The 71,338-nt window shown below is 41.7% G+C and overlaps 5 protein-coding genes and 1 long non-coding RNA gene across 6 annotated transcripts; 3 read left to right on the forward strand and 3 right to left on the reverse strand.

Moving 5' to 3' along the window:
- Positions 1-2,681: 2,681 nt before the first annotated feature.
- Positions 2,682-16,921, reverse strand: LOC128500920 (actin nucleation-promoting factor WASL-like). Its single transcript, XM_053470291.1, has 7 exons — positions 16,900-16,921; positions 13,439-13,571; positions 10,265-10,307; positions 9,152-9,302; positions 8,049-8,923; positions 3,699-3,798; positions 2,682-2,775 (listed from the first exon to the last, which is right to left on the reverse strand). The coding sequence occupies exons 1-7, from the start codon at positions 16,919-16,921 to the stop codon at positions 2,744-2,746; spliced, it is 1,356 nt and encodes a 451-aa protein (XP_053326266.1). The 3' UTR covers positions 2,682-2,743.
- Positions 16,922-19,490: 2,569 nt separating this feature from the next.
- LOC128500458 (protein shisa-5-like) lies at positions 19,491-28,671 on the forward strand. Its single transcript, XM_053469622.1, has 5 exons — positions 19,491-19,603; positions 23,493-23,655; positions 24,149-24,264; positions 27,653-27,848; positions 28,552-28,671. The coding sequence occupies exons 1-4, from the start codon at positions 19,543-19,545 to the stop codon at positions 27,832-27,834; spliced, it is 522 nt and encodes a 173-aa protein (XP_053325597.1). The 5' UTR covers positions 19,491-19,542; the 3' UTR covers positions 27,835-27,848; positions 28,552-28,671.
- A 1,324-nt stretch (positions 28,672-29,995) lies between these two features.
- Positions 29,996-45,221, reverse strand: ATRIP (ATR interacting protein). Its single transcript, XM_053469612.1, has 14 exons — positions 44,976-45,221; positions 44,280-44,692; positions 43,902-43,972; positions 41,827-41,997; positions 41,143-41,249; positions 40,327-40,451; positions 39,918-39,998; positions 38,698-38,812; positions 37,261-37,914; positions 36,829-36,971; positions 36,253-36,344; positions 31,687-31,773; positions 30,884-31,136; positions 29,996-30,249 (listed from the first exon to the last, which is right to left on the reverse strand). Exons 2-14 carry the CDS (start codon positions 44,671-44,673, stop codon positions 30,182-30,184), a joined length of 2,361 nt encoding a protein of 786 aa, XP_053325587.1. The 5' UTR covers positions 44,674-44,692; positions 44,976-45,221; the 3' UTR covers positions 29,996-30,181.
- A 74-nt stretch (positions 45,222-45,295) lies between these two features.
- LOC128500460 (uncharacterized) lies at positions 45,296-45,708 on the forward strand. The gene is made up of 2 exons (XR_008354922.1): positions 45,296-45,439; positions 45,562-45,708. It is a non-coding gene; the product is annotated as an uncharacterized LOC128500460 (long non-coding RNA).
- Positions 45,709-54,355: 8,647 nt separating this feature from the next.
- Positions 54,356-56,425, forward strand: LOC128500459 (protein BTG1-like). Its single transcript, XM_053469623.1, has 2 exons — positions 54,356-54,815; positions 55,753-56,425. The coding sequence occupies exons 1-2, from the start codon at positions 54,698-54,700 to the stop codon at positions 56,094-56,096; spliced, it is 462 nt and encodes a 153-aa protein (XP_053325598.1). The 5' UTR covers positions 54,356-54,697; the 3' UTR covers positions 56,097-56,425.
- An 8,111-nt stretch (positions 56,426-64,536) lies between these two features.
- On the reverse strand, positions 64,537-67,200 carry LOC128500921 (DC-STAMP domain-containing protein 2-like). The gene has a single exon (XM_053470292.1). The coding sequence runs from the start codon at positions 67,198-67,200 to the stop codon at positions 64,537-64,539; it is 2,664 nt and encodes an 887-aa protein (XP_053326267.1).
- Positions 67,201-71,338: the final 4,138 nt, after the last annotated feature.

The raw sequence follows: 71,338 nt of genomic DNA on the forward strand, positions 1-71,338 counted from the left end.
GCTCTCCGCAAAACATGCAGACATTTTTCAAAAATAATTAGATACCTTTATGGAGCAGAATTAGGGAAGACATGAATCGCTGGTCCAAGCTTGAGATCTCCTGGACTGGAAGAATTATTTCTTTTAAGATGAACTCTTTACCTTTACACCATACCCTTCTTATCCTCAAGTTGGCAACCTTTCAGCAGATGGATCAGTCTCGCCTCAGAAAAATTATATGGTCTAATACAAGAGCTCGTCTCCCACTGAGTGTGCTACAGGGTTCCATGCTGGATTGTCTGTGGGCTCCAAGTATCAAACTACTATATTGCTGCTGCTCTGGCTCAATCTCTACTACTGTTTTGCGATCCTGCTTGGGCAGCTTGGGTCCAGTTGGAGGCAAGGTTCTCTCAACCATACTTTGAGATCCTCTGCGGCTTCCTAAGCAGCCATATTCCATGTTCCGTGATTGTCTTCCGTCTTGCAAGACATTATTTTGGCTCTTTTTCTACTATGGAGTCAATACAAATGGCTCCTTGCTGTCTTTTCTGTCCATGGAAGTATTGTACATTGCATAAAATATGGATACTTTACTTTATCTTGAGGCTACTGTGGACTTCTTTCATGAATGGGGGTCATCTCTTTTCTGATATTTGTTTTATGATTGTATTCAAGTGTACCTTTTCCCCTACATTTTTAAAACAAAATTAATAAATTTGTGAAAAGTGAAAAAAAAAATTAAATAGCGTATGCATAATTGAAGGTTCCTGGACCAGAACAACTGTAAAAGAGACCTACTCCAGTTACAGTTTAGCGCATGTACAGTATATGTGCTTCCTCTTAATCATAATTGTAGAAAAGCATAGTAGCATCCAGTAATAGTCTTTTTGACAACCCTTAGTCCTACAAACGCTTAGCAAACCTTTTTTCAGTTTGCACCCATACCTGTGCATTTATATTTTCTACCACTAGATGGAACCATAGTATAAAGCAAGGACAATAATAGATAAGTCTTCACTGATCAGGGACATCTTTAACATGAGGCAAAAGGGGGCAACTGCCCCTTGAGCCCACAACCATGTTCGCAGGGGGTCACTAATGAGACCTAGAGATCTTAAAGGTGAGAGAGGGGTTCTTCCCACTCTGCGAGTATAAACTGCTGTGTGTTTACACCCTCTAAGGAGCCTAGGTGACCCCTGTAACCACTTACATACAAGCCTGCAGCTTACCTCTACTGCTCACACATGGCCCAGTGGAAGCATGAATGAAGTGGGGACATGTTATGTCACGTTTTGTTATGTGATCCTGCTGGGTGGTAAGAGACAGTGCTTCCAGTGTGCCAGCACTACAGAGAAATCTGCAGGTGAGGTAAAGGGGTGCAGGCGGGAGTGAATGCACGAGTATGTATAAGTGCACATAGCAAGGATGTGGGTACAGTAGTGTACCCAGCATTGCATTTAGGGCCAGTGTGTGCTAACCAGAATTGGTTGGTTTATTGTTGTGTTTTGCAGAAACAATGAAGACCCCTGAGACCACAGAGTAAGAATTTGTTTTACTATATTTACCATTTCTTTATACATCATTGCTGTAGGAATTTGGGTCACTTTCCCAACTATTTGTTGATTAATGACCCCTCTATCTGGAAAACTAAGAGCAGATACTCATTACTAACCCAAGACCAGCCTGAAGGACTTGCCCTTTGTGCAGTGCCAGTTCCAATCCATGTTCAGTAGGGTGCATTCATTAAGTGGCATGTATATTTTAGTAGCCCAATTCCAACCTCAATCCCATTTACACAGTGGTAGAGACTAGAGGACTGCATTGGGAGGCGGGTCCCGCCAAAAAGCTTGCGGGAACGGGCGGTCTTGCTGGTGCTGCGGGCGGGAGGTCAGGCACTGTACCTGCGGGTCCCAGTAATACCGCGCAGTCCCGCAAGGCTGCCTTCTCGCTGCTCCCTTACAGCATCTCCTCCCATGCTCCGCCCAGAAACAAAATGGAGTCACGTGATGTGACATCACTTCCCATGACTCCGCCTTGTTCCTGGGCGGAGCAAGAGAAGCAATGCTGTGCGGGAGCAACTCGAGGGCAGCCTTGTGGGAATGCGCAGGAAATCTGCAGTTCAGGTAAGGAGGTGGGCAGGATTGGCCACAAATGTGGCGGGAGCGGAACACCCACATTGCGGGAGCGGGCAAAAAATCAGCGGGAGCAGGATTAAAAAAAGCTGTCCCACTATTTCTCCCCTCTGGTTAGTTATCTGTCCAGGTAACCCCACACTAGGTGAGCAGAGATTGCTACAGTTATTCTCAACTTGGTATTTTGTGAGGTACATGTAGCATGTAATAATGGCTACAGATCTTATATTGGACTATGTTTTGCCTATAGATCTTAAAAGAGGGACAGAGGGGTTCGTGCCACTCTGCTAGTATAAACTGTGTGTTTACTCCACACCAAGTTCACCACGACTATTCCACTGGGGTTTCACAACACTGGGCAGAGAGTTTAGGGCAAATTGTCGCCAAATATATAAATTAGCACCTTGTATTAGCCAGGAAAAATTGTTTGGCCACCTGAAAGTTCACAGCTCTCCCATTAGTATAGCCCCAAATAATATTCCATGCCCCATAATGGGATAACTGCTTATCCTTTTCAACTTTATTATTAATATATTACATATCAGCAGTGTTTTTTTTGTTAAATATAAATAGTGACAGCCTTTTAAAAAACATGAAAATCAGTGGCAAGTCCACCACACCATCAAGAATTGCTAGTCATCCCAATCATCTTCTGCTTCGTCCTCTTCACCTAGATTAAAGACATATTGGAATAGTTTAAGCATTTATACACCAGCTTTAGGGCTTTAAATTAACAAAAGCCCCCTACAGAATTCAAGTATGACAGTATGTAAATCTTAAAATGCGAAGTTACAAACTTGACAGTGCCAGCACACATGAGAACGCCCCAGGATTCTTTCCCAGGTCTCCAGATAGCTCTACTCTTTCCACTGCAAGGGAGTTAAACTTGTCTTATACCAACCAATGGAGTTTTTTGCCATTTGGAACATTCCTTGGGTTGTTGTGGTTATAAGTAGACTTGTGTATTCGTACATGGGTGAACATGAAAACTAACACAAAGGGTGTGTTTTAGTTGTTCAGCCCTAATACAAATAAATGAACATGGTGTCTGCAAAAGGTACACGAAGAATCTAAGTGTTAGTCTTCATTAATCTACTAATCTCCCTAGTCCCTTCCCCATCTAGCCTAATTTATCGACTGACATCACAGGGGTTAACAGGAACGGAAATCCACAGGTTCGCTTGAGTTAAAGGTCTGTGCGAGCGACTATTGTTCACCTGCAGGAGCCTCCTCTAGCATCAACCAATGAAGTGCAACTGTGCTTCATTGGTTGATGGCAGAGGAGGCCCCCGCCGGCGACCAATAGAGTCACTCGTACGGACCTTTAAAATCCTGGCGCCAAAGCTGCCGTGTGGTGCGTACTGCTTTAACCCTGTATCAACTCCCCCAGAAAAAAAACAAACAAAAACGAAGAAAGAATGTACACGAATAGGTCACCTTAACCGAACACTGGAACGGGCAAATTTGTGGAAGACGAAGATTTCCCCCACACGAACAATTGGCCGGCACCAAAATCTAGTTATAAGACCATTTTCAAACATTGCTCTGGAATCAGTTATACATAAACCAGCACTGATGCATCCTTACCAGATGACTGTATGGCCTTGTGTCTTTTCTTTATGACATCCATTAAAGCTGTGACAATACTGGAACAGTTGGAAGATTCTGCTTTTGCAGTATGGGAAACCTAGACAAGCATGATACAGTGAAGTTGTGAAGTTAGAGCCATGGCATTGACAAGCATTGTGTCCTCCTACAACCGTTAAAGTATATATTACGATGTGCGGCATTGCCCAAGCATGGCATTCAATCACAATCTGCTCTTGGCAAAGTTTCTCATCAGTAACTAGAAACGTTGCCAATGTTTATTGTACTTCTTAATGTATATAGTGTCATGTGGTAGGAGATAGCTCCGCCTATCAAGGTAAGGCAGGAAATTAAACTCTCCGAAACTCCTCTTAACCCTCAATGAATAAAGTGGAAAGCTGAACTTCAGTGCAAAACTTGATTAGGGTGGGTATCTTGTTACTAGGAAATGACAATGAAAAGAAATTCTCAGGAAGAATTTAACTCCTGGTAGCATGTGGTAAGGGATAACAATCTATTAGGGGATATAATCTTTAATTATGGAGAAACAGCTTATTGATCCAAGGAGAAATCTGACTGCCATTTTGGGGTCAGGAAGGAATTTTTTTCCCTGGTTAGTGCAAAATTGGAAAGAGCGAAGCCGGGGTTTTTTCACCTTCTTTTGGATCAACAGCAACAAATTAACAGATATAGGAAAGGCTGAACTTGATGGACCCATGTCTTTTTTCAGCCTATATAACTATATAACAAAACTGACGAATAAAATGCTTTCTTCAGCCTTTGACAAATGCTTTGGTTACACATAGTCTACCTCCCTTTACTACAGCAATCTTTCTACAAGGTCACAATCTCACCTAGCGCAATTTTGATCTATGCGCGCTATCCCGAAACCCTATTTTCTCGCCATGTGGGAGGCGGACTTACCTGCTATTTCCACTGATGAGGAGTGGGACCGCATCTTTCAATCTATACATAAAGGGGCTATCTCTAGTAAAATTCAAGAGACATCGTATAAATTACTTATTAGATGGTACCGTGTCCCACATGATTTACATCGTTTTATCCCCTCGGTCCCTGACTTATGCTGGAGATGCCTGGTTGGACCCGGTACGCTCCTCCATATCTGGTGGGAGTGCCCCATGATTCAGCCCTTTTGGGCAGAGATCGAGCGTATCCTTAAGGAGGTCTCGGATCCGTCCTTCATTCTATCCCCAGAAGCGGCTATTCTTCACCATAGCTCCGTCCCGCCGCATAAGTATAAGAATTCGATAACATACCATATTTTAAGTGCGGCTAAGGCGGTCATTCCCCAGTTCTGGAGGAAACCCTGTACCCCACCAATTCAGGCCTTTCTCCGTAGAATGCAATTTGTCTCCCATATGGAGGACTTAATCTGGTCATCCAGGGGAAAAGCTCATATTAATGACAGGAGGTGGTTTTGGTGGGTGGAACTTCTTTCCTCACCTCGCTTACCCTCATTGTTGGCTGTTTCCACTTGTTAACTGGTGTTATCTTCCTTATACTTTCGCTCCTGGGTCTCATGCTGATATTTTGCCATTCCAATATGACCCTTTTTACACTCACACTTTGCTCATAACTTACCTTATTGGGCGTTGATACGGCACACGTCTTTTGTTTTGTTTTGGTTTTTTTTCCCCGTTTTGTTCTTATTCTATTCGATAACATGTCGACTCCATTATTTCATGCACTCTGGTGTATTTGTACGATTGACAATTGTTTACCATGGTCATCTCTCCAAAGGTATATTGCGTATTCTGATGGGTTTATCCCTCTCCCTGCGCGGGTCTGCGTACTCGTAATCCTTGGTTTGATGTCTCTAGTTTTTTTTTGTTTTTTTTTTTACAGTGCGTGTATCTTTGTACTTTTTACTTACTTGCCTGTCTTATGCCTTTTAATGTACATGCACGTTGTTCCTTTTGTTGTCATGCCACTTTGAATTTTTTCAATAAACGGAGTAATGAGAAAAGAAATATGTTACAATCTCACCTAGCTTCCTGCCAAGGCCGGCCGAAGACTTAACACCGCCTGGGGCGAAGTTTAAAATGCCGCCCGCCGACGCGGGGGCGGGCGGCGGCATTTTAAACTTCGCTGACGCCATTATTTCCGCCATCTCCCCCCCCCTGCCTGGCGCCTCTCTCTCTCTCCTCCGCTTCAAAACAAAGTGCCGCCCCTTCTAAAGTGCCACCTGGGGCAATTGCCCCAGTCGGCTCCATTGTAGGGCCGGCCCTCCTTCCTGCAGAATTTTACTCTGCCAGGCATTTGGCTGTAATAGGAAATTTCAGCTAGAGAAGACTGGCACCCAAGAGTCTAGCAGATGGTTCCAAAATTGCTTCCTTACCAACACAAATACACCACCTGCCCTTGCCCAATATTTTGAGACAGCCATATTAGCATAAATAAATAGTATAGGAGGAGGTTAGTTTCCAGCCTGCATTACCTTTGTAACGAGGGAGTGCAAAGGCAATCCTTACAAAACTTCTCCAGGAAGTTATCCCATACAAATAAATGAAATTCTGCCTCTATGCATTGGGTGTTTAAGTCCTTGGTTTGGGAAAATACTGGCAAAATAATCTGATCTACGTAGAAAGTGGAATACTTAGACACTACAAACTGGAGGTACAGCGTTTAATGGGGAGGGCTAGGAATCCTGCTTTCCTAGCTGTAGTGAAAGCTTTAAGTGAAACAGACACTGCAGAGATTCAAAGGGTGTCAAGGTTAGCTGGGAAAAGCCAAAATTCAGATCCCAGGAAGTTCACAGCTGACAGTCTGCTTTTTTTAGGTCACATTCAACAAATTACTAGTGAAAACATTAAGGATTAAATACTAGTATGGTTGCTGGAGAAGGAACTGGTGTAGTATCTTCAGGGTAACTGGGTAAAAACCTTTACAAATCCCTTCTGAAGGACATCTGAAATTTGGCCGACAAACATCTGGTACAGCAGGACAGAGATTAGAGGAGCACAGATACCATCCGATCTAAGGCAAGCACATATCAGACTTTGACTACCTGCAGGGAAATGGCCATATACAGAAGACCCTGCCTTGAAGTTGTCTTAAGCTAGTGAATCGTCTTCAGGCAGGTGACACGATTCTCAACCATTCAGTGCTACTTGAGAATGTTCAATTTAGTGCTATCCAGACTGCCAAGGGATTGATAATTTTCCTCCAGGTACAAGATCAGAAAGCATTCTTCTATAAACAGCTCCCTAAACTCTAGGCTGGCATAGGTCATGAAGGTTGTCCACACATGACCTTCCCAGAACAAGCTTAGCTGCAATCCCTTCTGCAGCCACCAAAACAGTAATCTGAAAACTGCATTTTGCACTGCTGCACAGTTCTAGGATATATGTTATGAGGTTCTGAACCTAACCGTCTGGACGAAATATCATGTGAAGAGTAGAGTCTATTCTTGGATTCAGGAGTCACAGGTCCGTATGGTTGAAGCCTCTTATTAAACATCCAACTTACCTACTACCTCCACAGAAAGTTTTTGAAAAAATTATTGGGAGTACAAAGTCCCTCAGGGAACATACTGTAGATGTTACAAGGTGGTATGTAAGTTGGCAGCATCCAATCCTTAAATCTAATTGGCTGACCCCAGCAAGAAGTTTTTTCTGCCCGTTCTAAGCTGAACAGAGTGTTTCCATATAAGCTGAATACTTAGACCAGAGACATCTGACTCTCCAGACAAATCAAGCTTGTTTGAGGACCTACGTTTAGCAGGTCAATAAGGGTTGATACAGCCAACAGTTAAGCAGGCAAGAGGCCATAATATCAGCTCTCATCACCCACTGTGTCCAACCGAGGCAGGGAGCTCAGCCATGAAAAAGAGGAAGATGACAACTACCCAGAAGAGGCAGGGGGGAGGTTTCAGGAGTTTTTTTGTTTTTTTAATTTCTTGTCACACCTGGATAGGCAGAGTCTCACAACATGCTACCAGGAATGACATGGTAACTATAAATTCAAAGCACATTTAAAAATCCACTCAGAAGAGATTGGTCGGTCATTCAGGTCCGTTAGGACTGGAGAAACTAAACTAGAACCATGTTTAGCTACACAAACAAGGTAGACTCCAATAGTGAAAACTTTAGTTTAAGTGGATAACTCACTGGACTAAAAATAGAAAGGTTGTAGTTGCATAAGCTTTTGGGTCCTCTGGGGTCTCTTCAGGTGGTGCAGAGACATCAGTGGTCCCAAAAACTTGTGTTTAGTCCATTAAAAACTCAAATACAGACTCAGCAATATTGATTTTTCATCTTTGGAAAGTACAACAGTTTGAAAGATCAATGGTAGGTAAAGAATTGAAATACAAAATAGGCAAATACTTACAGACTTCAATTGCACTCCCTGCTTGATCTGGTCTAGGAATAAGTTCTGCTCATTCAGATGTAGTGGTGACTTTTTGGCCTGCTTCATTGAACTTTTTCTAGCACCAACATTTTGTGTCTGTCTCTTAAATTGAAGTATAGTATCTACGTCATCACAGGAAAGGCTTGTAGGTGCTGACAGTTCACTATCTGATGAAATCTTATTAAATGGAAGAGGTGGGGGTGGAGGAGGCAGCAGTGCAGACATGTCTTCAGTTGTACAATCTTTTTCTTTAGGAGGATCATTTGGCTTCCCATAAGATAGTGGGGCAGAAGCATCACAAATTACAGAGTCTTTGTGAAGATCAAACGGCTTCCCCAAAGGTGGTGGGGCAGAAGTGTCATCAATTGCAGAATCCTGGTCTGTAAGACGATATGGGTTCCCTAAAGATTTTTTAGGTAAAGGGAGAGGTGGAGGCAGTTGAGAACCAGTCAAGGACTTTTGTCCAGAAGAACTAAAAGGTGAATAGCTAGAAGTCTGCAGCAATACATCTTGAGAACGCTTTCTAGTATTAGGCCTAGGCGGTAGAGGTGGATAGCCAGCTGAGGACTTAGAACCTGAAGCACACCGCAAGGAAGGTGATACATAATCTAAATTAGGCAATGGAGGAAGAGGAGACATTGCTGGGAAGTCAATGAACGGTGGGGGTGTGGGTAAAGGAGGTGGTACCCTGCTAAGAGATGGAAGATAGCTTAACACTGAAGGAGTCATTGTGGCTGGCATTTTCGCTGCACAAGGAGAGGGTACAATAGGACAGCTCTGACGCTTGGATGGAGTCAGCTGCGAAGAAGACAAAGAACGAAGTCTACTACGAACACTGGGTTTTTCAACAGATGCTGGAAGAAAAGAATTGCCCATGTTAGAAATGAATTTCAATTATTTACAACAAACTAACAATCTTACCAAGAAGGTTACCAATATTATCCTTATCTTGGATAATCTGAATATAAAGAAAGATAGTGGTTTTGTACAGTGCTTTACCCAGTCATCTTACAAAGGCTCTACTTTCTGCCTCACTTAATCATATAACACTATAAACTATTTCCTGCGCAAAAACAACTTACACAATCTGATAGTCTCCTTTCTCACAGCCTCCATTCCACCCTTCTTCTCAATGATTTCAAAAATTTTACGGGACATTTGTCTGTCTCGCAAGTGATCCTCAGTAATGCCAACCAGGCTGAAAAGCCTCTTCAAGTCAACATCAGAACCAGCCTGGAAAAAAGTGTTTAGTAGTCTTCAAATAAGGGCTAAATATTTCTCCTTCAAAGAAAATATTGTACAATAATTCAAGACTAAGATAATTCACTCTTGCCACACATTTGGGAATGGACTGGCCATAGAGCACATACCTGTTGGGTCCCAGAGTCTAAGCCTGTTGTCAAATGCAAATGTAATTATTACCAATTATTGGCCTGGTGTGGTTTGGATTCAAGCCTATTTTTGATCATCAATTTTGCATAATCAGTCCCCGAACACATTGTATGTATATATTGACATACAGTGTAGTGATAGAGGCAGAAGCAGAACTTTTCACTATACAACACTTTCAGCCTCCCATCCCATAGCAAACAGAATGATAGGTCACAAAACTGGGCCGCCTGGCTGCAAAATGTTAACCACCCACCCCATATGCAATGTGTGGGTGTATACGTTGTGTGTAATACAGGACATAGGCACCCCACTTTTTAAAGCATGTTTGAGAGGTGCGGATGGGCCCAATGCCAGTGTTAATTTGCAGTCAATAGTAGAGGTCATGAAACTCCACTTCCTACTTGCATGCGTGTGACTCCAACTGCTCACAAAGACAAGTTTAAAGAACACTGATGAATCTTGTTTAGTTAATATATTCCTAGTCCTCTTACTATGTTTCTACAAAAGCTATCAGAGCTGACTCATATAGGTAGCTTTGTCATACTGTTACCTATGGTGCTTAACTGGTTGGGAATGCACCTCTATTGTCCAACCTTACCATATGCATCAAGAAGGGGGTGCTGGAGACATAGCTCATCTATTTTGCTAAAAAGCCTAGAGTCAGCCATATAGTTTTCATGCAGCCTACGCCCAACGCAGCCAAAGTTTAGCCAAATCAGTAGCATTTGAGAACATATGTATCATGAACCAAGGGTGCTTGTGACCATATAGATTACATAGATTGAGTGTATGTGTGTGCTTACATCTAAAGACGGCACAGAACTCCAACCCACGTGAGTCACATGTCTGGAGGGGAGAAAAATAGAAATAGTTACACAATAGTTGCTCACTAGACAGAGCTATCAAGACAAGTACGAGACACAGCATACATTAACTAAAGATCTTGCTTTACATACAGGAAGTATAACGGTTATAACTGTACATTTATAATTAAAATGTTTGTAACCATTCTCTCTACCCCCCCCCATGATAGTTTTTTTTTATAAAAAGCTATGCAAGAGAAAGATGCATGACTTTTCTAAATTGAGAATATGTGTAAAGGAGTCATCATCATCAGGAGAAATTTGGTTATTTAAAAGTTGAATTAATAAAAGGCAACAGAAAATTGTATTAAGCTTGTTAGTAAGAGAAAAACCACCACTGTGGTATCCCACAGACACAGATTAAAACCTGTGTACAAAAAAAAAAACCAAAGTGAAAAATAGACAGCTCTATATGATTAGGCACATTAAAAACAGATTGATAGAAAAGGATAAAGGACCACCTCGATTAATATTTTTGTTTTTACAGATAAAAAAAATGGGACAGGGACTTCAGTTAGGGGGGAAAAGATAAAAGATTAAATTGCTTATCAAGGAAGAGGTTCTACTTCAGCCAGTGGCAACTCTAGGAACAATATATGGTGGGGGGCACAAGACACCACAGTCAACTGAAGGGACACTAATAAGTTCCACCACTAAGTCATGCTATATATCTATATCTATATCTCTATCTATCTATCTATCTATCTATCTATCTATCTATATAGATATATATATATATACCAGATTATTGCAGTATGCAATAATACCGTTATTGGCTTAACAATACTAAAGACAAGCTTTCAAAAGTTTTCCTCTATTCCTCAAGTATTGCTTCAGACCTAAGCGGAAAAAAAACAAAAAACAAAATCAAAAGCTTTTCTTTATAGTTTACAAATAAGCACACACACTTACACTGCCCTTAAACAAGCTTGTCCATATATACTGTCCTCACACACCCCTGCCTTTACACACAGTCATTGAGCCGACCATGATCTCAAAAGTATTCTAGAGTCAGATGTGAGGCCATCTGTCCAACAGCTAAAGCTTGCCCAAAATTGGGTCATGCAATGTGACAATGACACCAATCACACCACACAGCAAATCAACAAAACAGCCGAAAAAGAAAATAATCAAGTTGTTGCAGTGTCCCAAAGCCCAGACCTCAACCCAATTGAAATGCTGTGTGGAGACCTTGAGAACTGCGCATAAACAAATGCCCACAAACCTCAATGATCTAAAGCAACATTTTAAAGAAGTTGCCAAAATCTGTGAGAGCCTGATAGTCATACAGAAAACGATTACTTCAAGTTATTGCTGCTAAAAGGTGGTTCTGCAAGCTATTGAACCATAAGGTGTACTTAGTTTTTCACACATGGCTTCTCCATTTCGGCTTTGTTTTGTTGAATAAGTCATGACACTAATGTGTCATGGGTTGTTCATCTGAGGTTGTATTTACCCAATTTTTATACCAGATAAGGGACAGATGGCTTAGGTCCTGACAGGGGCGTACCTAGAGTATTTGGCACCTGGGGCGGATCCTGTATGTGGCACCCCCCCCCCACACACACACACCTGCATAGCTTCTACTGTTATATACCGGCACAGACACTGAAGGTGGTACAGCATAACACTTACTGTTATCATTATATACTGAGGCAGACATTGACGGTGGTACAGCATAACACCCATCACTATATACACTGAGGCAGACATTGACGGTTGTGCAGCATAACACCTACCACTATAGACTGAGGCAGACAATGACGGTGGTACAACATAACACCTATCACTATATACTGAGGCACACATTGACGGTGGTACAGCGTAATCCCTATCACTATACATTGAGCCAGACATTGACAATAGTGCAGCATAACTCCTATCACTAAATACTAAGCCAAACATTGATGTGGTGTAGGGATGCACGGAAACGAATTCTGGACTGAAACCGAAAACGCAGCATTTACCTGGCCGAAACCGAATATGACCCCCCCCACACACACACACACACACCATACAAAACAAATCTAACACTTTTATTTAAAGTAAGTAACACACCAATTAAATAACACATATACACACACACACACACATTTATTTTTTTGTTAACAGCAATCACATTCCTATCATGCCCAGATTCCAGGATGTACTCGCAGACTTGGCATGATAGGAGTATGATTGCCCTATCTACCCTCACTCCCTTTTGTCCTACCTACCCCTTCTCACTATCTACCCCCTATCCCCCCGTCTCACTCCCTTCTCCCTATCTACCCCCTCCCCCTTTGAAGTTCACTTACCTTTCAGGAGTCCTGATTTTAAAATCACTCAAGGGAGCCAGAGGTCTGTTAAAGACCTCTGATACCGCTCCCTTGCGATCCGCGTGGCAACAGCTGCTGTGCGCCGGGATTTGCACCCCCACCGCAGGACTCCTGAAAGGTAAGTGAACTTCAAAGGGGGAGAGGGTAGATAGTTAGGAGGGGGTAGATAGGGAGAAGGGAGTGAGACAGGGGGATAGTGGGTAGTCCGTCTCTGGAGGGGTGCCGGCAAGTTGGCACCCCCTGATGAGCGGCACCCAGTGCGCACCGCCCCCCCCCACACTAGGTACGCTACTGGGTCCTGACATGTAAAGCCATAGAATGCAAAGAGTGTGTACTTTTTTTCCCACACATCTTTAGCCTGGAAGAAAAACGTGACAGGGGGATAAGATCTAAAAGTTTAAATATCTAAAGGAAATAAACATGATAATGGAAGAGCGTTTATTTAAAAAGAATACCCCCACAACAAGGATTGTCTTTTGGTGGAGAAAAAATGAACACCCATAAGTACAGCCTTCTGCTTAGAAGTGTCAGAGCCTTCTCCCAGAAATTACTAACTTGCATGCAGTCGATTGAAGAGAACTGCAGAAGCGTCACTTACCCTGGAGCAATCTCATGTGTTTGCAGTTTTATTATGCTGTTGCAAGGTATACCACCAATTGGTTTGCATAAGCAGTAGCTAAAGGGCATCAAGATCTTACAATGGTCTCAATTGCCCCCAAATAGGCACCCCCACCCCATCCAATACACATTCTATAAGATATTCAAGTTTACAGCGTATAGCAGGGGATTAACTTACTTGAAGTTACTGGGTGAGCCAATATCAGATTTTTTCAGTTTGGCTTTTTGGGTTTGTCCCTTGTAACCCTCCTTTGGAGAATAATAGATTGAAACATTCTGAGTACGTGCCTCTGGTACCTGGAACATGGATCCTGGGGGGGGGGCAAACAGAAAGGCATTGAAAGAACTGTGTAGAACGTAAGGTAAGGTCATACAGGACAGCATGTAAAACTTTACAGCATACCATTTTCAAGGGACAATCCTTTAGTTGTCCTAATAAGAAAATATATTATAAGCTGTATACTGCAGAGGGGAGCATACACAGAACTGACAGTAAACATATACAAAGTAAATGTAAGTAGTTGTCAGCTTTCCTCATAAGATTTTCCAGTAGTGTAGAAGACTTTGGTTTTATACATAGTTATATAGGCTGAAAAAAAGACACGCGTCCATCAAGTTCAGCCTTTCCTATTTCTGTGAATTTTTTGCAGTTTATCCAAAAGAAGGGAAAAAACCCAGTTTGGCTCTTTCCAATTTTGCACTAACCCAGGAAAAAATTCCTTCTGGATCCCAAAATGTCAGTCAGATTTCTACTTGGATCAATAAGCTGTTTCCCCATAATTACAAAAATTACATCCCTGAATATTATGTTTTTCCAAGTATCCATCCAGGTGCAGTTTAAACGTCTGTACAGACTCCGATAAAACTACCTCTGCAGGCAGAGAATTCCACATCCTTATTGTCCTTACTGTAAAAAACAAAAAAAAAAAAACCCTTTTCTCTGCTTTAGACTAAATCTCCTTTCTTCCAGTCTAAACGCGTGACCACATGTCCTATGCATAGTCCTGTTTATGAACAGATTTCCACACAATGGTTTGTATTGGCCCCGAATATATTTATATAACGTTATCATATCCCCTCTGAGGCGACGTTTTTCTAAACTAAACAGATTTAAATTTGTTAACCTTTCTTCATAACTATAGTGCTCCATTCCTTTTATTAATTGTGTAGCCCGCCTCTGCACCCTTTCTAGTGCTATGATATCCTTCTTTAGAATAAGTTCCCAAAATTGCACAGCATATTCAAGGTATGGCCGTACCATTGATTTATACAGAGGCAAAATTATATTTGTAATGTAGCTTCTATCATAAAAGGGCAGTATTTTCAATAAATTCTGAAGAAGGCCAGGTAAAGGCTTCCAATCTGGGTGTTGGGCAGATCTTGTGGATGCAATCAGGGTGCCAGGGTCAACATACTAAAGGAGCAGGGTATTAATTCACAAGGGGGTGCTGGCTGGAGGCATCACATAAATCAACACTAAAGGGGGGGGCTGAGATAAATAAATATACAATGTGGGGCTAGCTGGTAATACAAGTGTGTGAGGGCATTAGAGTGACCACATTGGCCACATAACTTTTACATATTGCTGACCAGCTCAGATGAAATGCTGCCCTGCAGTATGGGGAATGTATAGACTCGTGGGAGGAATCAACTAGTCATATATACATCCCCATACAGCATCCATACACAAGGGGGGCAGTTGGGACCTTTATATAAAAAAGATACTAAAGGGAGGGGTAGGCTGAGGGCATAAAGTGTGTGTGTGTGTGTGTGTGTGTGTGTGTGTGTGTGTGTGTGTGTGTCAGAGCCTGTCCTGGGCCGGCAGATTCTCCATAAGGCCGGATAATATCCTTTTGTAGGTTGAATACTTTAAATAAACAATAAAATAAAAAAGTGTACTTTTAAATGTTTTCTATATGCATCCATTTGTCAGGAGGCTTCCTGGGACATTGGAGTCTCCTCTCACAATAATGTGTTGCTGTGGTGAATGAAGCGCTAGATCAGCAGCACACAGGTTAGCAGCCTTTCTGCAGAGCTCAGTTATGAGCCCAGGGTGACCACCAGCAACGATTCACCATGCCAGGATAGCTGGCTTTGAGCCCTAGAGCAGTTACACAAAAAGGCTTTTCTTCTACCAAACTAAAAATTCACCATGTGACCACAAGTCTTTTAAAAAAAAAAAAAAAAAAAAAAGCTACATTTTCTGATTATCACACTCTGTTCATTATAAGATTTCCCCCCCCCCCCTAAATTCCATGTTTCCTTCCAGCTGCTTGCATGATAATGCAATACTTCACACATGACTGTCAAGTGTTAACACGTTTTCAGGGTTCTCTTTTTGTTTCTTTTGCAAAACTCACCTATTTTATCGTAAACTAAGCAGTATACGCCTACTCCAAAATCTGCCTTTTCAAGTATCTCTGCATTGAAACAGAGGGTATTACTTTAAAAAGTGGATGGGTACAATGTATTCCCTTTTCCAAGAAACAACCCAGTCTAGTCCACTGGACTACCATCAGTAGCTTTTTTTTTTTTTTTGGACACCCGCAGCAAGTTTTGGTAGTTCAAAAACTGCAGAAGCGTTAACGGTCTTGACATCAACAAACTACGGCGCACGCCACAAAAGAGGTCTATTGGCCAAAGGGGGTTAACGAGTGTTTTTGTTAGTTTGTTTTTTAATTGCATGGTCGTAACCATGCGTTATGGAGAGCCAGCCAAATTGACTTCTTTGGTGGCTGCCTAGAACACCTAGTTATCTCTGTATGATTCCCCTCATATTATTGGACTATGAATTATACAGGACCAGCTCAGACCTTCTTACTGGAGAAACATGCCAGTGTTAGCCCTTCATACTGCATAGTAAACTAAATGCCCCTTTAGTTAATAGACTTCAGAGTTCCTCCCACCACAAAAAAAAAAGATAGAATTCTTTAATGATGAAAGCAGAAGGCAAGGACACCACAAGCGGTCCTCATCCAAAAAGTGCCCCAGACAAAAAGCCCCTCGTCACCCCCCACAACATTTTGTTTTTGGATACCTTAAAATACAGCATAGGCAGAGCGGTCTCATGCATACCCTCCTACATCATAGAGGATTCTGTTGTACCCCCATCAGGTACCAGACCAATGACTTCTACACATAAGGGGCATTTCCTTTATTGACTATGAGCAACACTCCATATCAAGCAGCTGCCCGACATGCTTAGTACCAAGACTGTCCCTGCATGAGATACACCATACAGGCCAAAGACAAACATTCTTTACTTTTTCCTCTTGCATTAGCAAATATGACAGGTTATAACATAACCCTACAACAAAAAGATACCATGCCATAGATAGACAGGTTGATGAGTTGAGTGGGAACGGAAAGGGCAAAGCCATTTCATCATAGCCACCTCCCCAACTAAGTCTTTCAGCTGAAGACTTTTGCCTAGGACAACAAAAAGCGTGATACACTAGACAGCCCATTCCCAGTGAGCTTAAAAATCCACTTTAGATTCTAAAAAGTCAAACACTAAACGCAGGGCAAGTGCCTTAGAAGCTAATCATTTCCACTGACCCTATATTTTGCTCCTTATTAACACTGAATATAAAGCAGCCTTAAGCATTCCTAAATAAAAGGCAATAAAACCAAACTCACCAATTTTATTAAAGAGAGCCATTGCCCAATAGCAGTTTATCCCCTGCTAGATCCCAACCAGGTACCGAAACACAGCGTTATACCATTTACCAATACATCATCAGCCCGCCTCATGCCTTCTTATAACTTAAACATAATTCAGAACAACTAACACCTGTGATAAGTGGGTCAGCCAGTGAAAAGATCCCACAGAATTTGGGTTGTTTAACCCATTGCATGCCTGGGGGGGCAGTACATTGGTCCACAATGCATTACCATGGGAGTCTACTTTTTGTTAAAGAGACAGTCATTCTTGATTTTTGTTCAGGGGTCAGAAATGCAAACAATTATTTTTCTGCAAACCAACCAGCCTTCCATATGATTTGATTCTGGCCTCTCCAGTTGCCCTGCACGTGTGTGCTCAGGCATTGGTAGCGCATGACCAGTCTGAGCCACTGGTTTATGAGCCACATAGAAAATGCAAAGGCAGTATGGATGTTTATAGCCCTTTTGTGGGTGAAGTCCAAAGTACACGTATACCTGTTTTTCTTACCGTATAATGTCCAATACAACAACGCCAGTGAAGAATGCGGAATAACCTAAATGCATTCTATACTTTCCAATGGCGAGGCATTCAGCAACACCAAGATCGGCATCAGGGGTCTGGCCTGTTTTAAAAGATCGACTATCGTCTCCTAAGCTTCAACAGTGTCGATGAAATGCCTCGATAGCGAGGCATTCAGCGACACCAAACACCCACCCCAGGACGGGCTGTGACCACTCCGGGCAACGGTCACAACCGACACTGTGAGAGATTTTGCCTCTTGCAAGATGGTGGCATCCTTTAAAAAAATAAAAAAGTTTCCAAGAGGGTCTCTCCAGGGACTGCATGTAAGTCAATAGAGCCCAACTTTCTAATCACAATCTGTGATTATCAAAATATTTTGAAAAAAATAGCTAAAAAAAATTGTAAATATGTGGTAACATTTAAAAATAATTATGCGGTGATGTCACCATAAGGGGAACATCAGATTCCAACAAAATGTTACAAAAAAAAAATATATATATATATATATATGAAAAAAAAATTATGAACAAGTGCTAAAATTAGCACTGTATCTTCCCAAAAATCCTGACATGGAAAGAGTTGACATACTAGCATTTCAAATACCCAAGTCTTTTGGCCCCCAAACAAGCAGGCAAAGCCATGCATCACTGTACTCAGGAGATGTTGGTGAACACGTATTGGGGTGTTGTTTCACAGTGACGTACCCTGAATTAGCCAGCTTCAAAGGTGGCCCACTTAGGAGATGGTGGCAGAAGGACCAGATGTCAAAGTTCCAAGTTAAAAAATGAGAACTTGGCACCTGGGGCACCACCCACACAAAAAAAATAATGTTGGCAAGAATATTTATTTCACAAATTTGTAAACTGTATGTCAACTGTAAAAAACACGGGCACCACAGCAATGAGCTGCAGGCCTGTGTTAAGCAGCCATCGCTGCACCCCCCTGATAAGTGGCACCTGGGGTGCACGGCCCCCCTCTAGTCGCGCTACTGTACCAGCCAAACAACCTGACAATACCCATGCGTGTGGGGTAACACTGTACACGGGAGATGTTGCTGAACGCAGGTTGGGGTGTTGTGTGACAGCGGCATATACCAGGAGTTGTAAATTCACACCTGAAGTACAATTTGTGTGATAAAAAACATAAAATAAATGACTACCACAAAGTCTGACAAAGGGTGGTAGTAGAATTAGTGCATGGAAAGGGTTAAAATACCAGCATTTGAAATAACTTGGGGTGTCTAGTTTTCAAAAATATATGGTTTAATGGGGTAAATTGCATTGGCATTTTTCATTAGCTTTTTCAGATGAGTAAAAGAATTTTCACATAAAAGTTAGAAAAAAGGTTTTCATCAATTTGTCATCGTATTTTAGTATTTTTGTTATAGGAAATTAGATGATACGATCATTATTAAAATGGTATCTGATGAAAGCCCCTCTTGTCCTGAAAACAAAAACAATACTTGTGTGGGTACCCCAAACGAGTGAGGAGAAAATGTCACCTAAACACGAGCACCGCAAAAGTGTTAAAACAGCCTTGGTCACCGAAGGGTACAAAAAAAAAAAAACCAGCCTGGTCCTTAAGGGGTTAATCTGCATAACGTGTAGCGGCACAGCCAGCCATTTCCCTCCCGGAGACACATCTTTGACCGAGGAGAAACGAAACTTAAGGCATCTGCAGAAAGCATCGCTCCCACCAAAAACAATAGAGACGCGGGGGGGGGGCGGTTTAAAGGGGAAACAAGGCTTTATATTTGGGGGCAGAAACCTTATTTTTTTGTGTATTAAATGCCAAAAGCAGAAGAGACCACATCTGGCTGCTACTGATGGTGGTGGTAATCTTGCATCTTGGCTTGGCTGGGCATAATGGGAGTGACAGAGTGGCACCCGTTATCGTATTTCATGCAATGCTCTATCCGCTTCACGCTATAAAGAATTGTATTAGAATGTATAAAGTTTGCGGGGGGCTTTGTGAGATTAGTCGGGGGGTGTCCCCCCTTTATATCAGGAGGCGGGTGACAGGAGGGGCGGGGCATCTGCCGAGATATAGGCAAACGTGCCGCTCTCGGAGTATTCGGTTGTCCTTCCTTCCTAGTGATGGCTGTACCGGCGGTGGTTGCGTTCGGTGCTCTGTGCCTCGTCATCTCCGTGCCGGCAGGTTTGTACCCGCTTAGCAGTTAAACGGTGCAGGGTGACGGAGCTTCATCATGCTACACACACATGTCACATACAAATGCCACATGCACATGCTACATACACATACTACACACAGATGTCACATACAGACGCTACATACACATGCCACATACAAATCACACACACAGATGCTGTAGCACATGCTACAGCACATGCTACAGCACATGCTACAGCTGGACCGAACTAGCTCACGTGCGCGTCTTTGTTTGGCAAGTAAAAGGTTAAATTGGGGATCTGGCCACCTTAGGGTAATTGTTCATCAGATTGTGTGCTGTTGCCCCCCCGGACTTGGGGCGGAGCATTGGGGGCTAATTGCAGGGCTGGGGGGGGGTCGAATGGCCTGCTGAAGGAGTGTGATTGGTGAGTGGGTTCGGAGATCTCTGCGGGGTTCGCTGGTATACATCTGGCGGGATTCGCTGGTATACATCTGGCGCGCTTCGCGGTTCTTCCGCGACGACAGCATTCCTAAATTTAGGAAAAGGATGATCTGTCGATTCCTGCTACTGGTTGGCTGTGTCAAGCAGCCAATCAGCGGCAGGAAAACTAATCCACTCTGGTATTTTTGGATATATTACATTTTTTTAGTGGAAGCGCCATATAACCCATTTATGGGAGTGACTTTGCTATAAACCATTTTATTACACTACAATAAAAATATCTTTCGAAGGGTAAACGTGCCCTTTTTTGCAGAAAAATACAGAGGGATCTCTCTTTGTTTTTTACTTATTTATTTTATTATTTTTATTAATTTTTTTTTTTTACTTTTTCCACTAGTGGAAAGAGGGAGAAACATTATTTTTCACTCTCTTCCCTGAGGTCCCCCTGCACGGATCACACTATAATCACCAAGGAAATTTGGGGATTGCAATGTGTGTGATCAGCCAGTAGGGGGTGACAGACCCTGCAGGTGATATACTGTCTGATTTCATCAGGGAGTTCCGAAGCTTAACCCCTTAGGACCAGGCTGTTTTTTTACCTTTTGTACCCTTTGGGACCGAGGCTGTTTTAACACTTTTGTGGTGCTCGTGTTTAGATGTAATTTTCCCCTCACATAAGTTATATATTGTTTTTTTCAGGATAAGAAGGGCTTTCGTCAGGTTTTTTTTGATCCTATCATTATTATTACTATTATCTTTTATTTATATAGTGCCAGCAATTTACACGACGCTTAATACAATACATATATTCAAGGGGTATGACAAGACGAGAATTGACAGACTAAGACAATCCGATACATTAGGTGGAGAGAGCCCGGCTCGCAAGCTTACAATCTTGAAGGAATGGGGTGACAAACATAAGGCACAGAGAAAGGGTGAGAGGTAGTGTGGTGGTTGTATCAATGATAAGGAGGTTCTAGCAGCTAAGATGGCGCGGCTTCTCTGAAGAAGTGAAGAATGTTTCTTGAGTGTTGGGAGGGAGGGTGAAAGCTGAAGGTTCGGTGGGAGCAGATTCCAGAGATATGGGGCAGTCCGAGTGAAATCTCGTAGACGGGAAAAGGAAGAGATGATAAGTGAAGAGGAGAGCCTTAGCCCAGGGAAGAACGTAAGGATCAAGTAGGAGAGTATTTGCTTATGAGGGCAGAAATGTATGGTTATTTGTGTAGTGTACCACCTTAACTACTTAATAATTAGGGTAATAAAGGGTATATTTACCCCCCAATATATTTTGGATTTAGTTCATTCACCTTAACTAATTGTGAGATAGGCTTCAGGTCTTTTATTCTGTTTCTATGCTGTCCTCTGCTGACTTTCCAGCAGAGTCTCACGGAAGGGAATGCCCGATCGTGACATCAGGCATTCGTATTGTGATGGCTTTACCAGCGATAGGTCAGCAGGAAACCAGTGGTCTAACTGGCCCAGCCTCCGTGGTATCTTGTACCTGGCAGTGGGCTATAATGTCAACCCCATACCTGGGAACTACTCGGAGCCCCCCTTGTAGACTGTGGCTGGGCGGTCCTGCTGATGGTGGGTGGTCCCGCTGCTGTCTTGGGCAGAGCTAGCCACTCATGGCATTGTTAGAGAGGAAGTGGATGGGGGTGGGAGACTCCCATGACCTGTAGTTTCCCCGTGGTGACCCGAAGAAGCAACGCTTCGCCAAAAAGGAATGTCAAATAGAAGACTCTCTTTACAAAGTTACTTTAATAAGACAGTGGTAGAGGCTAATCCAGTGAGGGAAATATACATGTGTGGGATAGGTATAAAGCTTTGCTGAATATAGGACGAAACCAAGGACTGATTGGAGGGACAATTTATAGTCCATCTGAGAGTATTTTAGCATAAATCCCTTCAAAATAAAACACTTACCGGACCAAGCAGTTGCATCCTTGCTGCAGCAGCTGCCCTCTTCCTCCACGATCCAACATTTCTTGCCACTAATTGGCTGCTTGAAGCAGTCAGTCGGTGACCGGAAAGTGCTTCTCTTGAAATCAATGTGCGTAGGGGAGCTGAGTGGAGGTTAAGTAAATCACGTCAGGTACATTTAGCTGGGGGGGAGATAATGGATAACTTAAAAGTTTAAAGGGGTCGCACAGCTATCATATGCATTAAAGTGCATATAATAGTCTGAGACTTCATCAGGAAAATGGTCAGGCTAGATGAGCCGAAGTGGTTCTTCTCTGCCATCAAATTCTATGTTTGTAGGCAAGTTCAGCGGCCCTCGTAATTCAACCTCTCAAATTCACCATTAGAAACATAATTTGTAGCCCTGGCTTCCTTGTTATTTTCCACTGTATGCCAGGGCTCGACAAATCCCAGGTCGCCATGGCGACAGAGAATTTTGTCCTGGCGCCTAGGTTTTGTCAGCCTCTTACATCCATAAAAAATTGTGGATGTAAGAGGCTGAGTAACCACACGGGGGGCGCTGCTGCTGATGTCTCCTGCTGCTGTCTGCCCAGGAGTCTGGGCAGACAGCACAGCCACTTCCGAGCCCGCCCCCGAGCCTGAGATCACTCCCATGGAGTGATCCTGTAGGCTGAAAACGCGGTTGCTGCAAAACCAGCAATCGTGTTTTCAGCTGCCACAGGCAGCTTCAGGGAAGGGGGTTGTGTGTTGATTGGGTCCCCACACTGACCCAACACCCCCCTGCTGCCTGATCGCTCCATGAGAGCGACAGTGCAGCGTTAACCCCTTCAATGCCGCGATCGCGGCATTTAGGGGTTAATTCCCGTTTTGTACAGGGCTCTGCTTCTGGTGGTCTGCCTGGAAGCCCAGGCAGACCAGCAACAGCAAAAACGAGCCCCCACAAGCACTTTGATGATTCCTGTAGGCATGGAAGCCTACAGCAGTCATCAAAGACTCCCCTCCCTGCAATGGCTGGTCTATAGACCAGCAATTGAGTCCCAGCTGCCAGAGGCAGCTTCAGGGACAGGGGAGAAGGTTCTTTGGTCTCCACATGAGTGTGGAGACCTGACACAACACCCCCCCTGCTGCCTGATCGCTCCATGAGAGCGACAGTGCAGCGTTAACCCCTTCAATGCCACACTTGTGTATGACACATTCGTGGCATTGCAGGGGTTAACATTTTTCCCCACAAGCTTGTGGGGACTAAATATCAGTCAATGCTGTGCTCCAATGGAACATCAGCATCGAAAGAGTTAAAAAAAAATAAATAAATTAATAATAATAAAAAAAACAGCACTGACCTGAAAGTCCAGGGTGCTTCCAGGTCAAACGCTGTGAGTTTAGTTTAAAAAAATCCTGGCTCCTAACTTTTTTACCTGGCGCCTAGATTCACAACAAATTTGTCAAGCCCTGCTGTATGCATCAAAATGGTATATTGCATATGTTAGTTATCCGTATGCACAATTTAATTTGTGAGATTTAGGATTTAATAATTTTCTGCTTGTGTTTTAGTGCTGGCTGATGACTGCTTACCATACTTTGGCTCTGATTTCCGGTTCCACTCGCGACAGACATGCATATTGTCCACTTGCAGCGGGACTTGTCTGAACAGATACTGTAATGTGCCGCTTATAAATCCGTTGGATCAAACACAACTATTGTGTGTGATGAACAAGTAAGTTTACCAACAGTTTATCGCCTGGACAGGGGTTGTACGAAGAGAATCCTTTCATTGACCAGGTTCTTTAACACTGTCCTATAATTAATAATCACATAAATAGGACATAAATGTGATCTGGATACATGTTCAGTCCTATTAACTAACCACAAACCAATTGTGTTTCATTATTTGATGGAAGGGAATTTCATAGAAACATAGCTATAAAACCCAGCACCCTGCTTGCCTTTCCTGACACCTTGCATTGTCTGCTTACTTGCAGTAGCAATGCCATCCATCTCACTGTGACATAATTTCAAATTCCAAAAGCCCCCCACACCCCCTGCAATTTTCTGGTTCATGATCTTGCCACCTAGTACTGGTTCACTTCAAGTGAGTGGCTCAATTTGTAAGTAGGGCCAGTTGGCTAATAATAAGCAATGAGGTGGCAGAGTTTGCATCAGATCATCTGCCTTCACCACCTAACACCTGTCCTCTCATTCATCAACAGCCTTTACCTGGTGATTGCAGTGGGCCTTGCAGTCATCTTGGGGATAATTGCATCGATCGTCGCTTGCGTGTGCAAATGCTTCTGTTTTTCTTTCCAGTTGTGCCCTCAGACTCAACGTAAGTATCATATACCTAATACTGGACCCTTCCAGGTTTTATTGTGATATGGAACACATACTTTGGTATCAATATTAATATGCCTTATAAAAATAGAATGTCCTGGACAAAAGCACTATATCACAACACCAGCCCTTGTTAAAAAGAACTTTTAAAAATGTTGATGCGTTGTTATTGAGTAATAACGTTTAATGTTGATGCATGTAAATGTGTAGGATTCAGAAGCAGAATATTTTTTTTTACTTTTGAACTTTTGTGAAAAACAACGAGAGGAACGGTCGTCGTTCTCTCTGGTAAAACCAGGACTCCAATATTTCATTTGTGACGGATTTCTACGCACAAACACACTGAATTTGTTTAATGTGTCACCTTTCACCGGTAAAATCCGAAACACTTTCTGAAATGGCTTGAAGCCCATTATAAACAGAAACCCTCAACTGGATGCTTGCATAGGTCATGATTAAAGCCTTATGGCGATCTCTACATTATTAATGCAAACACGATGCAAAAACTTTATTAAGGGAGGGAATCAAGTGCTGCCGCTTGAAGTCGGGGGAAATGGAATTTCCGGTAAGAAAATGTTGGTTTTATGCGGCAGCATACGCTTGGGATGTAGCAAACCGTAGAACTAGGGTTGGTTTGAATGCATAACCACTACCTGCAGCTGCCAAGATGTTGAGCCTGTAGTGCTTTAAGAATGTATGGAGAATTGACCAGGTGGCGGCTTTGCAGATCTGATCTGGAGAGACTGATGCCTTTTCGGCCCAATAAGTAGCCATGGCTGTTGTGGAATGAGCTGTAAGAGAAACCAGAAGAGGAAGACCTTCTAATACATTACACGTCTGATTGCATCTTAAATCCATCTAAAAATAGAAGCTTTAGAACCTATATGTCTCTTCAAGGATCCATGAAAAAGGATGAAAAGGCTAGCTGATCTGTGGAAAATAGCAGGCCTGTCCAGGTACAGCTCAGGTCTAAGGAATTACATTTTACTTCCAAAGGTGAAGCATAATTCACACAGAAGGTGAACAATCTCCTGATGGACATGGATAGAAGAAGAAACTTTGGGTCTAAAATCTGGTAATGTTCTTACAATCTGACAATAAGATACTTTGCATGACAAAGCCTTTTAGGTAAGTATCTTCAAGAGGTATGAAAGAAGAACGCCATAACTCTTCTAACACCAAATTCAGGTCCCAAAGAGGTAAAGGGTTACAATTAAGCCGATTAAGAGCTCCAGCCAGGCTACATGATTGTCCCTTTGAAGGTCTGGAGAGCTGCAGCCACATTCAGTCTGGCTATAACTTAAAAACACCCTATAAAATATTACTGGGCCATGGGATCAGAAACAGACGTGTTCCATGACCCGGCTACACCGCACACGAATCCCCAACAAAGACTTCCAAAACACCCTCACACAACAAAACACTTTGTGCAAACTGCCCCCAGACAACCCAACCCAGAGTTCCATGAAAATGTCTGTCTCTGCCCGGGGACAGGAGGTCCGGGGCAAATCCGGTTAACCTGGCCCTGTCACACTATCCCCTTCCATCATCTTACAGCTATCATCATCATCCCAATACTGATCAGAGATTTCAGACAATGTTTGATATTTACATTCGACTGGGAATGCATTTAATTGTGAGGGCTGAACGGACTGTTGGACATCTGGAAATGTTTGTTGCGGTTTGAATTTTAGCCATGACATAGAGTCTGAATTTATTTTTTGGAGGATTCTGAAACCGCTTTAATGTAGGCAGAGCAAGCTTTTTTTTTTTTTGTACTCCTCAGACATAGGCTGTGCCACAAATTAAATGCTTCCCTTTAGAAGAAATGCTTCCTTTTTGTTCAGGTAAAGGATCAGGAGGAGGGTCATTTCAGGCTGACATGCTGCAAGTTAACCAGAAAACCCATACAAATAGCAAATACACCAGACTTAGTGTATATAACTCACTTGGAAAACTTATCGACAGCTTTGGCTTCAAATACCACCTGTATGCAGACGACACACAAATCTATCTCTCTGCATCTGTCCTCTCTCAGATCAGCAGCTGCCTATCTGGCATCTCTTCCTGGATGGCCTCTCACCACCTCAAAATAAATATGTCTAAGACTGAGCTCCTTCTAATCCCTCCCGCTAACTCTATTCCCCTCTCTGACCTTTCTATTACTGTTGACGGTACCACTATGTCTCCTTCACCACAAGTCCACTGCTTCGGAGTAACCCTAGACTTAAACCTATCTTTTATCCCTCACATCAAATCACTCTTTAAATCCTGGTACGCAACCAACTACGCAACATTTCCAAAATCCGTCCATTCCTGACTGCCAGCACCGCAAAACAACTAATCCACTCCCTTGTAATCTCCCATCTAGACTACTGCAACAACCTGCTTACCAGCCTCCCTCACTCCCGACTATCCCCCCTCCAGTCTGTCCTCAATGCCTCTGCCAGACTAATCTATCTCACCCGACGCTCTGCACCCGCCATACCGCTCTGAGTCCCTCCACTGGCTCTCCATGCATAGCAGAAATTGAAAATACTCACTCTATCCTACAAAGCTCTCCCTAATGCCACCCCTATCCTCCCTCAGCAGCAAATATACTCCAGCTCCTCACATCTTCACTCATCACCTCCTCCCACGCCCGCCTACAGGACTTCTCTCGCGCAGTACCAACCCTCTGGAACTCCCTTCCCAGTGCTGTCCGACTCTCACCAACTCTACCCTCCTTCAAACCCCCCCCCCCAAAAAAAACATATCTCCTCAGGGAAGCCTACAACTGACATAAACATCAAAACTTCTCTCTCACCCACTTACAACCCTTATCTCGCCCTACATTAACATCATTCACTACCATGCAGTCCTCACCTCCTGTTTCTCACCCCTTATCCGCCTAGATTGTAAGTTCCTGCGGGAACTTCAATCCTCTGGTTTCTGTATGTCAATTGCTGTATTGTACTTGTCGTTATCTGTTGGCGCTTTATAAATAATGTATAATAATAATATAATCAAAGCCCATAGCACCCCTGAAACTCAAATGGAATAAAATGAAACAAAAAAACATGTTTGAGGTTTGAGGAGCTGTGCCAAACCACAATGACAGGGAGCACATAGACCACCCAGAGACAGTAACCACACTGCTGAGGGGAGAGAGCCGGTAGTTTCTCAAGAACTGTCTTTGGAACAGAAGACCAGTAAATACTTCTGCATTTATATGGGGTGTTAAATCCAGAGCAGGTGGAACAGTATCTTCAAGGTTAAGATTTCTTTTACAAGGCCTTATAAAATAAATGTCAATTCTAGTCCTCCTAATATCCAGTTTTTAGAATAATGTTCAATAGCCATAAACTCCAAGTCTTAACTACTGATGAATTTGTCTCTTTCAGGTGCTACCAGAGTTCAGATCACCAACGTTGCAACCCAACCAGCTGCAGCTCCAGTGGTTTATCCCCCAGTAGTGAGTAATGTTGGTTACCAGCCACTCCCAAGCGCACCGGCATATGCCTCTGCCATAAACATGGACAGTCTCCCACCGTCATATCAAAGCCAGTTTAAAGCGTACAACTAAGTGTCCTGTCTTGGGTGAGTGCACTTCTTGTTAGCACCTGTACATCTCAGAAAATCATTTGCATTGTCATTTTCAATCTGTGTATTTGTTGTCAATGTTTGTAATGAGAATGACTGGTTTTAAAATCTAGGAATACACACACACACACACACACACCCTCTGAGTGCTTAGGTGAGCAACCCATAAACATCTCCTGTCCGCTGTAGCATTGCTCACCACATATTTCCAAAGTGCCTCTGAAAGCAGTAACAGCACACACACTGTGCATCCGGAGCTTCATAGTACGGGTTTCCTCTGGACTGGAAGTCTCATTAATGAATCTGGGTTTTGGCGGATACCAGAACGCTGCCTACCAGAATGCATAGCGCCTACTGGAAACACACTCCAAAATGTTGTGGAAACCCATTCCAGAAGACCAGAGGCTGTTGTAGCGGTGCCAAGTCCACTTTACTCAATGCCAGCAGTTGTAGAATTGCATGTCAAACCAGCTCATATAGGTGTGATGGTTAGGTGTTCAATACTTTTGGTCATATACTATATGCACATTTGTATGTATAATAAAATACATACATTTAGTTCTCTCTTTCTGACTGCTTCCTCATATTCCTTTTGAGATACCCTTAAGAATAGTTTCAATTGATTAAAAACAAGAAGCTGTTTACTACTTCTCTAATGTTCTGGTAAATAATTGCTTCTTTTTTTTTTTAATAGGTACAGATAACTTGACTGTGGGATGTCCTTAAAATTGAACCACCGTCTCAATGCCTACCATCAGATATTTCACTAGTGTGATAAAAGTGCAAAACTGCTAGCATTCTTTAATATAAATCTTGCATGGATTAGATTAAAACTGATGCTGTCTACACCCAAACACAACCAGTAAAAATAATACGATGTAACTGCTCCTGGACATGAAGCGTTTGGAAGTCACCGGAGGGTGTAGTTTATGTACTATGCTGGCCAATAGACTAGGAAATATATAGCTGAAGCAGTGTGATAAGATTTGGCCGTTGCGGTGTGTATGTGGAGACAATATCCTCTGTGTAGTAGTTGAATTCATGGGAACAAGAGAATAATATTCTTCTTACAAGGAGGAATGTCAAACGTGTAAACCATGAAAAGTTATTTGGAAAATTTATTTAAGAGCTGAATGTTGATATATACCACTTAAATGTTTGGGGCTTTTTCCTATACCTTTACTTCTAGACATGTTAATGCTATTTTGGGAGATTTTATACTACGTTAAGGAAAAAATGTTTTTGTAAATAAAGAGAATAGTTAAAAGGAATTATGTCTCATTAAGGAATTGTGTTCTATTTCATGGATGTTCCTGATTGGTATTGCAACACAACCACTTCAATGAAGAAAACGGCCAGTGGATTTCTAATATAAGATAGATTCCTAGTTTTTTTTTTCCCAAAGCCATTGGGGGGGGGAATTGAAACAAAATGAAGTGTGGAATATCTTCTTTTACAATGATAAAAAAAATTACTATTTTACACGAAGACCTTTATGAAGATGCAATGTTTCCAAGTCTAACCGGCACAAATAATGCAAGTTACTTGGTGCGAAGGTGCTGATTGGGCGATTGGTATCGCTCTCCCTGTCCAATCCATGTGGGAGGAATAGAGATCTTTAGTTTTTTTTTGTGTTGATGGCTTCATTTATTTTGTTGCATTTGAGGGAAAGAGGGGGTTACCTGTTCTCATGTATAACTAAAATGTTCTTTATACACACCTTTTGTTCCATTTGCAAAAAAGCTAATTTAGTTTCTTATTTCTATTTCAAGCTTGATACTTTTGTATACACTGCATTTCATGTTCCCAGTGTAACAAAATAATTATAAATTTGTAAATTTCCATGTTTTCCTGGGGAAATATTTTTTTTTCCCCCATGGCTTCAAAATCTCCGGAAGTTTCTCTATAGGAGACCCCCATGTGTTTGGATGGAAAGTCCTCCCATTGATTCAAGCAGCCAATTAGTGCAGAGAATCTTCAGACGATGGATGAGGGGAGCTATGGCTCTGTAACATCAGTGCATTATCTTAATATACATTCTTCTTTATTGGGGCTGCCAGGGAAAGTAAACTGTCCCCGTAACATTCTTTGGTAATATGTTCAACAGAAAGAACACTGTCTATACAATTAAACACAAATCGCTATTTTGTTAAAGCACACATTTATTACGATATTTTGAAAAATACAGTATTCATTACATGAAATCATTCCTTAGTGGTTCATCTACAAACACATTCAAAGCAGATGTGGTCCTGAAAAGTCTTCCCAGGACTAACATTTTATCATATGTGTGAGGGAGGGCCAGACTGTGTGAAGCTACTGTGGCTAGATCATGTGCAATCCATATACTCCTCTTCTGTCTCTATTTCAGGAGGACACAATTCATCTAGGGCAAACTCTGTAAGAAAGACAGCTGTCACAATGTGCAAACCAGCCCCCCTCCATTAAAATTAACAAACCATTTCCTAGAACACCATTTTTGAACTTGTGGATGTGTGGGAGCTTAGCTTTGTCAGCCGCCAGCCGCCATGTTCTGCCTTTATAACCAATCATTTTGTACTGAAGCGTTATAAATAAACCCCATATTTTCCTGTATGGGATAAGAGGGTTGCCAGCTGCCTTTGTGCATGAGTGCCTAGCATGGAAATCTGTCCCCAAAGGTGTTGCCAAATATTAGAATGCAAATGCTTATTATGCTCTTGCATTCGAGAAAGAAAGTAAAATAATTGTATGAATAGTTTACTGTAATGCTCTAAAATATCATGATGTTAACAGGCCAGCGGAATACCAGTTTTGTAGAACTATGGGTACTACATAATCTTATAAAAGGAGGCTGAAGGTCCAGAAATGCTCCAGGTGATGTGTGAATATTTTTGGAGCATCTTGAAGGAAAGTTTATATTGAATTAGAATTAACCTAAAGTGACAAATAAATATACAAAATACAGAATAATCTCCCCTCTTATAGAATGCATAAAGTTACCTTTTGTGTGTTTCGAACATTTTCGAAAATTAACACGTTAGGGTACAGACCTTCTATTTCTTTTAAGAAGTTGAACTTCTTGAAGATGGTCCGAACTCCTGAAACGGCTTGGTCGTACTGGTGGAGAACCTCCAGACAATGCTCGCTGAAGTTTTTGTCCTTCTGGGACAGACTATGCAGAAGTAGCACAGTTTCCCGTAAAAACTGCACGGCTTTGCTGTGGGCTGAGGTTGGGGCGAGGAGTGCAGAGCAGCGAACACAAAGCCATTCTTTGTGCAGAGTAAGAACTAAAGCCCTTACAACCTGGGTAAAACAGATAAGAGTAAAGAATTTATATTAAAGTACTTAATATGCTTTTTTTTGGCGGCGAAGCTGCATGGGACACTAGATTGTCCCTTAAAAAACATGGCGATTTTTCTCCGTCTTGTTTAAGATGTTTGATTGGTCTTGCTTTTGTGTGCGCCTCCGTTTGTGGCTTTTCTTAACCTATATGAAAGAACTGCCAAAGCACTATAGAGGTTTCTAACTCAACATCTCTTATTTGAAGCAGCACGGTCCATATCTCTAGTTTTTGTGTTTCAGTGTATTTTCCTTAATCTTAGACTTAACTTTTTTTTCTTGATTAAATAATAATTTTCCACAACAGCAGTCTACATTTTAAGGTAATATAGAGCAAACGTATATATTTGTTATCAGATACTGACACAATGATACGTATTAAATTAGAGTGTCCAGCAACATGGATGAGCTTTTTTCCACATTTTCTTTAGTGAATGAGGCATCATCTCACTCAATCAGCTAGATCCCCTTGATTTAATATTAGGGGAAAATCACAAGTTCATAAGATACTTACCTCTCGATTACACTGACACGTTACCCCAGACTCTGTAGTAAGAGGGCTCCAACCCTGGGAATATAGCTTTGTGAGAAATCTCACCACCTAAAAAAATAAAATCATACAACTTATAGTTAACATATGTAAGCAGGTAAAGACAATGTAACTAACTAGTCTAGATCATCAGATATCCTTCAGAACTCCACAAGTTATGTGTATAGACTCCTATTCTTCAACAGCGCACACCTGGTCACCACCTCCAGTACATGTAAATCCTACCACATATACTGTACACTATATGGACAAAGGTATTGGGACACCTGACCATCACACCAACAAGGACTTTTACAACATCGCATTCTATATACATAGACATTAGTTTGTAGTTGATCTCCCCTTTGCAGCTATAACTGCTTACACTCTTCTGGGAAGGGTTTCCACAAGATTTCGGAGCGTTTCCATGTGAATTTACAGTTTACAGTTGACCCAATTCAGTGGAGGTAACGTTCTCTTGGCATCCTTCAAACCCAGACTTGCTGGGCCATGGAAACCCATTCCATGAAGCTCCCAGCGCAGTCTTTGTGCTGATATTAATGCTAGTGGAAGTTCGGAACTCCTCAGCCATGGAATCAGAAGAAAAGCCACAGCACTCGGTGACCCGGATCTGTGACTTTGCATGGTCTTCTTCTTTGTGGCCAAGTTACTGATGCTCCTAAACACTTCAACTTTCCAATAATACCACTTGCAGTTGGCCATGGAATATCTAGCAGGGATGAAATTTCACAAACTGAATTATTGCAAAGGTGGCTTCCTATCACAGCACCACGCTTGAATTCACTGAGCTCATTTTTTTCAGCCTATGCTCTTCTTTGTTGCGACAATTTATCTACAGGGCTCGGCTGTAGGTCTAATGAATTTTCTCATAGCGTCATATGAAATAGTTCTCAGAAACTACCCAACCGATTCACATGAAGTTTACCGGGTGTGAAGGGATTGATATTTCGACCAGGAATCTAAAATTTCAGACATTGTGACTGCTGCAGTCAAAAGTGATGGGTCAAAGCAAAATAAAAATAGAACTTTCGTTCAAAATGAAAGCGCTACCGTGATGTCATTTTTTCACTTTAAAAGTAATTGGTGTCTCTTCTTTAATGTTCCTTGACGTGCCAGGCATGTCAACTGTATGTTTTCCCGTGACGTGCCTGGTACATCATTGGTCTTTAAAGGAGTTAATGTGCGCAGTACATTTGTTTGATTTGCACCATCTGTTACAGTATGAAAAAAACTTTGGTATGACTCCATTCAAGCAACTCTTTTGCTTAAAAAAAACAAAAAAACATTGCTAGACGACAAAAAGACCTTTTGGGTTACCTCCATGAATGCAAGAGTCTGCAAGCTGGCTTATTTGCATGAGAATGAATAATCAGTTTTACAGTAAGTGAAAGTTAATGCTAAAATACAGCTTTCAATGGATTTTTGTCTACATTGCAACAGAACTTAAGAATTCTGAAAACATTTGTGCTATTTCAATGCTGAAGAAAAAAAAAAACAAAAAAAAAAACACATTGATGTTCAACTTCCACTGATTTAACAAGGTACAGGAAGGAAGGAAGGGAGGAGAAATTTGAGAAGAAGAGGTCAGTCTATAACTAGAGGGCTAGATGTTTACATGAAATGAAAGGTGGTTTTGCTTTACTAAGAGGGTGACAGATAATAGGAACATTCTCCCAGCAGAAGTAGTAAAGGATATGGAATTAAAACTTAAGCAAAGTATGTGGACACCCCTCCTAACTACTGAGTTGAGGTGATTCAGCCACACACATTAAAAACAGGGGTATAAAAACAAGCACTTAGGAAGCCATCTCCATAGACAAACATTGGCAGTAGATTGGGTCACACTGAAGAGCTCAGTGACTTTAAACGTGACATTGTCATCGGAGGCCACCTTCTCCACCCATCAGTCTGTGAAACCTTTCACCTGATGGATCTGTCCAGGTCCAATGTAAAAGGAATTACTGTGAAGTCGAAGCTGGTAGGAGTTACAGCAGCTCAAAGTTCCAAACTGCCTCTGGAAGCAATATCAGGAAAAGGCCTGTGCTTCAGGAGCTTCATGAAAAGGGTTTCCATGGCCAAATACAGCTGTACACAAGCCAAAGATCACTATGCGCAAAGCCGCATGATGGCTGGAGTGGTATAAGGACACCAGCACTGGACTCTGGAGCAGTGGAAACACACCAGAATGCACAGTGTCTAATGTAAAGTTTGCTAATGCTGCCTTATACAAAAACATTTTATACAATTGTAAGAAACTTTTAGGCTTTGGAAGAAAATGAAGGGTAATGCTTACATTTTAACATAAATACAGTGAAGGAAAAAATTAGGTCCCCCTGCTCAAGTAAGCACATGTACAGGTCCGTCTGAAGTTTGCCAATTAATATCTGAATGATTCAGAGGATAACAGGGAAAGGTGTTGCGGTCAGATGAGACCAAAATCGAGAAGGAGGAGGAATGCTGCCTATGACCCCAAGAACACCATCCCCACCGTCAAACATGGAAGGGGAAACATTATGCTTTGGGGGTGTTTTTCTGCTAAGGTGAGAGGACAACTTCACCGTATCAAAGGGACGATGGATGGGGCCATGTACCGTCAAATCTTGGGTGAGAACCTTCTCCCCTCAGCCAGGGCTTTGAAAATGGATCGTGGATGGTTATTCCAGCATGACAGTGACCCAAAACACATGGCCAAGGCAACAAAGGAGTGGCTCAAGAAGCACAATTAATGTCCTGGAGTGGCCTAGCCAGTCTCCATACCTTAATCCCATAGAAAATCTGTGGAGGGAGCAAAAGGTTGGTGTTGCCAAACGTCAGCCTAGAAACCTTAATGACTTGGAGAGGATCTGCAAAGAGGAGTGGGACAAAAACCCTCCTGAGACTTGTGCAAACCTGGTGGCCAACTACAAGAAACTTCTGGCTTCCGTGATTGCCAACAAGGGTTTTGCCACCAAGTTTTAAGTCATCTTTTGCAAAGGGGTCAAATACTTATTTCACTGAGTAAAACGCAAATCATTAAAATTTTTGACTAATCACGTCTTTGTCAGAGGGCAAACGTACAAAATCAGCAGGGGATCAAATATTTTTTTTCCTTCACTGTATAACTAGTACAGTTATAAAGTGTGTATGTGTGTACATGATATCTGCTTTCACAATGTAAGGTAATTTGCATAGTAATACACTACAAAGGCTTTGAAATCCAGGGCTTCAGCAGAGATGGGATTCTTAGACTCTCATGAGAAACTTCCCACCTCTCCAGGTTATCAAACATTTCAAACAATGGGTGTTGTATTTTCACATAGACAGTCTCCTCAATAACTGGGTTATGCAGATTTGCTGGAACTCTCTGGGGTTGAGTGAGGCCTCTGGGATAACACCTTAGGGGCTATTGGCAAGGACAGTGCAGCAAGCAGAAGTATTCTGGGTCAGACTCAGAGAGAAGCTGCACAAGATGGTGTCCTGGAGAATGTTTTGAATAGACAGAGGCTGCTCAAGGGTGAAGGCCCATAGAGAAGGACTTGTAAGAACTGCTTTGTTGTTTTAGTCCGTTTTGTTTTATCAAATGTTTTATAACCTGTTGTTGTGCTTTATTCTTCACACATTCCCTTAAGAACAAACCTTGTAAGAGGGTAATTTCTTAAACCTTCCAACTTTGCGGCACCGGTTTGGGGAAGGCCCTTTCCTGTTCCATCATGACACATGTGCACAAAGCAAGGACCCTATAGATATGGTTTGACGAGTTCGATGTGGATGAACTTGAGTGGCCGGATAAATTGGAATCCAGATTTCGAGCCAAACCTTCTCTTCCAACATCAGTGCCTGACCTCACAAATACTCTTAAGTGAATGGACACAAATTCCTACAGGTACACTCTAAAATCTTATGGAAAGCCATTCCAGAATAGTTGAGGCTGTTATAGCTACAAAGGAGGAGCACCTCTATATTAAATGGCTATGGTTTTGGAATTGGATGCCCAACAAGCTCACCTTCGTGTTAGGGTCAGCTGTCCACATACTTTTGTTATATAGTCTACACAGGATAGGCATATGGCGATCCTGAATCTAAGACAAGACCTAGGATCGATTAAGACTTGAATCTTTACATCAGAAAAAAAGAAAACGCGCTGATGTGCCGAATGGCTTTTATCTGCATTGTATGTTTCTATGACGCTCTTTCACAAAGTGACGTGCCCCTAAAAGGAACGTAAACCAGGAAAAATCTGAGCGTTTTAAATAAACTGTACTAAAATTACTAGAACATGACACGTCTAAGATTGGTTATAATTACCAATTCTGGTGTAAAGTTTAAAAATTGATCTTATCACTACAACAGTAAATGGAATAAAACATTTTTCTATGGTGACAATGCCACTTTTCTACCTCTGCACCAGAACTGCTCCTAAAAATGACACCCAACACTTACTACAGGACTAAGATTTAAAAAATCCTCAATCTATTTGGAACTCAAACGCTTACCATTGTACGGGACTAAGTAATTAACATGGCTATATCCTGCATGCTCGGTGTCATATACCTCGTGTTCCAGCTGAAGCCATAGTGATTCCGATGCAGTATTGTCAGGTCTTGAAACCACATATGTATAAATTGTGTGCAGGAGACAGGTTTCTGCAATGGGACAGCAAAATAGACAATACTATTTAAGGTGAAAAAATATGGCTGACTGGTGTTTATCAGTTAAGAACACCGCTCACGAGATTTACTTATTGAGTCTTTACATGAGGGAAAATTGACAAAACAGATGGACCAAATGGTCACCTGCCATCTACGTTTCTACTAGTCAACAGAAACTCCCAAAATCCGATGATGATGTAGTATTAAATCAAGAGTCTGTTTAATCATCTTGGAAATCATTTGTAAGACTGATGAAATACAGTCAGGAATCTAGATAATGCATATCGGAGCCATCATCTTCCATGTATCTAGCCCAAAAACATCAACTGGAAAACAATTACTTCTGCAAGACCCGTGCTAATGGTAACTACCAACAAAACTAACTAAAAGTTGGAGGTTTTAGAATTCTTATTGACACCTGTGCTAAAAATGGTGACATTCATCCTCACATCTCACCTCATAGTAGAAAGTAATTTACCTGAGCAGGAACACAACAGAGCAGATAGCTTTTCTTGGTCGGACAGAAGAGCCAGAAGCCTCACAGTCATGAGGACCACTGCTGCGGGAGACTCTGGGGCCAGACACTGATGGAAGGCAGAACTGCGAAACAAACTGTGAAACCTTTTGGAGAAAAAAAACACTAAATCCATTTAACGAACAAGATACACCCAATCTACCCATTTCCCCAGATTCTACATTCCACAGTTCTATACATTAAATTATCCTTTGCAAAGGAGGTTACATGTTTAAATTAGCAATATATGTATTGAAACTCACTTTAGGTTTGTGCAAGTAGATTTTTAAGGGATGCAATCTGACTTACAAAATGTAGCCATGTTTCATTGTGCCCAGTCTATCCAAAGGGATAATTTCACCCGAAGGCACAAGAATCCATTAAATATTCACCAACCTGTACAAAAGGTCTTTTGGGGAATTCTCTGCCAGCTTCACAAACACTTTGAGGATCTGGTTTCTGACAACGTGTCTCTGGCACGTCACAGTAGTAGTGCATAGGAGAAACGTTAGTATTTTAAATAAAGAATGTGGTCCATGCTCAGGACTTTCCAGCATGGAATGATTCAATCCGTCAGGCTCCTGTTCTGCTTCAGAAGGTGGCCCTTCCTGGGGCTTTGTACTCTGCAGTAAAGTTCGAACTACAGCAATACTATAACATACCAAGTGATAGAGAATCTCAAGAGAGGTAACAGCAGGCTCGATCACAGTCGACAGCACGTCCTCAGCGCCAGAAGCAAAATTGCGTTCTACGCTAGAAGCCTTGGACTGAGTTTCAGAAGGTCCTCCTCCAGATTTCTCAATGGTCCGCAGAGCCTGGCAGTAGGCAGTTATGTGATACTTCACTAGAGGCAGTAAGTGCACAGCTCCTGGAAGCGGACTCATTTTATTCAGATGCAAAAATCCTGTAGAGTTTTGTCCTTCTCTTTTAAATGCGTAATCTTCACCAACAGCTATGGCATTGAGCCCGGTGACAGCCAAGCGCTGAGCTTCATTTAAAGTTGAACATCGAGTGGGAGACAGGACACTGGAACCAGATGTACCTGGGGTTCTGAGAGAGAACATTAGCTATCAATGAGCAAGGGAAATGGGAACCACACTAGAAGACAGAGAGATACAAATAATACACAAATGTAGATATAATGAAAACAGAACAATTGACAACATATAGTAACTATTTGGCCAATCACAGAGTGATTTTCGCTTTGAACTGCTGTTAGAATCCAAAGCTAATTTTACAAATTCTTAAAAAAAAAGATGTCCTGTAAATAATAGGGTTATGGTGCCACATGGAATATAAATACAATATTAAATTATTTACTATGTACACTATTAAGAGAAAACACAATACTATTTTATATCTGTACCATCAAGGTCTTTGTCAGTGCCATATTACAAAAATAAAATATATCAGCCCTATTTTTTTTTACTTTTGTGAAGTGGCCTTGGTGACGACCGCAGTGAGCAGACCTTTACTGCCTGTACATCTGCATCAAAAATATTTTTGAGGGGTGCTTTATTATTCTTTACATATGTATAATTACACATACAATCAGTTTTTTCATCATTTCTGAATTACACAGTAGTTCTTAAAAATACATAACTTTCACTAATAAAAAGTAAAACAAATGTTTGTTAGTACATACTGGAAAAATCATAATACTTTGTATGGCCATCGTTTCCCTTAATGACTGATTAAATATATATATATACATGGATTACAATATTTTACTACTTTTTTAAAAAATAACCAAATAAAACCAGTTGGCGACAATGGACTCTTTTTGTGGGTGCGTGAATATGCGTATATACACACATGACAAAAAAATCTTACTTGCTATGTTTTAATGAGCCCACAGGAACATCTAGGTTATTGCTGAGAAGGTGGTACAAGCCAAGTGATCCTGGGTACAATGGCTGCTGCATCAAAGCATTTAATAAACCGGAGCCTAGGGGGAAAAAAAGACACAAAATATTGTGTATACCAACACATCTAATAACATTCAGCATGCGATTGCTTGCCCCTGAGGTGGTATGGAAAAACGATTTAGTCAAATTGATCCAAAAGAAACAGTAAGTTCTTACTTGAACTCTCCAACGAGCTATAAAGAAAATCAATCAATGAGGGATGCTGCGTCTTCCCAGGATAGAGCAGGAGGAGGTAAGAAGAGGTTCTGGAGATGTTATAATTCCCGGCACTACCTGCATAGATATCTCCTATGCTTCTGAGAGTGACAGATCTTTCCATCGACATTAAAGTGTCAGAAACCATCACCTTTAGAGTTGCTATTTCATGTTTTATTTTTACGTATGATAAAGTTGAAAGGTTAACGGAGTAAAACTGACTACGTTACATATAGTAAGACCATTTTGCATACAACGTGACTTTGGGACTCCATGAGGGATTACTGACCCCCTCCAAGTTTTCATAGCGATGCAAAACACACTGCACAGGCTGCGTTAGAGAGCATATTGAGACCGGCCTTCCTTTTCCACAGGAGACATAGGACAACCATGGAAAGATTACGTAGATCATGCGTATGAGTGTAATTCTGATTCAATGTAGTAAAAATAATCAGCAGGAATATTCTACTGCTTACATAGCTACATAGGTCTTTTTTCATCCTCATGTACTAAGTCCATCAAGTTCAACCCTTCTACCTAAACTTCCTACTCTTGATCCAAAAGGCGGCAAAAAAACCCCTAATTAAGCTACTTCGAATTCTGCCATCAGGGGGGAAATTCCTTCTTGACTCGAAAAGGCAATCGGATTTCTCCGTGGATCAAGAAGCTCTAAAATATTAATTCTATGTATTGTCCTAATGCTATGGTTACCCCCCCTTCTACAATTTTGGTTAAGAAATGTTCTGCATGTGATATCGCTGAAGGAGAGAACCTTTAGTTTGGCAGCATCCTCAATATTGTAGGCACTCCATATTCTTTTGAATGGAATAATTTCACAAATTAGACAGCAAGTTGTTTATTGAAGAAATTTACAATCTAAATATCCATCCAGCGGGATACAAAGTTTTAACTCAGAGAACAGCGTCTCACCTTGGTTGTTTTTCGTTAGAATACGATATGAGCAGGAAAGGCTTTTTATTTGCCCGACTTTGTTTTGAGATATCTCATTCTCTGCAATAAAACATCATTAGAGGGTTTTCAGAAAGAATAAAGACAATGGTTTTTGTTTGTTTTTTTTTAAACTAAAGTAAGATAACTGAACTGGATTTCATACAAATGGCTAATATGCAGCTGTCTGAAAACATTACGTAATAAAAGAAAAATTATATTTACTTATCTGGTTTTCTCATGGTTTTTAAGTGTTATATATATATATATATATATATATATATATATATATATATATATATATATATATTTCAAATAAGGTAGTTGATTTTGGCAGGACAATATGAAATAAAAAGTAAACAATGTAATCAGAGCTATAATACTATCTCACCGGACTTGGCTGGCTTGAAGTTCATATCGGCAGAAAAAGATTCCTTTGTGGGGAAGTTGCTTCTCCCCATCTGTGGTGAATAAAACGACTCTGCTTTTGTAGCTCTTGGTGGACTTTTCTTTGGGCTGGAAAAATTTAAAATCAAATATAAATTTAAAGTCAAACACATTCATGCAGACGGAACTGTTAATAAAATATCGATATAGAACAGTTATGAAACCATTACGGCAACTGTATTCAAGTTAGCAGTTTGAGAACTTTTTGGGTAACTACATCTCCAATTAGAATTGGTCTTAAAGGATAAAAATTTATATATATATATTTATATATATTAAAACCATAAGTAGCAACACTTAGACACTGGATTAAAAATATTTTATTCAGTCATATATTAACGGAGTAGTGATTTTGAGTCAATGATACTTAGCCATTAGATTATATTAATACACGATTCTCATTTGCCCCAAACTATACGTTTCAAGCTGCTGACAACCTAGTTTGGCAAAACCGACACTGGTACATTAAAAATATATTCTCTGTCCTGACCACGCAGGAATTACTATGTTATTTCATTCCTAGCAATGTTTTCCACACCATCCACATACTATCGTTACAATGTTATATTAGGTACAGCAAGTGACATTTTGCTGTGCCTTAAATGATACCATCAGTGAAACAACCTTTGGATATAATTAGTTAGTTAAAGTTACATTGTACAAGTCAAGCTACATGCATACTTTTGAGTCTGTTTCTATGCTTTTTATCACAATGTGTCCTTAAACATTCGTGATACAGAATGCACAGGCAGAAACCTACCTAAGGGATGTGATAGAAATCCTGTTTCGCTCAGTATTCTGAATTTTGGTTTTTAATTCATTCATTTCGGCATCTTTGAACTCCAGCTCTGACTTCAGAGATTGCATCTGCAGGAAGTGGTACCCGTGAAAATAATTTTATAATTAAAGTATCAAAAAAGCCCTCTTAGCTGAATGATAAAAACATGACATTCACAGGCTATGAGATTCGCTAGCAAGTAACACTAAAATAAGCCCTGTCCCGTCTGTACCATGCACAAGGCTGGATAACATGCACAACATCTTTCCCACATCACAGTGTATTGTCCCCATCAAAAATATGTGACCAAACGCTACTCTGGCTTTGAGTGTCGCTATCAAAGGAATTTCTTTTGGTCAAACAAACAAATAAAATCCAAAACTCAAAAACGTATAGTGAAACAGAGACAACAAGTGAGGAGGGCCCTGCTCAAACGAGCTTACAATCTAGAGGGTACACAAAATGTATGATTATTTATTATATTGCAAGACCTATCCTTTTTTTTTTGTAAAACCATTGTTCTGTATCCACCTAAAATGATTTCTGGAGATAACATTAAACTTTAGTAAATAACTACATATGAGGGGGTAAGTATATTAAGTACAATAACCTTATTAAATATGCTAACACTGATCCGATACTCGAGCATGAATAAAGGTGAAATACCTTCTTCAATAGCTCCTTCTCCTTCTCACTGTGGATCTGTGCTTTCTCTTTTTCCTGTAATAGTTGGGACATTTTCTGTTGTTCCAGGTTAGAGTCACTTTGACGCAAAGCATCTCGTAACACCTTAATCTCACCATTCTTAATAAGAATTTGGTCTTCGAGTTCCTTCAACTATAGACATAGAAAAAAAGTTAAATCAGTCAACTAGATTGAATGATATAACAAATGCACATATATGTAAAAAGCAGAGATTGAAGGCTAAAATTCAGACAGCTGGGAATAGAAAGAGAAAGTGACAAGAGAAACAGAACATAATAACATCAGGAAGCATGTATCAGACAGCGAGGTGAGAGATGAGTCTAACAGCAATGGTTGGGTGTCAGAAGTAGTTAGACCCCCCAAAAAACATTTGTGTCTGCCTGTCTGATCATGCGTGTAGGGAGTATCTTCCGTTATGTTAGTATGTGTGTGTGAATGTGTCTGTTTGGGAATGTTAATATGTGTATGTTAGTTTGAGCATCTGGGTATTTATATTAGTTTTTGTGCATGTGTGTTGTGTGTGCTCACATGACTCTGTTCCCAAGGGGCAGGGCCAAAGGGGAAGCAAAGTCAGGTTTTGTCTAGGGTGATCAGAATATTTGCACTGGCCCTGCTTACAAAGTACCGCATTTGCTCGATTATAAGACGACCCCCCCAAATCTGAATATTAATTAAGGAAAAATAAAGAAAAAGCCTGAATATAAGATGACCCCATAGGAAAAAAGTTTGACTAGTAAATGTTAATTCAAGTAAACTATGTAAACTATTTTTTTTTATATAAAAGCTATGATTGAGAAAAAAAATATATATATTTTTTTATTTCCTTTTATTTGCCAACCTGCCCCCCAGTTATGCACATGTGCCCCCTGGCTTGCCACTCTGCCCCAGAAATGCCTTATACCCTCCTATATGCCATTGTTCCCCATGATATGCCTTGTAACCCTCTAAATGCCACTGTGCCCATGATATGCCTTTTGACCCCCTATGTGCCACTCTGCCTCCAGAATTGCCTTATACCCCTATAAGCCACTCTGGCATTTAGGGGGTTAAAAGGCATATTATGGGGCAGAGTGGCATATAGGGAGGTATAAGGCATTTCAGGAGGCAGAGTGGCGTATGGAGGGTTAAAAGGCATTTCTGGAGGCAGAGTGGCATTAAGGGGGTTAAAAAGCATTTCATAGAGCACTCTGCCTACAGAGATGCCTTATGCCCCCCATTTAACACCCCCCCCCAAAACTTACCGGCGCTTCAGACTCAGAGTCCCTAGTGTGCAGTCAGGGCAGCGTGTAAACGTCTACGCGATTCGTGTAGGCAACTTTCGCTGCAGCTGGGAGGAGGTGCCGTTAGCTGCGGGGGTTGTCTACATCCATCGCGCATACACCCTCCGACTGTCAGAGAGAATTCCCCGGTGCGGGGAACTCTGCTCTCTGACAGCCGGGGAAGGTCTGGGCGACGGACCCAGACAACCCCCGCTGCTAACGTCACCTCCTCCCGGCTGCAGCGGAAGTTGCCTACGCGAATCGCGTAAACGTCTACCCGCTGCCCGGACAACACACCAGGGAGTCAGACACACCAGTAAGTTGGGGGGGGGAGTCTTAAATGGGGCATAAGACAGGAGGATCCAGGTCCCCTGCAGCGCTGGTCTCATAGTCAGACCTATCCGGTTATAAGACGACCCCGATTATAAGTCTAGGGGTATTTTTCAGAGCATTTGCTCCGAAAAAAACCTCGTCTTATAATCGAGCAAATACGGTAATGTAATGTGCATTCTTTGTTGGTTATGATGCGTCAGGAACTACACTGGCCATTTAACTAGCTTAGTAGCTAGAAGATGTAATTACAAATATGTGAAATTACGTGCAGTTACACCATGGATTAAGTAAGAAGATGCCAATGCACAAACCGCAGTGATACGACAATAAGCGCCCTGTACATCTTTGATCATTACAGAGGAATGACCGAGACCTTAGCAACAAAGAACATACATACTACATTAAAAAGACCCACTGTCCACCAACACGTGAAAGAATACATACTTTTCTCTTCAGATCCTCATATTCTGCCTGCAAAACCCCAATTCCAAGCGCATCCTTATCTTCAATAGCATCTATAAATAGATTGTTTTATATTTACATTCTTTAGGTAGGTGCATGTGAAACACGGAACAAGTTAAGCATGATACACAAGTACATTGTACAGCATTTCCTAATCCACCACTGTAGCTAAGGTAGAATGCATGCCTTCATTATTACTTTGTTCTAATACTCTACAAAATAAGTCCCATTTGATCATCATTATCAGTTTATACTCACATCAACTTAATTTTCATCACGTTAAGCTGAGTTGAGCACATCTATCTGGCACTAAAGGAGTTAGCAGAAGCTCATCCTAACATATGCATAGAATGGCCTTACCTAGGACGTTTCTTCTTTGCCTCAGTGGTCCAGTTTGCAAAGTGCTTGTGTTTCCTACAGAAGTTGTGTGCTTTTTTGTTAGCTCCTTGCTTTGGATGTGATTTAACTGGACATCTGCCACACCTCCATCTGGTGTATATGCTTGCGAGGCCAGAATGTCAATCTCCTCGAGATCATCGGCTGTAAAATCTTCGTTGTCACAGAATGGGTCAGCCATGGCTTTGGACTCGGGGACAGGTGCAGTTCTGGAACGTTTTGGTGGAGGATACCCGTTTCTGTCATTGCTTGGATGGCCTTGGGGCGGAAACGGAGGTAAGTTAGAGTGCAGACGCCCTGTGCCATACAACGCCGAGTTGTCCCTTTTCTTATTGGAAAACAGTGGGTTTGCTGACATGATCCACAGGCAGAGAATTCTAAAAAAAAATAAAAATACAAAATAACATCATTAAAGTGCTAAATGATATAAAATGAAAAAGTTAAATGTAGCAAATCACAAAACTATCATGAAAGGTAAGTTTAGTGATGATTTCCCTTCCACCCCATTTATTGCATTGGATTAAGGTGACAGGCATGTCAATGCTAATCACATGCAGATTGACTAGAAACCAGACAAGACTATTTACAGTCATATACAAAACATTTCATTACTGGTAACAAAGTCTTCAATTATACTGCATTTCAGTGGGTAAAACACACCTTCTAAATTGCAGATGACGGACCGAAGCACGAACAGGTTCCTACGAACAGGTTCTTGCACAGGTACGGCAGATAGACCATTGCAATTATATACATATGTGTATATATATATTACTTTATTTTGAGCTTCTAGTGACCGATACACTTTACGTTAATAGGTAATATAACGCAGTTTAGCGACTTCCATATGAAAACCTTATTAAAGCCGGTTTTACATCCATACAGAGCCTCTTCCGGGATGCTCGCCTTGTGAGGCAGGACGCATGCGCCAAGGCGTAAGCGCGCAGGCGCCTAGGAGACGTTGTACCGCTATCCGAAAAGGGGCGTGGTTTGGCGCCAAAAGGCCCTCGCGTATTTGGTTAGTCCGCCGGTGAACTGTTGACGAGACTGTGATTTGCTGACTGGTGTAGCCGGGTACCGCTACGTATTGACACCCAGGAAACCAGTCATACCTAAAGCACACGGTATAAACAACGTAATGCTGGAACTGGATGTGGACGGTGTCCCCAAATACCCTGCTGTCAATTTAATGTGAACGCATTATATTCTTGCCCACCTTATATCCGCATCCATTATCTTTCCGCAGGTATCCAAGCGTAGGAGATGCGTAACTTACTCAAGGTTAAAGAATAAGAGCAAAAAAAAAACAACAAACCGGTGAACGCAAATTAAGTAGAAGAACATAAATGGAAAAATAAAGAAAGAGAAGGTAGGGTTTGAAGAAAAAGAAAAACATTTTATTTTTTTCTTACTCGTGAGGGTATTTTGAAAGCAGATACCTGGAAATAACTGCAGCAATTTGTCAGTGTAGTAACAGAGCCCCAGAAATAGTCATATCACTTTATTTTACTAATTACTAATATTACTTTATTTCTAAAGTAATAAAGTAATTGTGCGGTGATGTAAAACCGCCTACCCAATATATGTTTGACTGATAGTAGTTTCTTTCCGCTGTAATGATGTTGCATTGTAAGCAACATATTGCAGGGTAAATAAACAAAAGGGAGCTGCTGCTTTTAACTGTAACCCTTTCCGAGTTGGAGGCTTTACATGCCATAATGACTGGAAGGGGGGTCCTTTTTTGTTTGATTTCTCACATGTGCTTAAATTGTGGCTCCCCTTTTCCATATTTAATGTACCCCACCATTGTTTTGTTAGACAAGTAGGGGCTTTTAAAATCTAAGCAATACATAAAACATAATAAGCAAGGGCACAGGACTACAGGAACTAGGATGGAAATACGTATGTATATGAAGGCACAAATAAGAAACACAAGGATGACCACCAGGGCCTGCCCAAGGCAAAATGCCGCCCCCCCCCCTTATCTACCCTTCCTCTCCCTCAGTCCCTGCTGCCCCCCCCATTATCTACCCCCCCCCCTGTACTTACCTTTCAGCAGTCCTGCGGCGAGACTCCCTGTTCGGTCTCGGTGCCGGCTTGTAATGCTGAGCGCCGGAAATCTTCTGGCACTCAGCATTACAAGCAGGCACCGAGACCGAACAGGGAGACTCGCCGCAGAGGAGAGGGGCGCCGAGCGGGTACTGACCACTCGGCGCCCCTGTCTCTCTCTTTCGCTTTAAAGAAAAAAAAGGGGCTTGAGGCGGCAAAGTGCCGCCTGGAGCGTTTGCCCCACTCGGCTCCATTGTCGGGCCAGCCCTGATGACCGAAGCGATAAAGTGAAAAGGAACAAATGAAATAACATACAGCAATGGTACATCGGTGCTCAAAAGTTACTAACCAAACCTAGGAGCAAGGCTGAAAACGGCAAAAAGCCTGGTGATGAATGGTGCTTCGCCCCCTGACAAAGCTCATTGTAGCGAAACGTACGTTGTGGTTGGTACGTTTGGACTTGGCACCATTCATTACCAGGCTTTTTGCTGTTTTCAGCCTTCTAGGTTTGGTTAGTAACCTTTGAGCACCGATGTACCATTGCTGTATGTTATTTCATTAGTTCCTTTTCACTTTATCACTGTGGTTATGCTTGTGTTTCCCATTTGTGCCTTCATATACATACGTATTTCCATCCTAGTTCCTGTAGTCCTGTGCCTCTGTTCATTTGTACCTTCCTATATGTATCTTGGTGCCGAGATGCTTTTATATTATATTTTTTTTTATATGTATTTAAATCATATTGTTTAATAAACATTTTCTTTGTATATACCTTTTTTTTCCTTACGTGCTCTCCTTGCAATAGGTTTTGGTGTTTATATATGTACAGTGCACGTACCTCTACCATCATTGGTAGTTTGTTCGTTTTTGGTGATTATAAAAAGCAATATGTAAAAAAAAAAAAAAAAAAAAATACTAAAAAAAGAAATCTTTTTTTGTAACTTTACTTTGAGTTTCTCCTATACTGTAGATGCCACTGTAGAATAATGTCTCAATTTATGTTTGGCAATATCCCCTAATTACAGTAATACCCCACATACACGTTTGTTTGGGCTACATCTGTCATTTAATTATTAATCTATATGATGTGTACATTTAATGTAGAAGTTTGGAAGTAGTAATTTATTATTTATTGGTTGTAGTGGTAGAGTTAAGGAATACTCGTGCACTTTAAATACGGCATATATATATATATATATATATATATTCTTGGTACTTTTTTCCCCCTTAGTTGATTCCAGTGCAATATGGCTAGAGATCCATTTCGGGATCTCGTACCTTATGTATGCCACTGGCCTCCCTATAAAGTTTATTTTTATTTTTTCTTAATTTGTATTAAATTTTTTCCCCTCTTATCTCTCCTGTGTTGATCACACTGGTCAGCAAGCAAGGCTCCATAGCGATCAACTAGCATTTGGATTCCAGCTAGGTCTCTTCTCTACTTTGAGTCCTTCCAACAGTCAGATGTGACACCAATCGGAAGGGAGTGCATTCCTATAATGCTTTACTAGCGCTTGTTTAACTTGCTGATTTGCAAGACATTTGCTGAGAGGGGGAAAGATGGCATCTGGATGTGGGTTAGAATTCTAATGGAAGACCCATTGGGGATACGAAACCTTACAGTGCCATTCCGTGCCCACTTTGCCAACTATATACCACATGTGGTTAGTACTGAGAGGTTTAATGCAAGGCCTCAGATTATAATTAAAACATATTGTCACCCGCACCCATTATCAACTTTATATTTTATAATATCTTGTCTAGTGATATTTCTGGATTATTGCAACTCCTTACTGGTCTCCTCCTCTCCAACCCATCCTGAAAACTGCTGCCAGACTGATTTTCCTTTCCTTTTTCCGCTGCTCTTTATCTGCTGCTCCACTGTGCCAATCATCTAATTGGCTCCCTATAACCTGCATAATTAAATTCAAACTCCTGACCTAAATAGCCCTTAATAACTGTCGCTATGGAGTTCCCAAGCCTGTTTTTGTCATACTTGCTTGAATTTCACATGCTCACTAAAAACGTATCTATTCAAAAAACCAGCATGTCAAAGAAGCCCTCTGCAATTTCCATCCAATAGGTTGTAAGCTCACAAGAGCAGGTTCGTCTTCTCCTTCTTTACCAGTGTGTTAATTATGTAATTTTAGGTTATTTATATTGTCCCTTATTTTAACAGTGCTGCAGAATCTGCTGCAGTATATAAACACATTTAATATTTTTAATCTATGTAAAGTGATGTAAAAGAAAGTACACCCTCTTTGAATTATATGGTTCTAAATCAGGACATAACAAACAGCTGTTCCTTAGCAGATCTAAAAATTAGGTCAGTAGAACAACACATGGATATTACACAGTGTCATGATTTACTCAACATAAATAAAGCCAAAATGGAGAAGCCATTTTAATTCCAAAATTTCCAAAAGTGGAAAACATTCAAGACCGTTGCCAATCTTCAACGGTGTCTGTCCCAGCAAATTTACCCCAAGATCAGACTGTGCAAAGTTCAGAGACATTGAAAAAAAAAACAAGTGTTACATCTCAGGTGCTACAGGCCCCAGTATGCTACACGTCTAAGTTCATGACAGTACAATTAGAAAAAGACTGAACAAGTATGGTTTTGGAGGGTTGCCAGGAGAAAGCCTCTTCTCTCTAAAATGAACATGGCAGCACAGTTTAGGTTTGTAAAGTTGCATCTGAACCAGTAGCGTACCTAGCGGGGGGGGCAGTCCGCACCAGGTGCCGCTCATCAGGGGGGTGCCAACTTGCCGGCACCCGGCACCCCTCCAGAGACGGACAGTAATGTCCGCCGCTGGAGGAGCAGACTCGCAAGGGAGCCTGAGTGATTTTCTCCCTTGAACCCAGCTTAAAAACACTCAAGGGAGCCGGAGGTCTGTTAAAGACCTCCGATATCGCTCCCTTGCGATCCGCACGGCAACAGCTGCTGTGCGCTGGGGTTTGTTGTCAGATCCCGGCGCACAACACTGAAGCCGCGCCCACAGCTGTCAGTGCCCTCTCAACCGGAAGAAGACAGAGAAGACAGAAGAACTGAAGAAGAGGGGCGAAGAGGAAGCAAAGAAGCTGAAAGAAGAAAAGAGGAAAGGTAGGAAAGCATAGAGTGAGAGTGACAGTGTGTGTGGATTGGTATATGTGTAGATTGGTAAACGTGGATTAGTGTATGTGTGTGGATTGGTGTATGTGTGGATTGGTAAGTGTGTGGATTGGTAAGTGTGTGAGTGATGGGTGTTATGCTGTACCATTTCCAATGTATTTTTCATTATATAATTATGCTCTAAAGTACATCATAACTCCCATCACTCTATACTGTTCCATACAGTGGCAGAGCTGGGAGACAGAGGCCTTGCACCCCCACCGCAGGACTCTTGAAAGGTAAGTGAACGTCAAAGAGGGAGAGGGTAGATAGTTAGGAGGGGTAGATAGGGAGAAGGGAGTGAGATGGGGGATAGGGGGTAGATAGGGAGAAGGGAGTGAGACGGGGTAGATAGGGCAATCATACTCCTATCATGCCAAGTCTGCAAGTACATCCTGGAATCTGGGTATGCCTGGGCATGATAGGAATGTGATTGCTGTTAACAATCATATATATATATATATATATATATATGTATATATGTGTATATGTATATATGTGTATATATATATATATATATATATATGTGTATATATATATATATATATATATATATATATATATGTATATAGTGATAAGTGTTATGCTGTACCACCGTCAATGTCTGCCTCAGTATATAATAATAACAGTAATGCTGTACCACCTGCAGTGTCTGCGCCGGTATATAACGGTAGAAGCTATGCAGTTTTAAAGTGTGTGGGGGGGTGCCACATACAGGATCCGCCCCAGGTGCCAAATGCTCTAGGTACGCCCCTGCTCTGAACAATCTACAACAGAATGGCTGAAAAATAGAAGAATCAAGGTGTTAAAAGTCCGGACCTCAACCTGAATGAAATCCTGTGGCGGGACCTTAAGGGAGCTGTGGCTTAACAAATGTCCACAACTTGTTAACTGAACTGAAGTAGAGTGTGCCAAAATTCCTCCATAACGATGGAGAAAATGATTACTTCCAAGTTATTGCTGCTAAAGGTGGTTCTACAAGCTATTGCACAAGCTAAAAGCTTATTTTTTGCACATGGTTTCTCCATGTTGGCTTTATTTCTGTTGCATAAATCATGACACGGTATAATATGTCATGTGTTGTTCATCTGAGGTTGTATTTACCTAATGTTTAGACCTACCAAGGAACATATGTTTCTGTACTGAAATGTAAAAAACCCATAGAAATCATAGGTGTACTTTTTCATGTAACTGTATGCAGAGCTGCTTGTGTTTCTCAGGCCACAGTTTCAGAACCCTTGCAGATGTTCCATAGGCTATTGTATGTGTAAACCAGTGTATGTGCATGTTTTCTAACTGAATTTCTCTCTCCTTTCTTCCCTATCTTTCTCTTGTTCTATCTTGTCTTCCTCTCCTTTCTTTCTCTCTCTCCCTGCCTGCCTTCCCCTTTTCTCTCTCTCGTGGGTGGTAAGCACAACTCAATTTTGGGCAACAGGTGCCACCTTATGCCAGCATCTACACAAATGGATATAAATAATGGAAGATGAACATATTGGTGTGTGCTAATGGAGCGAAACGTAATATATCGGGGCAACAGCAATACACTAATATCTGCATTTATTAATAAAATCCTATGAGGTGCTTTCTAATGGAAATGCATCCTACTGACAACGAGGTAGGCTTTTGTTGTTCTCCATTGACCACTTGACAGCTTTGGTCAACTTTTATTACCAGGCAACTCATGGCCAAACACCATGTCCGTTACATTTATCTGAGGCTACTTTTTTTTTTCAACATGTGGAAGATATCTACATCAAATGAAATATATTTTCATAACTATATTCTCCTGAGACTGTAGAAGGAACCTCTTTATTTTTTTTGTATTTTTTGATACAAGGTACAATCTGTACTGAGGTTTGAGGGAGGAAGAGACGTTATGTGGTTGCAGTTTGAGGAAACAGGTGTGCCGAGCAATTCTTGAGTGTACAAATTTTGATAAACTATTTCCTATATGATCTAAAATAAAACATGTATATGTAGGCTTTATCTTTGAACCTAAGCCCAGCTTGCTTAAAGTATATTAGCGCTCTAAGAGGCTGCGTCACTGAATCGTACTCTGTTCAAGCTATGTAAGATTATGTTAAAAAATAGTTTTTTAATGTTTTCTTTTTGTCTTTTCCCAAGCCACGTTCTGTCCTGGAGTAGTGAAGTTGTTAAATGCTGGGTCTTTGGCCCTTGCTTGCTTAATGTAAATTGTTTTTGGAAAGAATCTGTTTGCATTCATTTACATTGCAGATTGGAATTCGTATTTAGTCCACAGAAGACGGCTTTTTCCAACCTTTTTAAACCATTTTCTTGTGTTGCCCTTCAGAATGGATGAATCAAATGTACTTTATTTTTTTCAGCACTTTTCACATTGTAGAATATGGAAAAAACTTTTGGTGTCAACATATAGACTGGGTAGTCCTTGGCTTCTTACTGGTTGTTACCCATAAAATCGGTGAATAAGTGTTGAGTTGGATACAGAAGTGATCTTAAAAACATAAATGTGTTAAATGTCCATCTAACCACTTTCTGGTTTAGTCAGTATTAATGTTGGTTTAGTGTTTTTTTTTGTTTGTTTTTTTAGTTCATTTCTACATTAACTTTCCAACTACCTTAGTAGCGATGCATTAAAGATTGTGAAACATTGTTTCTAACCTTTATCGAGTGGAACAAGTCTTTGAGCAACCTTATGCTGACGGTTCATTTCCAACAGATTTGGCAAGTGCCCAGCTCTTCTTTGACAAACAAGGCCAAGTGGGTGGACCCCAAGCTCCTAAACTTAATGCCAGGAGGCTTAATTGTTAATTTAAGCATAACTTTAGGAGTGACAAACATTTATACTACTTCCAGCAAATAATGAGCTTTTGATCATTTTATATTGAGGTTAGCTTGGAGGCAGTGATATATATATACAGGTGGAGGGAGGTAGCAGTGCCCCTGCTGCGATGATCCTGTTACAGATCCTTGCAACTGCTATGGAGACTCTGCCAGCTCAGCGCAGCCTTCATAGATGGCATTAAAATGCACTTTCCGCCTTTAAAAGCCGGACTGTGACATGACATCGTATCCTGATGTGCCATATCGGTACACATTGCCTTTTAATGCATGCAGGATACTGACTTGGAACTAGATGGTTCCCTGTATGGTGTTATGGTGCCACTCTCTGGGAACTCTTACAAGACGGCAGTGCCTGGTACAAAGTAAGAGTTCAGCATGTCTCTCACTATGGGGAAGGAGTGATCCCACAGGGTGTCTGACTTTTGTGTGTGTGTGTGTGTGTAGCTGAATGCCTTGATATCGAGGTATTTAATTTCAACACCACCAAACGAGCTTGGAGGCAATCATTATTCGCTTCCTAAGCTCTTTTTAAGCAGACTGTTGCTGCCATATTGAATATGGCGAATATGACCGTTCCTCACAGCGAGCCCCTGCAACGTAACTTTTTTTGGTGTTGCTGAATGCATCGGTATCAGTGCACTGCAGCAACAACGTTTGAGGCTGGAAAAAAAAGATTGATCGCCTTCTATGCTTGTTTGAGTCCATGCTGTGCCAGGCACGTCATTGGTCTCTAAATATGTTTTTCCTTTGCAAATGGATGGGGGGATGCTGCAGCTTCAGCACTGGATTTGAGTTTCAACAGTAATGCAAAAGGGTGACGCACTGCCATTCGGGAGCTGCAACTTCTGCATGTGTTTGGTTTTTAACACGTTGAGTGATGCAGGCAGCTCCACACAATGTATATCGGTAGAAATGATACAGTAGAGACAAAAAATCAAAACAGAAAAGGTAGCAAACCTTAAAATATTGTATATACCATTTGTATATACTATATATATATATATATATATATATATATATATATATATATATATATATATATATATATATATATATATATATATATGTAAGTCCAATAGTATACAACTGCACACCAACCTGATGAAAGTCATTAAAGACTGAAACGTTGACCCTAATAGAGTAATGCATTATTAAAAAACTACTACTACTTGTGTATTTATATATATATATATATAACAACTGCACACCAATCACCACTTTTTTAGCCCGGTGCCAAGTAGCTGCAGCAGCAAATCATATAACATCCAAAAGTAGTTACCGGCAAAATCAACGTTTCAGTCTGTTTATTAGACTTTCATCAGGATCATCGTCAATGAAACATTGATTAGAAAACTGGAGTTTCTCGATTGATTATTTAAAGAAGTCCCTGGAGTGCCAGTAACTACTTTTGGATGATATATATATACTGAACACTCTATATAGGCCAGAAAGTAGCAATAGGCAAAACCAGAACAGTTCTGAAGGAACTTCCCAAGTGTTTCCTGCAGGTGAGGTGTATAAAGGTATATGCAGAATGTTAGAGGAAATGCCCCATTTTGTTTCCTTTGTGGTAACACCCGTGTCGAAATCATAGCGAGCTTCGCCCCCTCACCACCTGTTGCTGGGCAGATTCACCCCCAGGTCACAGCCACCCACTTCCACTTGTTGCTGGGCAGATTCTTTCGCCCGTGACGTGTCTGAGCGTTCGAATTGTTTATGTATACATTGTAACAAGCCTGTGAGGACGTGCTGACTGGCTCGTGACGTCACGATCGGTGCGGCCTCCACAGTGCCCCTCCTTCCCTTGTTTACTGATAGAGGCCTGGTCTGGCCTTCAGTGGAACCGCTTCCCCATCCCGTGTACACGGACAGTGTGCGGCAGGACATACCGGGAGCGGCCGGATCTCCGAGGACGAGGCCCAATTAACCCCAGCTCTTGGTTCTAGATAAGGACTGGGCGGGGCTTACCAGTTTAGGGGAGGGGAAAGGAAAAAAAATAACCCAAACAATTTAATCACCTTGAACCACCCCCTTTCCGTCAGCAACAGGACCGCCCACTACCCAGCTTGGAAAACAGGGGCATCCAGCTGTGGGCAACGGAGGGCTTGGGGGGTAAAAGGCCGATCTCCACTCCTGTTTTGTTTGGATCTGCGCTTTTCATCGTTCTTTTGTAGACCAGCAGCGTCAATTCATTATCCGAATACATTGTGTTACAAGGAAATTGTGTATTTTTTCCGTACAATAGACGGATGTGTATTGCTGCAAATTCACACGGAAAACAGTAAATAAAGTCCATTTGTTTTATGCAGTTAGTGGGATCTTTCTATTCAAAGTTCTACAAGCGAACAGAAGGAGTGCGATGAAGACTGAAATCTCAACAGCCGCTTCCTTTATCGCCAGGCTGCTCAAAACAAGTGGGGTGATAGAAGAGGGCCAGCTGCAGATGTTCTGCCAGTCCCTGCAGGAGTCAATGAAAGGTGAGAGGGGCTTCGATGGGCGGATTAGAAACCTACCGATCCTCTTAGAATGTCAGTGTTCCGATGGTAGAAAGTCACGTCTAATTCAAAGGGGAAGTCAATACTATCAGCAATCCTTATCTTACAGGAAAAAAAATGGTTTGTGGTCGAAGATCTGCGAGATATTCTGGGGGGAAAAATCGGAATATTTGTTTTGTATACTTCAGAGGTAGTCGATACTGGGAACGTACTGTAATGGACGTGGGGGAGGAGGCAATCCATGGCTTTCAATATTGTGTGACGCCTGTCCTGCATAATAAAGACACGTATATTTAGGTTTCCTAGTGTTAATTCGGCTGGTACAAGTCATCTAATATGTATATTTGTGTGCATCTGGTTCTTAAAAAGAAAATTCTTTGTTCATTTATGTGCAGTGGGGGAGGGGCGTTATTATTCCATATGTTGTGGGGATGCTGTAGGAGTTGGGTATTCTATTGTAAGGAAGTCAGTGAGCCTGGCTTTACAGAACACACCACAGCTCATTTTCTTTCTTTTTATGTGTATAACATCTATATCTTATGATTCTGTTTTTTTCCCTAACAATTCCCTTTTGGAAAAACTGCACATATGATGCAAGCACTGACTAAATTGATTTCTGCACATTTGTATAAGGGTTATAAAATAAATATCCCCCACATGAGCTACCAACTCCTGCTTTCTTGAGCGTCTGTCATCCATAAAGATATAGAGTTGAGGCATTTTCTAGCTATTTTTTCTAGAAATGTTAGTATTCAATGACAACTTTATTTATGTGTATAGGGCAAACCATACAGAAACTGTAGAAAACCATAATACTACTCATTATCTTATTTCATTGTTCTACCTTTTTACCCCGTTCATGCTCTTGCTTTTTTCCACCCCCCCCTCCACTCCTACTTTCCCCCTTTGTTATCAACAGATCATTACAAACATCACTGGTTCCCCCAAACCCCTTGCAGAGGGTCAGGGTACCGCTGTCTGAGGATCAACCACAAAATGGACCCCTTAATAGGACGAGCAGCAGGCCACATCGGGCTCAGCCATGAAAGACTGTTTCACCTTCTTCCCAGCGAGCTCACGCTTTGGGTTGATCCATTCGAAGTTTCCTATCGCATAGGGGAAGACGGCTCGATTTGTGTGCTATACGAAGGATCTCCAGCTGTGGGCAAGTCTTTGGAAAGCCATGCCAGTTGTAAAGAAGCCCTCCGGATTGGCCAAAGCAGTCCATCCAAAAATTACACCATGATGACTGTTATGAGTTGAAACATCAAAGCACCAAACTTAAGAATTGTACAATTATGTATCTATCCCCTTTCAGTTTCCTCTTTCACAATGAAGTTAGATGAACTTAATTGTCATCACCCCCGTAGACATTAAAATTGTATTACTGCCAAATATCTCTTTTATTCTTGCTGAAGGTGACCATTCATACCACGTAGGGACACAAGGCACTTCCTGTCATACTTGGTTTACTTTTATTGCTCTTCTCTTTGGAATTGTACATTGCAAATGAAATCTTGAGTCAAGAGAAGATTTATATTTTGGGATAGTCCTTGACTCTTTTTAATAAAACCAAAATTTACTTTTTTGCACTTCCTGTGTTGTATGGTCACTTGGTCAAAACAAATACATCAGTTTTTTGGGGGTATAATATCATCTGAAAACCTTTACCCACAAGCTTCAAAACATACCAGGTCATCAGCTTTCAACATTTCTAGCCCTGGCTTAGAAAAAAAACAATTACAAGTTGAACAAACGAACAACCTCAATTTTTCAGGAGAGGGTATTTCTCAGTAGAGAGCATAAAAAAAACATTAATGCAACACATTCAATTACAATATGTCCTCTCTTGATTATTTGTTACCTTCAGTCTCAACTGATTGTTGAAGGTTAGGATTATAAATCTAGAAGTATGCAAGAGCGGGTTCTTAAAGTGAAGTAACGCTGAACACATGTTTAGGTAGTAAATGGAAGGAGAAAGACATAGTCACAGAGTAGCCTCTTTGTGAGGGAAGTAAATGCTATAAAAAATACTAAGTTGCAAAAATTGTCAAGTTAAGATAATCGTAAAGATAATTACTATTTTTTAATTCCTCAAACCTTAAAAAAACTTTGTTCTGCAGTTTCGGTAGAAAAACCTTAAAGTGTATCGCTGGCTGCTTCTTGTATCACATGACTATAGTCTTAAAGGAGATGTCCCATGGAAAAATATTTCATACGTTAAAGTAGATTACCATTGAGAAAACCTGGTTTTATCTCATTTTGCTCCATTATCTGCAGACCTGGAGGCTGCCATTGTTTTCAGTCTGTGGTATTTTGGGTGACTCCCTGCTCAAACACCACGCTGAACTGATTGTTTATGACAAAGAAATCCTTTCCTCCATAGACTTTCGGCTGTCAGTGCCAGACTCGGTGAATTAGACTGATCCATTTTACCTCAAGACAGTAGTAAAAGGGGTCCGGGTGTTTGTCTAGTACATTGGGGCAAGTTAACAGAGCTCTAACACATACAAATGGCAAGTATACATTTGTCTGAAACATTGTTATGCCGTGACTACCATAATCATAAGATGACTCCCCCCCAAACTGTGAATCTTAGTGAAAGAAAAAAAAAAGAGAAGGCCTGAATGTAATGGGGGAAAAAATGCTGGTTTTGCTTTTGTTGCTCTCACACTCTCGATCACTCACTCTAACAACCTCTCACAGACTCATTCACTCTCACAGGGTCACTTTGTCGATGTCTTCAGTGTCCTTTTCCACAGCTCCCTTTTTTCTCTTGCTGTTCCTTGCTCTGTCTTATTTTTTCGTTTGTTTCTGGCTGGTATCTGCTTCGTGTATAGATCAGACACGCTGAGAAACGCTTCTCTTTCTCTGTGAATTCCTCTACAGTATTCTGGCCTCCTTGGAATACTGCCGCAAGAGGGGGATGGACCCTCGGCGCACACCCTCTCTCCCGATTGGAGGAAGAGGGGAGAGGCTGTTTCAGTGGTGCACACCATGACTCCGCCCTTCTGTGGAAGTACTCCAAGAGGCCAGAATATTGCAAATGGATTTGCAATATCTTTCTCCACCAATTTGTCTGCATTATGGTGGCATCTCGCAGTACTTCACCAAAATAACAGGGCCATGGGGACAGCCTGTTCCTCCAATCGGGTAGAGGGTGTGCCCGGGGCTCCGCTCCTTTGCGGAAGTGCTCCGGGAGGCCTGGTTCATGGAGAAGTGGACAAAAAGAAGAACAAGAAAATGCAAGATAAGAAACAGAGCTATGGGAAAGGAGACAAGGACACAGAAGCAGTCGACAGAGAAGGTAGGGAAACATTGAGAGAGCATGAAAACGTGTCAATGAGAGTGTGAGTGCATGAGGGTGAGTGATAAGTACTAGGCTTAGTTGGCTGTGCAGCAAAAACGGTAAATACATTTTGGCGCATATTTTTATCTGATAACTGCAATAAAATCCGTTGGTCAGAGTTCCCCTTTAATAAAGATAATTCATATAGCCATATTGGTACTAGAGAAGATTTAGTCTTTAGTCAAAGGTAATACTTTTTATTGAGTCAACTTAGAAAAATATGTAGTTACATAAGCTTTTTAGGTATATTTTTTTATTTGAAAAAGAGAATTCTCATGTCCCAAAAGCTTGTGTTCCCGTTTTCCAGTATTGGTCCAATATAATGTATTGCCTTCAACTAAAGACTCCATGAATACATGATAACTTCTGAATGTTTCGGGGGCATAGTTTAGAAATTCAGAACACACTACAATAATGTTCCAAAGGCTGTACGTAACCACAATGCACACAATTTAACTAAATGGGGTATGGTTTCTGTACCAGAATCGATAACCTTACCCTTTTAGCTCACATCACTGATAGTCTAAGGGCAAATGCCAGCAAATTCAAAGACGACCCCCTCCAGAGATAACAAAATATGAGGTCTTGCATAGACATGTAAATTTCCCAGATAATTGTGTTTTTGGAAAGGATTCAGGCTGTTAGTGTTGTTTTGCCTTTACCTGCTCAGACTAGTTCTTCATGTTCACAGTTCTTTAAAGTCAATATCACTTCATATAAAGTTGAAATAATAGCTAATTAGGAATAGCGATTACTTTTGCAAACCAGCATTACCCAGTATGTGTGACGGCCAGCCCAGGCCTGCACATCTACTTACTGAACGCATTACCCTGTTGAGGCTAAGCTGAGCAACAAACCTTGCAGTGCTTACAGCAGAGAAGCAATATAGCCAAGTAAAATGGTTTATCAACATATAAATAATAATAATAATATTAATAACAACACACTGTAATAGAAAACCAGACATTGGCACTGGCAACCTGGCTCAACTTTATTGTATGTAGCCAACCGATGCAGATCCCAGAATGCTGCTTCTCCTGCTGAGTACCTGAACACACAGTCCATATCTCTCTCCTCCCTCTCTTCCCTCTCTTTCTCCCCTCTCTTTCTCCCCCTCTCTCTCTCTCCATACAAGGTCACAGTTTTGTGATCTGTTTTTTGCCATTTCTAAGAAAAAGTGGAATAAACTAATAAAAATTCTTTGCTCTTTAAATACCTACTTTCTGAATATATGCGCTTGCCTTCCGGGTTTATAAAGGATGATTTAAAGTACAAAAAAATATGATATCCTAACTTGCATCTTATATATAAAAATAGTTTGTGACTACAATGCACGATTCATCCACAAAAAATTCCTTCAACAATAGGTTTCTATGAATGTTTTTTCAAAATTCCAGAGCATTCATTTTTAGCAGGTTTGTAGGGAGGGATTTGTGACGTGGAAACTCCCCTGCTGTTAATCTGGAAAAAACAGTCCCCATTTCTAAAAAAGCCTAGATCCCTACATGAAATCCCAATGGAGACGTGTCTGCATCCTATGGCTTCTGTAAACAGATCAAGATCTAAGTACTACTATTCTATAGGCATGAAGTCGTTACCATTACAGAAGAGATGGAAGACAGTAGCTAATTTATGTAAGATCATTTGTTTTCATATGTAAAGTAAAAAGCTGCAAGAAGCCACATTATGCCTTGCTCCTAAAACAATGGAAGATGAGGCAACTAGTTTCTCAGATAGACGTTGTCTAATGCTTAGACTCAGATTGCTTCTATAATATGAAAAAGTGATATTGTTGTATTCAGGGCCGGCACGACAATGGAGCCGAATGGGGCAACTGCTCCAGGCGGCACTTTTGAAGGGGCGGCACTTTGCAGGGAGGTGAGAGGAAGGGTAGATAATGGGAGGCGGCATTTTAAACTTCGCCCCAGGCGCCATTTTGTCTTGGGCCTTGGCTGTATTGGCTCAGATGACTCAATTATCTCAATGCAGGGCCATGCCAAGACGGGTGCACGGGATGTGGAGAGGAGAGAGGGGTCTCGAGCGGCTCGTTTGTGAAAAAGTATTCACCATCTGTTTGGTGTCTCTCTCCTCCACTCACTGCTGCCACCAGCCTTGATGCAGCCCTGACTGCAGTGGTGGGAGCTCAAGGCCTCTGTCTCGCTGCTTCGTCTAGGTGCAACGTTTGCTGACATCATATCCCGGCGCTCAGTAGTGAAGCCGGGCGCAACGCGACAAACCAGTGACGCAGAGGCCTCACACTTCCACCACAGGACTTCAGCAAAGTAAGTGAATAAGAAAAGGGGAGATAAATAGCGAAAAACGACAGAGATAGTAAGAAAATGAAGAGATGAAGAGAAACATGTAGAGGAGAGATAGATGGTCAAGTCCTATCAGTGCAATGTGGGTGCTGGACAAGTCCTGTAAATTCAGTCTGGATGCCAGGGCTTGCCTTTGGCCTGTGCAACATGTGCTCTATGCCTACTATGTGGGTCAATAAATCCTAATGTACATTTTTTCACATTAGGGAAGTTTTCTGGGGATTTTTTTGTTAAATTTTTTTACACCATACAGATTTAATTTGTTGATATATGATGGATCAATTTTTTATATTCTTAATTTGCATTTTGATGGGCCAATATTGTATAGTTTCTACTGCATTCAGTTGTCAATACCTGGCACAGTATAGTGATAGGAGATATGCTGTACCACCTCTGCCCCACTGTCTTGCTATATAATGATTAGAGATACACTGTACCACCCACAGTGTCTGATCATGATGTCCTATAATAATAGGTGATGGGAGATGTGGTATAAGACTGTGAAGCTCAGTATATATTGATGGGAGTTATACTGTATCACCGTCACACTCAATATATAATGATGGGAGTTATGCCTCAGTGTCAAAATGTGACTAAATCACTGGGTTTGGGGAAATTTGTTTTACTATTAATTATTATAACTCTCTGCATATCTAATATTGTGAATTTCCTTGTTATTTGTTTATCTACTTTCCTCAAAATAACCTCCGTAAAAAATATAGTGTGGGGGCACAATTTCCTGTTCTTGCCTTGGGTGCAAAAGGAGCTAGCTACAGCTTTACCCTTCTCGCTCGGCAGCTTCTTTAAAGTTAGAGTGCTGAACTTCACTAACACTTTCAGTGTAATGCTGTTTTGGGGACAAAGATGCCACTGACAAACTGTTTGGGCCAAAAACGGCACTGACAAGCTGTTTGGGAGCAAAGATGGCACTGACCACTGACAAGCTAGAGACAAATATGGTACTGGTATGTTTGGAGGACAAAGATGGCACTAGTAAGTTGTGTGGTGGCGAAGATGCCACTGACAAGCTGTTTGGGGCAAGGCTAGCACTGTGGGAAGTAAGAGACATGTTACATGGTAAAAATGGGGGCCCAAAGAAGGTGGAGTTAGCAATATAACCAGACATCAGTGACCCTAGACTCAGCCCCTCAGACATTTTGTAATGTAAACACTGAAACGGCAAATTATTTTGTAATGTAAGCACAAAAATGTGTTTAATGTATATTTTGCATGTTTAAAATCTTATTAAATTAAACAGAATATACTTTCATGTACTTGTGGCCTGTAATACTTAACTTCTAAACACCAATTAAGGTTTAGATGGGTAATTAAATCAAACCTCTTGTTACCACAAACTATATGTAAACATATGTTAATGTCTTAAATCTGTAATCTTTAAACATCGTGGCATATGTTTTAGTGTATGGAACTGCAAAATCTAGGACTTGAAAGTGAAAGGTACAAAATGTATTTTAAGTAGATTCAAAGTAAACCTGTGTTTAAACTCTGTTTAAAGTTTGTTGGTTAAATTATTTTACACTACATTACAATGAGAGATGGACAGTGTGGAGAAAACCCAACTAAGGTCTAGATTGGTTAAAGTTAAACTCTAGCCACGATATGTCTTTTGATGTTTGTGATAGCCGAGGGTCACCTATTATTTTCCTGTTTTTTATGCAAAAGCATAGAGCGATTAATCAGAACTCGTTTGCGCTGTTTCCCCGCCCTCAGCTTTTTGCCTTGCTGGAGATGCCTTCCATTGAACAGCTCTGGAGCCGCAGTGTCTCCAGCAGGTGTTTATTCCTTTTCTTTCACGTAAACAAAACCCCAAAATATTCAAGTAGGTCCTATGTACTTTAATATGCATTAATCGTTGGTAAGGTATTTTGGGGCTGGATCCATTCTTCTTTGTATGCCAAAAGCTCTGATTCCCCCCCCCCCACAAAATACTCTTTGATTTAATAGATAACAGGATGCCACACTCCTAGGCCTGATGGCAGAAAGGGTGGTGGTGTAGGCATCCTTCTCTCACCTGACTGCACCTTCCAGCATATACCAAGCCCTCCCTCCCTCTCATTCTGTTGCTTTGAAGTTCACACAATCCATCTTTTCTCTCCACTCTCTCTTCAAATTGCTGTCATATATCGCCCTCCAGGCCCTACCTCACAGTTCTTTGACTGCCTGGCTCCCTTTCTTCCTCTCTCCTAATATCCCCTGCCTTATTCTGGGTGACTTTAACATTCCTTTAGATATATCTAACAACTCTGCTAGCTCCAAACTCCTCTCCCCGACATCCTCCTCTGGTCTGAGGACACTCACTTGATCTGGTTTTCTCCAGACATCCTCCTCTGGTCTGAGGGACACTCACTTGATCTGGTTTTCTCCAGATCATGCTCCCTTTCAGACTTCTCCATCTACCCGTTCCCTCTGTCTGACCACCACCTTTTATCCTTTTCTCCAGTGCTAACCCCTAATAAAACAAACTTACATCCCTCACATTCAGTCCCTTGCCAGATCCTGACGCTTGCACCTAAAAAACATCTCTCGTGTCCGCCCATTCCTCACCCAAGAATCCACAAAAACTCTGGTTCATTCACTTATCATTTCCCGTCTTGACTTCTGCAACACTCTTCTGGTTGGCATTCAACTGTCGCTGCTAGGCTTATCTTCCTTGCAAGTCGCTCCTCTTCTGCTTCCCCACTCTGTGAAACCCTCCACTGGCTCCCAATTGCCTTTAGAATTACATTTAAAATCCTGGTACTGACATATAAGACCATCCATAATACGGTTCCTCCATACATTTCTGACCTCAATTAGCAAATACTCTCTTACTCGATCCCTACGTTCTTCCCATGGGCTAAGGCACTCCTCCTCACTTATCACCTCTTCCTTTTCCCGTCTACAAGATTTCACTCGAGCTGCCATATATCTCTGGAATCTACTCCCAAGGAACCTTCAGCATTCACCCTCCCTCCCGACATTCAAGAAACATCTCAAAACCCACTTCTTCAGAGAAGCATACCATCTTAGCTGCTAGAACTTCCTTGTCATTGATACAACCATCACACTACCTCTCACAGTTTCTCTGTGCCTTATGTTTGTCACCCCATTCCCTCAAGATTGTAAGCTTGCGAGCAGGGCTCTCTCTGTCAATTCTTGTCTTGTCATATCCCTTGAATTCATGTACTGTAGTAAGCCCTGCGTAAACTATTGGCGCTATATAAATAAAAGATAATAATAATAATAATAATAATGGGGAATGATCTATACGCGTGTTTGGCTTAATTTACTGAGTGGTAAAATGTGACTTGCACCCCATCTTCTTTTTTTATCCCTATGTTCATATCTACTACAATTTAAATAGAAGCAGTACACATTAGTACTCATAAACATCTGGGACTATGCTATGCAGCTTATACTACAACATGACCATTGAATCTGAATGCGGGAATTGACCATTCGGGTAACTTTCTTTTTAGTTTTCCCATTATATATTTTTGGGTAGCATTAAAATATAAGTATTACATTTAAAGAGATGCTGAAACCTGTGAATTTGGCGATTAAAGCCAGCAAAACTAAATACCTCCCAGATGCGAATGGCTTTGAAAATGTTGCATCAGTCTAGTTCTGTATTCAGCAGGTATAGACGATCTACTGTCAGCAATACTGACCTAAAGTGCTAGATTCTGTTGGATCTGCTTGTCATAAGAATGGATTGGGCATTCAGTTGGCAGTAATGACTCACATCTGGGGACATTAAATATTGAAAGGAATACGTACAGTAGACCTGAAATATTAATCCTTTTTTGTTCGTTTTCTAAAAAAAATAGTAAAAAAAGAACATTTAAAATGTCTTAAAAGAAACCTGCTATTTGTTTTCCCAAACCCAAAGTCAAAATTTATTTAAGAGTGAAAGGCGCAAAAAACTGTGGTCTAAACCAGCAGGAACAGGATGCAAGCCGATTCACTTGGTGGTGAAGGGTTTACAAAGGAAATTTAGGTAGAAGAAGGGGTGGGTATAGTTCTGAATTCCATTCTAGTTTCCACCTCCATTCTTCACCGCCCGCCGTCCTCTCCTCCTGGGTGGCCTCTGCCGCGCGGGGGTGACCAGATCCCTCTTCCTTCGTGCTTCTGTCCACTTTGTGAATGGGGGGGTCGTGTGGTCCTCAGAATCTGAAGAGTCAGTGTCCTCTGTTGAGTTCTGATATTCAAAATCTGTATCTTCAGAGTCCTCACTGGATTCAACCTCACTGATTCCTGAGCTCTCATCTTCCTCCCTGCCACGGACCTCCTCCTTATACTTCTCCAGGAGCTTCTCGCCTAACGCTGCTCTGCTACCCTGGCTACGGAGAACCTGTTTGAGGCGATCCTTCACAACCTCTTTCAGCTTCTTCCTCTTTCCTTTCTCTTCAGCCTTAATGGTTTTCATGGCATCGATCCAGAGGTGGACCTGTTCTTCGTCACTGGAGTCGACCTCCTCTTCGATAGCCTCAGAGTATGCCAGTGGAGCCATACAAATTGTGCAGATGTTATCAAGGATCTCAAAGCAGCCCCTGCAGTACATCCCTTTACAGCCTGGGGTGATGCAGGCCACGCAGTCCTGCCCCTCGCTGCCAGTGATTATCTTGGCACATGCCATGCAGTACTGCTCATTGGTGCCCAACAGCTGGGCAAACCAGCGGCACCCGGGGAGTTTTGCCGCCAGGACCTGCAGGAAGCTAGAGTGCCCCCCGTCCTCTGCATTCATCCTCACGCTCCTGATCAAGGAGTCCTCAATGTTTGTGCGTTTGGTTATCAAGTTGTTGTAAAGAAAACAGATGCGCTCCTGCTCACGGGATGGGTAATAATAGGCACAGATTACGCGCTGCAGCCTCCGTATGTAGACGCCAAATATCGCAATGAGAAAGCACAGGCCATACATTGAACCTATGAGTATGTATCCTTTAAAGTCTGGGGCGGACGGAGCGACTAGGCATTTCTTTGACAAAACTGTCAAGTTCCCTCTCTGAAGGATGTCAAACGCAGACACCACATTGGAGAAGATTTCGCTGGCATAACCGGAGCCGTTGATCAGCACAGAGAACGTCACCGGAGCTCTGGCAACCACGTCCGCTTGCAGCAGGTAATACACCATGTCCAGCACCCAGTAGATGATGAAGTCCATCACCATCATAAATGCGACCACCAGAACATTTCGGAAGACGTTGATGATGTCAAAAGAATATCCCTTCCTCTCACGTTTGGTCAGGTAAAGCGAACCTGGCAGGATGAAGTTGTAGGCCTCTCTGGCGGAAAGGGGCAGGAGGGTTCTGCGCCCTTGCTTGGCTCTCATCACGTCCAGCTCTATGAAGGACCGCGTTATGTAGATATTGTCGTGGTTATCTTCATAGAGGTACTTGCGCTGGTACCGAGCGGCCATGATGTAGATGAAGAGGCAAACAAATGTCATTGAATAGCTGAACATGCTGAGCACATCCAGATAGGGGTTCAGTGTGCTCTGCACTTCGCTCATGATGCCGACTGCCACCTGCTTGATGCTCTTGCTGGAGTTCAGGTTTATGTCAAAGTCGTGAATAACCGTCACGTTAAACTCAAACTTGTCCTTGATGTTGCGGAGCATGTTGATGATGGGGTTTTTCACATGCTTTCGGACATATTTCTGGAGATACTTTGGCAGGAGGCATAGGATTGTAACGGTTTTAGCCAGTCCACACAGCGGTTTGAAGGCGTCCACAATGTAGCACAGGAATGACAAGAATGACATCACCTGGAAGCACTGATTCCGTGCCGTGTCAAATATTTTCCTGCACTTTAGATAGGGAACTTCCAGTTCCTCGTTACAGACCTCCCCGATATTGGCGATAAAACGCCACACATTCCGCAGGACGCGTCCGATGTGCTTCACTCCGTCTGTCACCGTCTTGAAGAACTTTCTGGCCCGATCGGCCACTCCTTTCAGCCTCTGGCCGATGTTCCTCAGAATATCCAGCGCACTCACTAACGGCCTTTTAACTTTTTCCAGGAGCTCCTTGGTCTGGTTCATGGCCAGTTCCACGCCGCAGGACACGGACTCAGATGAGCGCCGGAAATTCTCCAAGGTGTTGGCTGCAGGTCCCTGTAAGGCCAGCGAGAAGGCGACCAGGAGCACGATGGTCTTGCCCTCAATTGAGAAGAGCTGGGGCAGCATAAGGAACACTGTGACCCGCATCTTCATGAAGAAGGCCATGCCGAGGGTGAGGAGGATGCAGATGACCACTGAGGACACGATGCAGTACTTCAGGCTATAGTTCTTCACAAAGAGGACGATGGCCGCATACATGGCGGTGAGAATCAACCCAAAGGTGAAGGCGCCACAGCTCCTCAGAGAAGATTTCACCGCGTTGTCCTCTCGGAGTTGGGCTCTCACCTCCTTTTTGTCCTCGTCAATGTAATCCTCGGCGCTCACTTCCTCCACCTTCACTTCTTCAGGGCACAGGTTTGACAAGCAATCGCGGGAGCAGTCACAGGGGCAGTCGCGAGGGCAGTCGCAGTCCCGCGGGCAGTTGCAGGGGCAGTCGCAGGGGCACTTGCGCTTGCAGGGGCACTTGCAGGAGCAAGGACAGTTGCAGGAACAGGCGCAGGGGCAGGCACGCCGGCATAGGCCACATGTGGTTTTGCAGCAGGTACACATCCATTCCCAGGGGCCTAGTGTTGTCCCCATCTCGTCAGTTGTTTTTGCGACAATATCTGCCCTGACTTGCCTCACTCAGCGATCACAAAAGCAGGAGGAGAAATGGGTCAAAATGAAGAAATAAAAGTCAGTCTCTTTACTAATCTTTTGCACTACTGGAGGTTCAGTCACTACAAGTAGCTTGCTGTCTCCTCTAGTACTGAAGCTCCACGCCCAGTGTGAGGTTATTATGCTCTGATGATGTCACAATAGCACTGCTGTCATGACAGGGAGAGCAGGGCACATGCCAGCACCTACGGGGGAGGGGCACCTTGCTTTTTATTAAGATGAACTGACATAACGGTTATGAGAAGCTTATTAAACTATATATATATATATATATATATAGATAGATAGATAGATAGATAGATATTTATCTCTCTCTTTCTCTCTTTCTCTCTCTCTCTCTCTCTCTCTCTCTATATATATATACATTAAATTACATATCCTTTAAGCCATAAAATCTGGTTGTAGTCAGAAAAATCTGTGCGGCACAATTAAGTCCTTGACTAAAAGATAATAAAGGGTATGAGCCAAAATGCATGTAAGGACCATATCACGTAATGAAACCACAAGGGTTTGCTTTGAGAGCAGCCAAACCTCTTTACCAGCAGTTAGACCAAAGGGACTGTAGAAAGAGACCTAAGGTATCTAAAGTGTAAAATGACAGACACATGTTTCTAATTTAAGTTGGTGGAGATCCCAGAACAGTACTGAATGCCCAATTACTGCTTTGGCAGAAATCCCTTAACAGTATGCAAGGATCTCAGCAACTCGGAAATTGGGCTCATTTGCCTCTTATAATTCTAAGTCTATTATTCACAGAACTTGACAAAGTCACTGGGTCAGCATTGAGAGGGTTAAATACCCTTGCTATAATGTTTTGTTTTTGCTTTACTTGTCCAGTGTGTTTATTTGGTTTTACACCATTAAGATCAATTAAAGTTTAGTCAGGTCATTGAGTCAATTGTGGCTAACTCTGGTTTTGGAGCCTCCTCGTGTATACCGCCTTACTAATCCAACAGACATCCTGGCAGAGGTGCCCCTACCATCTAGGTGCCCTGCCCAGGGTTGCCTGTATGTTAATGCCGGTCTACCTTTTGGGGCTTACATCCTAATGACATTTTCACCACACCACAAGGTTGCAGAGTAGAAAAAATGTGTCACGCAGAAAGATTCATTTCAGCGGCTTATGTGTGTATGCAGGGTGGAAGCCACTAAAACTGGCTAGGAGAATGGCTTAGCTGTATAAGTAATAGATACATTGATATTGTTCAAACCTGACATTGATTTACCCTTGCAGCTTTTTCGCTGAGGCAGCTGTTTCAAAATTCATATCAGTATATTGGAATCTTTGAACTCTCCTCAGTTGGCCATATACTAACAGTTTCATAAACTAATGAGATACATTGTTTTATTAGTGTAATTTTGTAGTGATTTAGTTTACTTCAGGGAAGCTGAGATCTATGTCTCACTGTGGAACAGGCAGCATTATCTAGTCATTTCCCTGCCCCTTGAAGTTTTTTGAAGCATATATTAATTAAGAATTACCAGTAAACCACATCAGAACCTCTATATGACAGCTGCCCCCTCCCCATCCCTCCCCCAATCCAAAGGTTCTTCAAGTAAAAGGGAAACTGTAATTTTAATATGCACTCTTCGCATTTCTTCAAAAATCCCTTATATTTTTAAACAGGGATATGTTTGAGGTTGTTGGCTCCTCATCAGTCTGGTTGCAGCTTGCTGTCCAGGGGTTAATAGGGAGGAGGTTTAATTGCACCTCCCCCAACACATTAATAAGGTTTTGGTAGCAGTATAAACTGCTTTGTGTGCCCACTATGTAGGAGGTGAGAGTAGGTTCTCACCCTATTGAGAGTGTGCCTTGACGTGGCAGGTGAGCTTAATTATGCTTTGGCCAATTCATATAACCAAAACCTCTCATTTATATTATGTTTATATATTTGTTGCCAACTTTATTAGGGTAAGAAGCGCAGACAGTTTTTGTTTTTTGTATCCCTTATATTTTTGGCTGCCATAATATGGCCATGTGTCTGATGCATGTAAGTATGGAATATGAGCCCATGTAGTGTGCATACATCTGTAAAACTTCATATACCCATACTGCATTAGTACAAAGGGAGTACTAGGTCAGGGAACAAAATTATTTGGCAAGTTAAGACTATACTTTCCTTTAGCTTCAAACATAGCATCATGCCAGTGGAAAGTCAGGATTAAACAATTAAACTAATGAGTGCCAGCCTTTCACACCATCGACCACCCCCTCATTCTTCAAACGCTCAAATGACATCCTGACTTTCCTGGCTCAAATCCTACCTCTCTAACACTGCGGCTAGATTAATCTTCGTTTGTCACCACTCCTTATCTGGTGTTCCATTGTGCCACAATTCAAACTCCTGACTCTGACCCACTGAGACCACTGACAACACCTCTACACCCCCTATATCTCTACCCTCTTATCCAAAAACATTAGAGACATCCTAAATGAAATCAATAAAGAACTCATGTCTACAGTTACCCTCCAATGGGCCAACATCACTCTATCCACTATGGCCATGCTCGACTCTAGGTCTCCATGGTCCTTCACTGATTTTTCGTTTGTCTATAAAAATAATATTCCTTTTACTATCTTGTTCCTGCTATCTCCACTATTGACAGACACCCATTACACCCCACTGTCATTACCAATCCAATCCACAGCTGATCAGAGTGGGTCTGATCCATCAAGAACCTATGTAGTTTCATGTAATCTTCTCTTCTAATTGCACCATAATTTTAGGACTGCCTTGGCTGCAGTCACACAACCACATAATTGACTGGCAGACCCTGAAGAGGTTCATGTCTCTCACGCTGCCTACAGAAAATCTTCCTGAAGTCTACATCTACGTCTAGGACTATCAAGATGTACTTGATAAGAAACAGGCTTCCATCTCACCGTCCTTCATGTTTGCCTATTGAGTTGCTTCCAGGTGCAGTCCCTCCAGGATTCAGAATTTACCAGAGTCTCTCGCCTTCGAATAAATTAAAGATAATCTACAGAGGGGATTTAGTCATAAATCCACATCCCCAGCTGTAGCAAGATTTGTTTTCATTTCTAAAAAGGATGGAAGCCTGAGACCATGTATTGAAAACCGTGCACTCAATCACATCACCGTAAAGAACAAATACCCGCTACCCCTCATACCTCAATTGTAATCATAATGCCACAATTTTTACAAAACTGGACCTTAGCTGGGCATATGATTTGCCTCAGAAAGGATGATTAGTGGAACACATTAGTTAAAATACATATGAAAACACATTGTTTCTGATATCATTGTGGTCCTGGAATGTCAATGGCGTGGCCACATCCCTTGTTGCCATAGCCAGTCAAAATTTGTTAGGAGGCTAGTAGGGGAGATCACACAGGTACCTCATTAATAGTGCCCAGAGGAGGCTTTAGACTGCTTGAGAGTCTCATTTGGGTTGAAATGCAGTGCAGTCCCACTGATTCAGCTCCTTGGTATATTGGTAAGCAATATAATTGTGAACAATTAGATAGGACTCACCACACTTTGGCTACTTTGACTTGGCGGGCTAAGCAATATATGGCCATATAGAGGGATGGAGTCCCCAATATTTATGTCTTACACAATCTGCCCCCAGTTTAACAGCAGAATGACTGCCACCCCCCTGGACCTGCCTGGACCTAGTTGGCCTAAGCCAATATATGTCACTGACTATGGGGAAGGGTTACGTTAAACTGTTGCAGCAGGTATACGTTATCGGTATCACGCCTAAGGCATAGGAACAGACAGACCAACTTAACCTTTATTGTATGTGGCTGCCTGATGACGATCCTCACAAATGATTAAATTCCCATCATGCCTATTCCATGACATGAATAATATATAAACAATTGGAAAGCAACTATGTTTTTAATAATCTATTTTAAAGAGCTGGTACCTCTTATGACTACACAGCAACATCAGTAGGGTCCAAGTAATTCTATTTATTTTTTTAATGTATTTAATTTAACTATATTTAAAAAAAAAAATTCTAACCGTTTCTCCCTCTTTTTGATTGACCCCCACTACATTCGATCATACAACAATGACCAAGCAGTCATCAG

Source organism: Spea bombifrons, chromosome 6, assembly GCF_027358695.1.
Source record: "Spea bombifrons isolate aSpeBom1 chromosome 6, aSpeBom1.2.pri, whole genome shotgun sequence".
Classification (NCBI taxonomy): Eukaryota; Metazoa; Chordata; class Amphibia; order Anura; family Pelobatidae; genus Spea; species Spea bombifrons.

Bases quoted from the DNA above. Each gene is read 5' to 3' on its own strand.
- LOC128500920 (XM_053470291.1), bottom strand. From the start codon at position 16,921: ATGGCTCTCTTTAATAAAATTG. The intron at 8,924-9,151 runs GTAAGTTGTTTT...CTTTTCTTCCAG, and splicing joins AAAGGAGACTATCAGATTGT to CATCTGTTGAAAAACCCAGT. The intron at 3,799-8,048 runs GTAAGTATTTGC...ATGCTTGTCTAG, and splicing joins AGGGAGTGCAATTGAAGTCT to GTTTCCCATACTGCAAAAGC.
- LOC128500458 (XM_053469622.1), top strand. From the start codon at position 19,543: ATGGCTGTACCGGCGGTGGTTGCGTTCGGTGCTCTGTGCCTCGTCATC. The intron at 19,604-23,492 runs GTTTGTACCCGC...CTTGTGTTTTAG, and splicing joins CGTCATCTCCGTGCCGGCAG to TGCTGGCTGATGACTGCTTA. The intron at 24,265-27,652 runs GTAAGTATCATA...TGTCTCTTTCAG, and splicing joins GTTGTGCCCTCAGACTCAAC to GTGCTACCAGAGTTCAGATC.
- ATRIP (XM_053469612.1), bottom strand. From the start codon at position 44,673: ATGTCAGCAAACCCACTGTTTTCCAATAAGAAAAGGGACAACTCGGCG. The intron at 41,250-41,826 runs GTATTTCACCTT...CACTTCCTGCAG, and splicing joins AGAAGGAGCTATTGAAGAAG to ATGCAATCTCTGAAGTCAGA. The intron at 36,345-36,828 runs GTAAATTACTTT...GTCCCATTGCAG, and splicing joins TCTGTTGTGTTCCTGCTCAG to AAACCTGTCTCCTGCACACA.
- LOC128500459 (XM_053469623.1), top strand. From the start codon at position 54,698: ATGAAGACTGAAATCTCAACAGCCGCTTCCTTTATCGCCAGGCTGCTC. The intron at 54,816-55,752 runs GTGAGAGGGGCT...TGTTATCAACAG, and splicing joins CCTGCAGGAGTCAATGAAAG to ATCATTACAAACATCACTGG.
- LOC128500921 (XM_053470292.1), bottom strand. From the start codon at position 67,200: ATGGGGACAACACTAGGCCCCTGGGAATGGATGTGTACCTGCTGCAAA.